The sequence below is a fragment of the Amblyomma mixtum genome, chromosome 8 (genome assembly GCF_055824585.1).
Source record: "Amblyomma mixtum isolate Tamu chromosome 8, ASM5582458v1, whole genome shotgun sequence".
NCBI lineage: Eukaryota > Metazoa > Arthropoda > Arachnida > Ixodida > Ixodidae > Amblyomma > Amblyomma mixtum.
Window position 1 is genome coordinate 92150816 of NC_143019.1, and position 72089 is coordinate 92222904.

Consider the following 72089-nt stretch of genomic DNA (forward strand, 5'->3'; position numbering starts at 1 on the left):
TTCGAAAACGCGGTTATCCTTGGCGCCGTGGCCTGACAAAGTTTGTCTTTTTCGACTAGTTACGTGCACTGGAGGGGTCGGTTTGCCTGCATGCTTTTGGTAGCGCAGGTATTTTTCGCACGATGCAGCCAAATTTTTTCGAGCCACAGCGCCAGGGATAATCGCGTTTTCGAAATTCTGGTCTTTCTTTGGAATCTTGAAGAAAGCATTTCATTTCCATCACACCTCTAGCAAGAATTCCTGCGTAGGGTGCACACTTTAGCATTGCATGATTGGCGAAGTGTAATGTGTTGGTATAGTGTGATGCGGTAGAATGTGGAAAGTAAATTTGGAACTTACAGACTAGTCGTTTTGCATTTCACGTAGTTTTGATTTAGTAGTGTTAAATAAAGATATTGAGTGGCCACTTGGAAAACTGCATAGTTAAAAAGTTAAGAAGCAGAACTTCCTCGATTCGTCGCGTACGGTGTATTCCTGGTGGTGAAGCAAGAACTCCTTGCTTTTCGCGGCGCGTAGAGCCTGTTAACGATTTGTGCGTAGGTGAACTAGCTTATCACAACACTTGTTGCGGAAGGCTGCAAAGCTCGGGAAACGCCGCAGTAAGGCTTCTTAAAACAAAAGCTTTTGAAGATTATTAGCGGACGCAGTTCCATTGGCATGTTTCACAGGGTATTATGCCTGCATATTGCAGCCGCGCTAGAAATGATATGGAGTTCCACACTAACCAGTTTCGGATATCATCTAGGCAGTTAAAGGAACACTGCTATCGGCGGTTAGAAATCCTTCATGAAGATCGCCCATTCGATTGAAGAATCGATTGAAGAACTGAAGAACTGGCCAGAAAGGCTCTGCGCCACCATGCTACGCCGCTCTTTGTTTCTTCAGTTGGACGTTCCGTGTTGTAGTGCGGGCTATTGAAGGATGCCCAAGCATGACGGGCGATGCTAATCTGAAATTATATTTAGGTCATGCTAACTCGCACCCAAGGCCTCAGCTTTGAAGCGCAATGTGGGGCTTTGAAAGGATGCTTAGGCCATCTGAGACAATTATGTAATAAGTAAAATGGGACCTAATTGCGAGCTGGAAAGCTCAGCGGTTTCTGGCTCCGAAGACCTGCCAAAGTTCGCTGTAGGGAATGCGCAAAGGTGTAAAAAAATTCGCTGTGGCTTAGCTTTGTTAAGCCCGGTAATTGCGAATGCAATATCCGTACCTACGCCATGGTACAGCTGGTAGTGTAGCTGGTGGTGGTGCTTGTGGTTAGACTTGTGGTGATGCATCGGTTATACAATCCAATCCAATCCAAAGCAATCCAATCCAATCCAGTCCAATCCAATCTAATGTGATCGAATCTAATCCAACCAATGCAATCAAGGTCAAATGAAGGTCAATGGTGGTCACCGCCGCGGCACGATCGTGGTCACCCTGCAAAGTGCAAGTAGTATTGCTTTCGCAATAAAAGCGGATCACTGCCATTTGGCCATTGTTAAATTCCTCATATTTTTACTCCCGGTCACGCAGGAAGGCATGGAACGAAACAACGCTCACCGCACCTTCCAGATGTCGGCCGTCTTGATGCTTGTGCTGCTCCTTTGGGATACAAGAACTTGCTCGGCGCAGTTCGGTGGTGGACTGCAACCACCAGGAGCGTGGCAATACCAAGACATCAAAAACCCCTTTTTCGTATTACTGGCTCACTGGGCAGAAGAGCAGTCCGCGGAACCGGGTTCAACTCAGTACACAGTGACCAACATGCTCACCGCTGCTGCTCAGGTAGTACGAGTAGTAGACAACACTTCAGACGTAGAGCAAAACTGCCGTAAAACTAATGTACCACTCTTCTTTTCCTGCACAGCCTAACTGTAATAGCACTGTGACAGCAATGCAAGACATATACACAGGAAGGCATATACACAGGAATAACAGGAATGAAGTGATAGAATTCCTAATAGTGTGTGCGTTGATGCGACAGTGTATTAAATGGCTGCTTAATTATAAAAACACATGCTGTCATTAACGGCATAGTGATGAAGAAAAACCTATCAATAACTTTTCTGAAAAGCAGGAATGCATTTTTTCTCATAATTTTTTATTTCCTTGCGCGCTCATTTTCGTCCCTGCTTACCCCACTTCGATCGTCTCCGCGCTCCAAGCTGACTTCATAAAAGGAAAATTCATACCAGATTGGCACTGAGTGCCCCATTAATCTTAAACACCTGTCTTCTGTACAGAATCTATTTTTGCTGAGTATTACGTGCGTTCTCTCGGTCAGAGTGAGCGCCACGAGGGCTCGAAACAATCCGTTTCGTCACTGCGTTCAGACCGCTAAGCATGGTACTTCGCCAAGGAGCGTTTCAATTACATCGTGCTAGAAGGTGCACTCTGCCCACCACTCAGCGTGGCGGGGTGTTAAAGCTACGCCAACGACGCCTACGCCGCCCAGCCAGGAAATGTGCCGTTCACCGCTTTGGCTCCAAAACAGCATTCACATCTTTAAATCCTACTCTGTATATGAAGCCACGCATATCATATAGTGCTTACATCACCACGTTCGTTGGAGCTTGAGTTACCCACATTAGGGAGGCTAACCCTGATGCTCAAAAAGTACATGTAATCGATTAATAAGGAGATAGTTAGCACAGTAATGCAATGCACAGATTTCTGTGGAATCAGAAGTAAGGGGAAAAGTAAAAAAAAAAACAAATAGACGGCAACTATGGCACATATAGACTTTTTCATATTTGCCTTTTCGTGTGCAGCCATATTAGCACTGAACTGTGCCAGTAGCATTCTCATTGGCGGATTTCATAGAGGCATCTCTGTGAAATCTTTTGTCACGCGGAAGACAGCACGACTGAAAATCGCTTTCATAGAGCGGATTACCTGAATGCTAACATCCACACAGGCGAAACTCCGAACAAGAAAACACGCACTAGTTTAGTTTTTCAAAGCTTTTCCTCCATACGGCGGATGCAGCGAACTTGAACGTCTAAGGTTTAGGCCGAGTTCCTAATAAGAAGAGCAAATGCATTCATTTATCAATAGGTAATTAAAGATTTGGTCGTTTAGTGAACCAAAAAAATATCATCATCATTAGCCTCCATACGCCCGCTGCAGGGCAAAGGCCTCTCGCATGTCTCTCCAATTAACCCTGTTATTTATCACGCTTGGCTTCTCAGTTGTACATTCTGCAGAGTGATACGCAAGCGAAAAAAATTCTGAGAAGCATGAAAAACAGTAAAGATATTCACTGCAGAAAACGGGCCGTTGAACATGCGTGTACATAGTTATGCCACATTACTGCCCGTCTTAGTTTCACAGCGTGTTTTTATTTTATTGGGAAATCAATGCTCTGCTTTCAAGTGGCGTCAGTTTTGACTCCACGTCCCAAATCGCAGTAGAAAAAAGTCATGAATTTAGTTTTTCTTTGCTACTAACCATAAACGTTGACAATCCTTTCTTTCTCCTCGCATCAGGTCGTGGACGGCGGCACGAACTACAGGCTAACGTATATGAGAGCGGCAACGAATTGCAACTATGGTGAGGACCCGAACAGTGGCAACTGTCGCTTCATTCGCAGGAAGGTAATGAAAAAAAATGATTTCTGCATCAATCATACCTGTGGTTTTTAAAGCAGTAGATTCCTACGTTGCCTTCGTGAATACAAAGAGTCCAGGGCTTGGCTTTTCGTTCATGGTACAGAGCATTACAATTTTGTTGCAATTTCCAGAGCCCAAAAATGAAGAAACGAAATTTTTTTCTCACCCCAGGAGTTTTTTCTATAAAGAGACGTCGCAAACAGAAACAACTGCACGTTTCTCTTAAAGATGAGTAGCGGGCACATAAAATACAGACACAGGAAGACGGAAAGAGCACAAACTATCAACCGGATTTATTAACAACTCTGGGGCTTTTAAAGGCAGTATACACACGAGCCTAAAAAGGGGGCGCTTGTGTAGACTGCTTATAAGGGACGGTGTTCTTAATTAATCCAGTTGATAGTTTGCAATTTTTCTGTCTTCCTGCGTTGTTCGTGAGTCTGTCTTTTATATGCACGCCACTCGTCCTTAACAGGCAGCCTTGCACCCACCAGTCCAGCAAGAAGTTCTTCTAAACAGCACGTTCGGAGCACTGTGCTAAAAGCAGATTTTAAACAAGCGTTCTAGTGTATGAGGGTATATAATTCTTGATAGCACTGACACTGCCTAACCGACACCACACGCAGGAGAATTTGAGAACACTAGTTCTCGTGCATGCTGGTTCTCCAGATTTAGACCTAAAGTTTTATAGTTAGCCAGCGGCGATATTTTTTCCTACGGTCGAGCTCCATTTAAGACGTTTTCTAACTGTTCCCAAGTGCGCATTATTATGTGTGCTCCTTTGAATGAGAAGTGTTAAGGGTTGTACGCTTATATTTTAAATAAACGAGCGGTATGGCAGCGCTCTTCGAAGTGCCAGTGTGTCCATTGCATGTGTGCATCAAAGCAAAGTGGCAGATGAAGCCAGACAACCAGAAGTACCAGTTCTGGGTTCTACTAGGCCTGTGTCATTTTGCTTCGATGAGTGGCCGTTTGAGACGCACCCTCTATCCGAAGGGCGCAGCCATAACGCTGCGTGTTAAAACTGGAAGGGAGCTCCCCAATCATTTCTGCACTACTTATTAAACTTCTGCATAAATAAGCAGTGCTGGACTATAGCGACTAAACAGTACATAAAAGCACTAAAATTTTTCAATTTCAGATCGAGCGATTATTTACACCTGTGGACAACAAAACGGAACCAAATATTCTATACCATGAGTCAAAAACATGTATGCTACTAATGCGGATATAGCGTCAAAATATCAGTTCGAGCATTTATTTAAACCTGCGGCCCACAAAACTGTATCAAATCGTCTATACCATGAGTCAAAAACATACATGCTAGTAATGCGGTTATAGCGCGAAAATGACAAGAGCGCAGGGCCAGAGCAAGCAGCATAGCAAGGCTAAGGTGTTTCGTAATTGCAAGCACGACAATTGCTTAACAGGTATGTCTGCACCCACACTGTGTCCAAGATTGCGAATCGTAAAAAAACAACAGCAACACTAGATAAACACACTTGCCATTTCATGACATGCTGTGAATTAATTCTTTTCATTTTATCTATTGCAGAAGACTAGCAAACCACTACGCGAAATAAACTGTCTGTCCAGAAGCCAGCGTACAAACCACCCAAGACGTCGATACACTGGCAAAATTTTTTGTGGCACACATTACTTTTGCAAACGGTTCGATCTTGCAGCAGAAGAATCTTCTAGTAATGCAATTGCTCTCGCCAGCACAGAGCTTTATGTTCGTATTACGTATTTGATTTCAAGTAGCACCAGAACAAATTCTTTGTTACCAAGACAAACTTATGCGTCTCTCCTACTTAATCATCCCTTTTCTTTTTCAGCGGAAGGAATCATGCATGGTCGAACTGTACACCTCACCCAATTTGAGTGACAAGCGTTTGACTTTACACCACTGCCTTCCCGAAGGCGTTAGAACATAAGATGTCGACTGCAATCGACGGCCGGAATTGTTTTTTTGTCCTATTTTTCTACCAGAATGGTGAATAAACCTCTTTAAAAATCCTATGGAAATCATTCCTAAACTCAAAAAACGGTCGCTCTTTGAATAATAAGCCTGTTGTTTCCCGATGGAGAGAAATGTTACATCGACAGTTGCGTATCCTCAGTAGCAGGAGTGGTCGTTTTTTAAACGTACAATTCCAGCTTAAACCGCGAAAAATGCAATGAAGCGGAAACACTATCGTCCTTCTCTGTATGTCTTAAACTAAGGCATGTAAATAAACTGGCTTCATCACGATGATATAATTGCCGCAATTAAACTCTAACATTTTATACTACTTTAAGCGCCTAGAATACGAAAGTGTGCATCTCTGAAGCTTTACCTTATTGTTTGATTAGGGGTTTGCAATACAAATGCAAAACAAATGAACATCGACTTCGTAGATTATTCGCAGCACATGAATCGAGATATCCGGCCTGCAGAGTTCTCAGAAGCATGTAACGTTTCTTGTCGAAAGCGCCTGCTTCCGTCCCGCTGCATGATTCTATAAACACGCGAAGCATAACCGGCGAATGCAGCAGCACGGACGTGCAGTCAGAAGACCGACTGTGTGTTCCAACATACATATCAAACTTGTCCCGAGCGCCTCTATTGCAATAAAGAATGAAGCATTCGCATGTGATTGTGCAGTGTGATGTGAAAATCTTCACTAGCAATCAGCTTTGGCTTTCGCTTGTGCACTTGCACCCCCGGCATCTTTTCGCTTTTTCATAAAATAATCAGCAGTGGAAAAAAATCATTAATTTTGTCATGTATCCGCTTTCACCCAAGCCCCAACTCCTACAAACGTTGCCCCTACGCCAAAAACATTTGTTTCACTTTTCGTTGTTCTTCATGCCGGCACGTAACTGGCGCCCCCGTGGTTATACGTGCAGCCGAAATGTTCACTGCTGCATTTATGAGCACCTTACAAGCGGACTCGCGTGACGCTGCCCGATACTATACGGTTTGCAGGCGTTGCTTTCGGGGCCTTCCGGAACATACGCGGCGCAGAATGAACGGGCGAAAGGTGACGAAGATGATGATATCCAAAGTACAGCCTGAGAGCCTGCAAAATAAACACGCGAAGTAAGGTGCTGCGGCGATAGATGACGATGGCGTTCCGAACGATTGCTTTTGCTGATGTTCTTCCAAACCGATTTCTCAGCCAGGGGTCAATGTACACCTATGGCGTTAGGCAGCAGGAATACTTTACTCTCCTTCCGCGTCGGCCTCCGGGGAAGCTAACCTTCAAATGTGGCTTTTTACATCCAGACCTTGTAAGACGTCCTTACTATGTTGAAGATTTTCGAGACGCTTTGCGCTCTCTCACGGACTTGCTTAATGTTACTTTCACCAAACAGCTTCAGAGTTCGCAAGTTTTGATGGTAACATGCAAGTCAGAATCTCAAGTGAAACTTGAACAAAAAACTGCTGTTGCATCGCAACTGACGAACATGCCAATATAATAAAGATGAACGTCCTCTGGCTTTTAGGATATCAGGACGACGTCTGCAACTTGGCACACTCGATAATGAGGAAAGGTGATGTCAATCGTCGTTTAAAAGTGGGGGGCCGCTAAAATGCTTGATATACGGACGGTCAATCTGGTTATCGTATTCACGCTGGCTGACAACATCCTTGTAGGTGATGCTAACAGTCTTTTAACTGTGTATGGAATTTAGTTCCGCGTTTGTTCTCTAAAGTGAACCGTGTGTTTTGGATGCTACAATGCTGATCATATTGCTCATCACTGTCGTGTGCTGCTTATTTGTCCGATGATGCCGGTACAGCCAGTGACAGCACTGCCGCACTCCACCGGCTCGCAGCCGCTTCAGGACTGGCTATAATAATACGCTAAAAAAACAGGCCGCCCGTGTGGATTAGTGGTTATGGCGCTCGTCTGGTGACCCGAAAGTAGCGGGTTTGATCCCGGCCGCGGTGGTCGTATTTCGACCAAGGCGAAATATTGGAGGCCCGTGTACTGTGCGATGCCAGTGGAAGTAAAGAACTCCAGGTGGTCGAAATCATCGGGAGCCCTCCACTACAGCGTCCCTCATATCCTGAGTCGCTCTGGGGCATTAAACTCCATAAAACAAAACACGTTCGAAAACAGTACCTTGGCTCGGCGTTGTGAAGAAGTGAGTTAGAGCCACGTTTTCGCCGTGAAGAACACCTTTTATAGTCCACTTTCTTTTGTTACCTTTTTATTACTTTTATTTCAACTCATAACAAACGTTGTTGGTGTGTCGCAAATCGGGATGCTTGGTGGCCTATAGCATTGCTTACGAAGCTTTTAGGTGAGCATTTTCAGCCGCCTGTTCTTGCGTTCTGTTCACACGGTTGGTCAATATTTTTCGGGTTTTAAGCTGAAAGTAAGCAACTAGTTATGGCATTTAACAGGCACCCTTTGATTTGTTATCCTTTTTCTGTGAGCCTGCCTGGCATGGTTCCGTCGCCGTGGTGTAGAAATAGGGTTTCGAGCCTTGCGGCTGTTAGGCTGCAGTCGGCGATTACACCGCCATGCTGCGCATTCAGGTAACTGCCGGCGTCCGGGGCACTCTACTCAGGAATGCATAGTTTGCAATACAAACAACATTATGAATGGTCCTCACCCTAGCGGTTACACCTCAGGAACATTTCATGGCTGGCACCGAAGTACAGGATGCGGCTGGTGCCTTACCAGAATCTGCACCCGTCGAAGCAGTTCATGCTCCTCACCGAAAGGTAAAGACAGTTGGTGAGGAGCACCTGCGGCCTATCTCCCTCACATCTTGAGCCGGCTAATCGATGGACACTATGGCGCGAGAGAGGTTGTATACTTACCTCGATACACATCACACTTTTGCGGACACGTGCTGCCGCGGTGGCTGAGTGGTTATGGTGCTCAGCTGCTGACCCGAGAGGTGCGATTTCATCCCGGTGCCGGCGGTCGCATTTCAATGGCAGCGAACTTCTTACAGGCCGGGGTACAGTGCGATGTCAGCGGACGCTAAAGAACACCAGGTGGTCAAAATTTCTGGAGCCCTCTACTATGGCGTTCCTAACAGCCCCAGTCACTTTGGGACGGTTAACCGCCAGGAACCAAACTTTTGCAGATACTGTGCTTTGTTTTCGGGTACTGAAATTCTCATAAGACATCCTTCTACAACTACATCATGTCATATTCGAGCCCGAAGAGCTCGTTCACAATGACAGCGTAGTCCTAGCCTTGTATTAAGCATGAAATGCTTTTAGCCCCCGTTGTCGGCAGTGTGGTGACGTCACGCCGAGAGCGAGAGCCGTCATCCGGGCACTGAAATCCACTTACGCGGGCACTGATATCCACTCATCCGGGCACTGAATTCCAGTCATCCGAGCTCTGAAACGAGAACATCCGGGCACCGTACGAGACTTAACGAGATTTAACGAGACTCTCTATGCCCTCGTACGCGACCGGCATGCAAGCGCCGGTTGGTCTCCAAAGGAGTCACAAAAAATAACTGCTGCCAGTGCCTTCTCAATGTTTCTCAAGATATCAGTCGCTGTGCGTTTGATAATGCACGGAATTATAATTTTCGATTTCTAATAACGCGTGCAAAAAGCACATAAATGCCACGATACACTTCGTTGTCATACGTGATCTCTTAGGGGCTTCGCGCATCGAAACAAAGCCGCGCAGGCGCACAGGGGCCCGGGGGAGAAGCGCTGCGTTCAAAGGGCAAGGCATCGCTCCGAACGGGTGGTGGCGTTCCTCCCTTCCATTACGGTGTGGTTCGGCTGTCCACCGCGATGGCAGAGAATTACTGCGCCATTTCCTTTCCTCAAAAAACCTTGCGTTCAAATGGCAAGGCATCGCGCTGAACGGGTGGTGGCGTTCCTCCCTTCCTGTACGGTGCGGTTCGGGTGTCCACCGAGATGACATTAGTTAAAGACATGAGAGCGCAAAACGGGGACACGGACGAGGAAGGGAACAGGACGAGCGCTGCACTTTCAACAGGATTTATTCAGGGAAGAACGTTTAAATAGCCTTTGCTCTTATCCATGCTCTTGATCGCAGACAATCGCCTCTCACAGATACGCATCAAGAAACAGCATTTCACTGTGGCGAAGAACAACTGACGTGTCACTAATACAACTATCACCTCGCTTCTTGATATAGAAGGCTTCCACAAGCTCACGTTCAGTCCTATCTCGGCTTTTCAATAGCACTTTGCAATCATATAGTCGAGGCTTGCAGGCTACACGCTTCTCTTTCGAGCAGGCTTGGCAGTGGTCTGGAAGATGTCCTCTCTTGTTTAAAGAATTCTTGTGTTCAAGCAGGCGCTCATTAAAGGGACCCTGAAAAGCTCTTTGCCAAGGTTAGCAAAAGCCCACGAGAGATCGGTATTCCATCACTTGTCGCCGCACCGCAAAAATTGTTAAGCGAACTCCATCAACACCGAAGATATCGCCGATTAAAAATGATGTTCCTCCTCTCCCCCACATACCACCCTCAACTCATACACGCGGGGCTCGCTCCGAAAAAAAAAAGAAAAGACGGGCCGATGCTCCGCCCATGCATACGTCAAGCAATGGCGCTCTGCTTGTTTACTTCCGGTGGTCGCAGACACATATGCGAAAGTGAGTGCGATTCACTGCGGTGCGCTGTTGCGAACGGTGTCGCAACGTCCGATCGCAGCTCGTCGCCTGCGTGCAACTCGCTAGATGTCAACGACGAGCCGCGCGCGGCAGACGCAACGACGGGAAGCGGGAGCCAAAGCGAGCACGGAGAGCGGCAGCGTCGTGATGACGTACATACAGCGCGCTCCTCAGGGCGCTCGGGGCCGAGCGACACCGGGCCGGCCTGCCAGCCTTGACGCCGGCCGCCGGCGAGTGAAAAACGCGCTAGTATTGTTTGTTCACGTTTATAGCAAGCCCTGGGATAGATGCATGTCAAATATCCATCACTTCTGACGGTCGTTGGCCAATACCGAGCTGATCGTACAAGTGATGAATGCGATACTAGCAAATTTCATCCCATAGCCGCTTTGGCGCTTCTGCGGCGCTTCGCCTGCCGCCTGCTAGCTCCGTTGCTGAAGGCGTCGTGGAAATCGAATATATATTCTATTATGGGACGAGTTCGCAGTAAAGCGATGTGAAGAGTAGGCCTTTTGATATAGCGCAAGCGACTTCCGAAGCGCCGTCAGCGATGCGAAACCATTAGGCCTAGCGACGACTAGGGCAGCTTGGGACCAGCGCGCAGTTCGTTGCGCGGCGTTGCCGCAGGTGGTGTCGTTGCCGAAAGATCCACTTTTGCACAGGCACATTGTCGTTGCTCGAATCTAGGAAGCATCCTGTCTGGTATCATGGCTGTTTTGTATTTTCTTGTGCGAACGTGAGGTACGCCGAGCATATGCCTGCCGGCCGGCCAGCCTGGCCGTCTGCCGTCTTCATAAAAACGAGCTAAAGTGTGTTCTTGACGTAAATAATAAACCCTAGGCCAAGAAATGTGAAAAATGTGTCATTTTTGAGGATCGCTGACCAATACTGAGCTGCTGGTAAAGGTAACAACTGTGATACGAGCAAATTTCTGGCCACAACCGCCTTGCAGCTGCCGCTGGCCTGACGTTGGGGTCCGGCTCGCCTGGCGCCCGCTCGCTTCGCGACTGAAGGCGTCGCGGAAAGTGACCATACTATTACTTTATTGTGAGATGATGCTGTTGACTGTAAAGCGATGTGTAGAGTAAGCCTTTTATTATAGCTCAGGCGACTTCCGAAGCGCCGGCCGCTGCCTCTTCGACGCGAAACGAGCTATAGGCCTAGCGACGACCACGACAGCCAGGCAGCAGCAGAGCTCGTCGCTCGGAGAGCCCGCGAGCGGTGCCGTTGCCGAAAGCTCCCAACATAAGCAGGCATGCCTTGTCGCTGCTCGAGTATAGCTGGCAGTCTTTCTGATGACGATCGGTGCCGCGCCGTCCAAGTTTTCGCACATCTGTCTCCTGATTGCTGCTCGAACAGCATGGATCCGGAGCTCGAAGCGCGGCTGCGTGCAGCCACCGCTGAGATGGGCTTCGAGCCTTTCAGTACACGCCATACCGAGACCCACAGGGCGACGACAGCAGCGATATATATAATTCTAGTACACTATAGCAGCGACTCGTCGGCGCAGCTAGGAAACTCGCAAAGGCGGGCGCCGAGATTTGACGAAAACACATGCTTTTGTGAGCAGACGGATTTCCTTCTTTACCGGAAGTACCACATTAATTTCAAGAAATGCGCTGGATTCTTACCTCTGTATACGTATGTTTTAAAAAAATAATAAGCAATCAATAAAATAATATTTCAAGGAGCATCAGTGCTCAGTTTCAAATGAAATGTTGCAAAAATTGCTCGTGACGTCAATGGGCAGAGCCAATGAGAAGGGTCGCCCAGTCCATGGCCAAGGCTGCCCAGTTGACGTCAAGTGGTAGGGGCGGGTAAAAACGCGCGGTGAGGTGTCGCCCTAATCGGCTGTGAGCGGCAAGTTTGAAAAATTGTTTGTAAATTATTGGTTCCACGCGCAGCTTTCTGAATCAGACTAGAATACTCGCAGAGACCACCTCTACACAGTTGTTGCAATAAAATATGATTGAAGAAACCATTTCAGGGTCCCTTTAAGACAACGGCCGGTTTGTCCAACGTACACCCTGCCGCATGTAAGCGGGAACTCATAGACTACTGCTTTCTTGCAGCCGACATGTGGCATTCGGTGTCTGATGGTGCACTCTTGTACTTTTGTTCTTCCAATCCGTGAACACATTCCGGCGAGTTTTCGCGGCGCTGAAAATACCACATCGACGCCATACTTATTGGCCACCTTCTTCAGGTTATGAGAAGTGTGGTGTACGTAAGGTACAACTTCCGGCCTTGCCTGCTTTTTTTCTTGAGGTCGGTTGTTTTCCTTGCTGCCCTTCAGCTTTTTCAGCAAGGTCTGCGCCACGGAGAGAACCAGGGAAGCCGGGAAGCCTGCTTTCTGCAGCCTGGACACCTGGGAAGCATAGCTTGCGTGCATGGCATGGTGGCAAGACTTCTTTAGTGCGGAAGCTAAGCACTGGGAAGCGATAGCCCTCTTAACGGTCTTAGAATGGTTCGAATGGAAAGGCAACAAATCTTTCTTTGCGCGTGGACAGTACTGCCAGCAAACGTGTGAAGGGTGGAAGGTTAGGGTGAGATCTAAAAACTGTAATTTGTTATTACTGCTAGGCAGTTCGTGTGTGAAGGTGAGACCCATGCTATTCCGACCAAACGTACCTAAAACATCAGCTACTGCTTCGTCAAAAGTAAAATCGTTATCTGCCAAAAGGATCAGGTAATCGTCGACATATCTAAAAACGTGGACTATACAATCCGTGTCAAGTTCTTCACTGAAGGAGCGGTCAATCTCAGATAAAAACATATTACAGAGTACCGGGGCGACACACGAGCCAATACAAATGCCCCTTTTTTTGTAGATACGTTTGGTCATTAAAGTCAATAAAAGTGGCCTTGAGATAAAACTCAAGTAATGACAAAAAATTGTCCACATTCAAACCGGTAGCGTTTTGAAAAGCAGTGGCTCCATTTCTGTCAATGCAATTACGCACTGCAGAATAGAGATGTACATGCGGAACAGAGTAGAAAAGATCTTCTACATCAATAGAAAACCAGAGCTTATGTTCCTATGAGTCTGAAGGAAGGCTATCACGTCATCCGAGTTCTTAGTTGCAAAGGGGTCTTCTACTTCCAAAGTCTTCAGGTGCTTGAGCAAAAATTGGCTGATTTGTCGTTGCCAAGTTTCCTTTTCGCTTACTATAGTCCGGAAAGGCATTTCCCGCTTGTGTGTTTTGGCGGCGAAAAAAACCGAAAGGCTGCTCTTTTCAGACTTGTTGATGGCCCTGGCTAGTGTCTGCAGTTGCAGCTCATCACACAACGACACTGCATCTTTTTTCATTTGCGTCGTCTTCACTTTCACGGACCTGAAATTCTTCTTCACTGCTTCTATTGCCTTTTCGTTGAATAAACCGGACGGCATTGCCACAAAACCGCCTTCTTTGTCTGCCTGCACGAGCTGCAGATCTTTCGCTCTAAAAAACGAAACGACCTTCGCCGTGGGATCAGCTCCACGTTTTTAGATATGTCGACGATTACCTGATCCTTTTGGCAGATAACGATTTTACTTTTGACGAAGCAGTAGCTGATGTTTTAGGTACGTTTGGTCGGAATAGCATGGGTCTCACCTTCACACACGAACTGCCTAGCAGTAATAACAAATTACAGTTTTTAGATCTCACCCTAACCTTCCACCCTTCACACGTTTGCTGGCAGTACTGTCCACGCGCAAAGAAAGATTTGTTGCCTTTCCATTCGAACCATTCTAAGACCGTTAAGAGGGCTATCGCTTCCCAGTGCTTAGCTTCCGCACTAAAGAAGTCTTGCCACCATGCCATGCACGCAAGCTATGCTTCCCAGGTGTCCAGGCTGCAGAAAGCAGGCTTCCCGGCTTCCCTGGTTCTCTCCGTGGCGCAGACCTTGCTGAAAAAGCTGAAGGGCAGCAAGGAAAACAACCGACCTCAAGAAAAAAAGCAGGCAAGGCCGGAAGTTGTACCTTACGTACACCACACTTCTCATAACCTGAAGAAGGTGGCCAATAAGTATGGCGTCGATGTGGTATTTTCAGCGCCGCGAAAACTCGCCGGAATGTGTTCACGGATTGGAAGAACAAAAGTACAAGAGTGCACCATCAGACACCGAATGCCACATGTCGGCTGCAAGAAAGCAGTAGTCTATGAGTTCCCGCTTACATGCGGCAGGGTGTACGTTGGACAAACCGGCCGTTGTCATAATGAGCGCCTGGTTGAACACAAGAATTCTTTAAACAAGAGAGGACATCTTCCAGACCACTGCCAAGCCTGCTCGAAAGAGAAGCGTGTAGCCTGCAAGCCTCGACTATATGATTGCAAAGTGCTATTGAAAAGCCGAGATAGGACTGAACGTGAGCTTGTGGAAGCCTTCTATATCAAGAAGCGAGGTGATAGTTGTATTAGTGACACGTCAGTTGTTCTTCGCCACAGTGAAATGCTGTTTCTTGATGCGTATCTGTGAGAGGCGATTGTCTGCGATCAAGAGCATGGATAAGAGCAAAGGCTATTTAAACGTTCTTCCCTGAATAAATCCTGTTGAAAGTGCAGCGCTCGTCCTGTTCCCTTCCTCGTCCGTGTCCCCGTTTTGCGCTCTCATGTCTTTAACGAATATGCACCAACAAGCCCAGTTTCAAGTACTTCTTAGATGACATTAGGCCCGTAAACATTTCATGCTTACTCTACTCTCGGTTACGGGAGAGGCAGAGATATTTGAAAGCAGCCTTTGATAATGTGAAACATGAAGTAATACTTAATCACCTCTAAGAAACCAACTATGGTCAGAATACGTACCGATACCTCTGGTCAAATCTTACGTGCCGACAGGCCTAGGAAAGTGGACCCTATATCATCGGATCCCAAGGTAGAACTTATGGTGCGGTGTTATAACCCCTTCCTTTCAACCTCGCAAGAAAAGGTCTTTCCGAAAAATTAAGCTCCATGCTCGGCGTCCGTCATGCCCTATATGCGGATGATAGTTCTATCTGGACAACAGAAGGCAATCTCGGACGCATGGAAACCTGCCTACGGTAGGCAGCGAAGGTAGTGGACGCTCACGCTGCATACTGTAGTCTCCATTGCGCTCCCATCAAATCAGAATTTGTCCGCATTCATCCGTCCCCTCGGGGCAGCACTTCAATCCACCTCACACTCTCTCAGCGTCCGATTAGAAAGGCCAAAGAGATCCGCATCCACGCCCTCCTTATTCACCAACAACGCAGACCGGGCACAACATAAGCGAAATTCCGCATGTATGGCGACCAGGTGGGAAGTATTGTCAGCCGGGTCTCCAATAAATGTGGGGGTTACGAAGCAAAGATGCCTTGCGGCTGAAACGGCTTCATAATGAGTAGAAGTCTCTACTCAACCCCTCTGCCTTCGCATGCGCAAACACGACGAAGAGCAATTCGAGGTAGTGCACCGCGAAGTCATCAACCGGGCTCTTTACCTTCCCACTGCCACATCCAACCAGCGTTTGCTGGACGTGGGGGTGGCGAGCACCCAACAGGAACTCCGAGACGCCCATCGCCTCAACCAATACGCGCGCCTATCACAAACGTCATTCGATCGCCGCATTCCTGACAAACTCCACATCCAACACACCATTACATTTGAGGGACAGGTACGAGCCACAGAACGCTGGAGACGCGCTCCCAGGGTCCGACCCATTCCGCGCAACATGTCACACTCTGCATGTCGCCGCAGCATGTCATTATATCTACATGTACTTCAACAAAACATGGTGCGGGGCTAGTTGGTTATTCATACTTGGTAGACAGACAGCGCAAAAACGACAGCCACAGGTGAGGACACGACACAAAAGAACGCTACTATCAACTGATTCTGCGAAGAAGAGTGAAGATTCTGGGCAGGAGTTTTTCCACAAAAGCAAGACTTTTGCTTGAAGCTTTCCATATCGACAAGAAGTCGGACCCCTGCATTAGCGATCCATCTATAAGCCTGTTCTCAGCGGAGCGCTGTTTTTTGGAAGAATTTTTATAACAAACTTTGTAACAGATTTTACTTCCTTGCCTGGCGTATTTCGTGCGCGATTCTTTCTTTCTCGTTTTTCTTTTTTTCTTTTTCCTTTTTGCAATCTGTCTCTGACTATAGCTACATTTACAGCTGAACAGGTGGTTCAATCTCTCTTATCTGTTAGTCGAAGATAGCTGGCGCAGCAAAGTGTGACATGTAATGTGACTGGCTGGTTATATAAATGTGACCTGATGACAAAATAAATCAGTTGATAGTAGCGTTCTTTCGTGTCGTGTCCTCTCCTGTGGTTGTCGTTTTTGCGCTGTCTTCCTACCAAGTATGTCTACATGCGCCAGGGTTGTGCGGAAGTACTGGAGCAACATTATGGTCGGCAACAACACGTGTACTACGTCGACATTGCCGTTCCCCACTGCGGGAGGGGGAGGGGGTTCACCGAAGCAGTGGTTCACAACAACGGCACAGTGGTAGGAAGGTGCGGTCACACACCACGTTCCCAAATATTTCATTCCAAATAAGCCAAGCACAGGTCGGCGGAAAGCTTGTACTCAATGTTTCACCGGTGGATACCCATTGGCACTGGTGAGCGAACCCCGCACTTCCTGCATGCGAGGGGGTTGCTCAAACCTCTAGGACACTAGTGCAATACCTTCCCTCTGCTTCCTTGCGCAGGAATACCTCTACTTGTGTTTACGTGAAAATGGTTACCTGATAAATGCTTTTTTTCTGATATTTTAAATATTTAAATCGGCTGATGACTATTTAGCACACATTACGCTGTAACGATCACAAGATATGTTTACCTGTCTGTTTACCTGTCTGGCATAACAGTGGATTCTATTATCTTCGATCCTGCTGGAGTGGAAAAAATAATCGAAAAACAAAAGGTTTCTTCATCATGTGGTGTTGATAACATTAGTTCTAAGTTCTTGATTAAAACCAAAGTGTACAGCGCAATAATACTCTCTAACCTATTTCAGCAATCTCTTGAAACAGCATGCATACCTGATGACTGGAAGGTCGGGAAGGTGATTCCCTTGCATAAATCTGGTGATCAACATTCCCCGCATAATTATCGACCCATCTCACTTACCAGCATTCCGTGTAAAATTATGGAGCATGTTATTTACTCTCACCTTGCATCGTTCCTAGATTCTAATGCCTTTTTTACTGACAGTCAACATGGATTTCGGAAGTGGTTTTCTTGCGAAACACAGCTTTTAACCTTAACGCATGATCTAAACTCATTCCTCGACAGGGGTTCCGTTGTCGAGTGCATATTCCTCGATTTCTCAAAGGCGTTTGACAAGGTCTCTCATCAACTGCTTTTTTTTAAACTTAGTAAACTTAACCTCGACCCTAACGTTCTTAGGTGGCTGCATTCGTTTCTCACTAATCGTTCTCAGTTTGTCACCGCTAATAATGCTTCTTCCTTCACTTCTCCAGTTGAATCTGGAGTGCCACAAGGCTCTGTTCTAGGGCCTCTGCTTTTTCTTATATATATTAATGACTTACCTGACAATCTATGTTCAACAATAAATCTTTTTGCTGATGACTGCGTCATATACCGCGAAATTAACAGTGACTCTGATATAGCTCTTCTTCAATCGGATATTGATCATGCTCTTGAATGGACTAACAAATGGAACATGGAACTAAACATAAAAAAGTGCAAGTACATGCGGGTTTGTCGTCGTAACACCACATTGTCTTCATATCGTCTCAATAATTGCAGCCTTGAGTCTGTGCCTTTTTATAAATATTTAGGTGTCTTCATTTCCCATAATATTTCTTGCAAAGTACACATAGACCATGTAAGCAATAACGCTAATCGCATGCTGGGCTACATACGCCGTAACTTTAATCTTTCTTCTAGCTCCGTAAAACTGCTTCTCTACAAGTCGTTGGTTCGTAGTAAACTAGAATATGCTGCATCTATCTGGGACCCCTATCAAGAGACACTAATATACCAACTCGAATCTATACAGAACCGTGCGGCCCGTTTCATTCTCTCGAATTATCACCGTAACTCTAGCGTCAGTGCCATGAAATCAAGCTTATCACTCCCATTACTGACGCAACGTAGAAATATATCCCGCCTTTGTCTATTCCATAAGATTTACTATGATAACCCCATCCTTAAGAGAAAATTTTTAACGCCACCTAGCTACGTTTCAGCTCGGATCGATCATCGTCATAAAGTTGGTATTCTTTCATGCCAAACAAACCACTTTTACAACTCATTCATCCCCAGCACATCGGCACAATGGAATCACCTTCCCCGATCGGTCGTCGAAATAAGTGACCATTCTGTGTTTAAATCGGCTTTAACTAACTTGATGGTAACATAGTACATGTAATTCTTGCGCCCTGCCATTTATTCTTTTCAGCATATGTTGTAGTTCAAACAGACCTGGTGTTTTTTTGTTTTTTTTTCCCCTTCACAATTTCTGCTTTTTAAGGGCATGACAGAATGTGTGCACCAGTGTTTTCCTGCCATTTTCAACAATTTCCTCGTGTTTTTTTTTTGTTTGCGTGGTATTGCTTACTTTTATCCTTTGCTCATAATTTCGTGTTAAATGACTGTTAATTTGTTTGATTGTATTTGCTGTAACCTACTGATTTGCGCGAGCCATATTTTTGTTCATTTTGTGTTACTTGTAACTGCTGTTCTTTTGTCATTTTGTCTATTGTACCCCACTCCCATCTGCAATGCCCTCGGGCCCTGAGGGTACTGAAATAAATAAATAAATAAAATTAAATTAAAGCTGCATTGACAAGCTCGTTCTTTCGTTTCATGTAAAGCTCATGTATTGCAATAAATGAACATAATTTTGAGCACTATTACACACACTGAAAGGAAGTGGCCGAAAATGTTATTATTTGAAGTCGAATTTTTGCTAGTTTCGAAATTCAATAGCTTTTTTTCCAGTTTTGAAACCTGACATAGAAACGTTAGGCATAGCTTGAACTTGGCGGTAATACACTTAAATACTTGTGCGCCACTTAACTCCACACAACTAAACACAATTCATAAAAGAGCTTGGAGAATGCGCTTCCTGCATGATCTTCTCGCTGAGCAGACTTGTGGCTTTTAATGTGCATAATAATTTTTTTCTTGGGCGTTTATTGAACATATCAACGTGGTGCTTTTTGGATAGTTTCATCTTTGTGGTCGTCGAGGGGGGTCGAGATGGTTCTTTTAAGTGGCTTCTCTGTAATTAAGCAAAAAAAACGACACAAGTGATACGTTTGTTGAGAACAAACAAATTAATTCCACGCCATAAACAGGAAATTAGACCATAAGGTCCCATAAAGCTCAGTATATAGAACACAGACCATAAAGCTCAGTAGATACCGATTGCAGAGACTTGAATCTATACTTAGCTGTTTAGGGTTAGAAATAAATTTACTTATGGCATTCAACGCAGCAATGTTGCAAGCATCGGATAATTTTTGTTCCAAGTCGTTTATAAATCATTCTGCTGCCACCTCACGGCAGAAAATCAAGCTAGATCTCAGTGCAATGAATGATTGACATGTTAACCTGCACGCGATAAGCGAACGTGAGAGAGTAGAGTTCCGGAGGCACTTGGACATTGTTTGCATTGAACTAACTGAGCATACATCGTTTATTACAATGAGTACCGCAGACTATAAGAAATAAAAAAAAAACAACTTATTACATGCGCTCTTTTTAGTTCTCTTATATTTGGATGTGCTTTATGTATGCGTGGCAATGATGTTTGCTTAGAGCATACGGAAATCTCCCTCTCGGTGTCTATTTCATGCTGTGCTTGCACAGCGCATAGAGAAGGATAGGTTACAGTGTATACTGGAAGATATCATGCAATTTTGAATTTCTTCGGCGTCATTCGTGTGCGCCTATAATGTAACCCGTATTTTCGCTTCGCGAACGTCTGGTGTCACTTGAGAGCGTACTCTCCTTATACGGCGATTCCTACAAAATTGCAACCAATGCAAGATACATTAAACTACTGGAACATCAATTTTCTCCTCTGGATAGTTGAACCTATCGATTCGTGGAACCAAAGCGCAAGTCCAGCGACCTCTTTTGTTTTGAATGAAGGCATGCAAATCAGTTTTGAGAAGGAATTTTGCTCTTGGTTTCCAGCAATCGTAAATAACTGAAGTAGTAGGCGAGCTTTTCAAAACTTGGCTTTACAGTAGCACTGAGCAAAAGGAAGAATATTAAACCGTTGTTTTTCTTAAGAGTCCTCCATTGCATGTATCCTTCAGTTCCTCTAGCCCCGGCTGCATCGCGACACCGTAGAAGCTAACAATACTTTAGGCTAATATCTGGTTAGCACATTTTAGCGCACACCTTCTCGTCGCCCTCTATTTAAATAACCTTGCATACAGAGCTGTGCATACAGTGCAATGATTCAAACCTATAGATGCTCAAATACCCCTCTTTGATCCAGTTTAACTGAGAGCTCCATCCAGGATATCAGCTGCCGCACCATTAACTGCATAAGAGTGTGGTACTGTTTCGGGTATGCCCGCTTGTGTGCACGCAGAGGCGCACCTCTGCGTAAAAGTGTAGTCGTAAAACGGATTACATGGCCTGGCATACACATAGTACTTATGAACTCACTGTGCTGGCCATCGAGTCGATGCGCCGGCCGAAAATAAAACTGATATTTTTTTCAGGCGGCATGCACCCAAGAAAACCTCAGGCTATCGTGCTGAGAAAATACCGTTAAGCCTAACATTCTATGCCAGTATGTGCACAGAGCCTTTTAATAGCGCCTAAAATGAAGAAAACATGTAAAGAACGCCAATGTGTAGTTCCGGTACGATTTAAATAAAAATGAGAAATTACTGCGGCGACCCGCATTGGGAGAATGCGAAAGCATAGACGCCTTTTCCGCACTCCTCGCCTCTCTTTCCAGCTCTTTATCATTTTCTATTTTGTCATATTAAATACTGAATTAGCGTAATTATCTTGTGCCTAAATAAAAAATCAATTTATTTACTCTGATTAAAGCTTCTTTTATCTCTACCAACAATTTTGGTTTTTAAAATATGGCGCCGCGGTTGTTTTCCCATCCACTTACTATATCCGCATTCAGCCTACCAGCTGGTAGTTAATTATTTAGCTGAATATATCCATGAAACTTTTTATTCGACTATTTACCACTCATCAAATACATCAAATACATTTCAATTCATTTCAAACTTTATTTTCACTCTTTTGCCTATTTTTTCCCTATTTTGTTATCGACTGCTTTCCCGGCCAATCACTTTATTGACATCCGCGATATTTCAAAGTTTTTCGAGATTTTTGGGTTTGATTAAGTAACTAATCATTCTATCGACATATCTTGTGCGCAGCATCCTGACACCATGCTATTTCGAGGACAACCATTCGTTTTATGCTGCCTCTTCTGAGAGCGTAAAAGCTGCTGCGGACAGGCTTTGCGGACACTTTTCGATTACAGCACAGCCCCGAGGTAGCCTAGAAATGCTTTCGCATTAATAAACATTTACTTGAAGCGCACAGTTGTTATGAGGGCCCTTTCGAGGCCACAGCTTCGCGGAAACATCCTTCGCCGCGCGTAGCTAGTGTCAGCCGAGAAGAAGCAACCACTGCTGGTGCCAGCTGCGCTTAGCTTTCCGTGCGAGGGGCTAAAATTGCATGAATACTGCCAGACCTATCAGCGAAATCTTGCTACAATACATCACCACCTATAGCGGCACTCATCCAATGTCTGAACGGGCAAACTAGCTATTCTAGGTTTGCACCACGCGACCTCCCCGCGGAACAGCAATGACAAAAAAATGCGAAGGAGCACACTCCTGTGGCTGCTGTCCAGCGCAGCAACAACCTGAGGAAATTCCGGTGAACGCAAACACCGCCGTTCCTGCCGCCGCTGAACAGCAACCTTGAATACTTGACTGCCCCATACTGCCTTTATGCATTTGGTAAATAGACGATGGTGGCGAACAATGACATCAAAAAAGCGGTGATAAATATAAAGGTTATGTCTAACAGCATGGTATACCGGTACTGCAATTTCACTCTGGTCCACATCGCGCTAGAAGATAGACATTAACAGGGATGGTGTGTGCAAGCAGGCGATTGACATGTTTGCGGACTGCAGCGTTCTATCTAATTTTCCGCTGGAACAAGATGCACTATACCTTTTGTGCAACCTTTTGCACTTTCTATAAAAACTTGGTGGAGTCCTGAAAACCGTCAGCTTCTTCATCGCTTTGTACTTCAACGAATGCATCGCACTGCTGCAGGATGTAGTTCGGCATCACAAGCCTCAACCATTCCACCCTGAAAAGCTTCCTAGTTAGCTGCCGCACAATTTTGTGGCACACAGATTAGAATGCACACCGCTGCAGCCGCATCACCGCGTGTTTTCTGCCTCCTTGAGATCCGATCAATATTGCACACCGTGTATATGTTTCCCGTAACATGGTTCAGCCTGAGAAACTCAGCATAGCCTACAAGTCCAATGGTGCCCGCTAATCTAATACCGCTCCTAGCACTTCGCGACGAAGAAAACTGCAACTCTCCATTTTGTCTCGGGCCAGCGCTTCCTTCTAGGCTTTTTCCTTGCTTTTTTGCTAACTATGCAGCACTAGAGCAGTGGCACCTTTCGGCCATCTGTGTGGTGATGGGGCAGCTGTCAGATAATCCTCTGCGAAAGAAGACGCACGAGCCACGTGACAGAGAGCTCCGGCTCCGCGATCACTGTGCTGGTAGAATAAAGCTGGTTTCGGCTTCTTAAAATGTGACTTGTACGGATCAAGCTCATGTCTGCGCTCTGTTATGTCTTCGTCCAATCTGTTACAATAGATCCCTGGCTACGCAGTTTTTAAAAATAAATTCTTGGTGGCCCAGCGCCACGGGAATCGGGGCAACTAGCTGAAATAAAGGAGTGGTCTGCCAAATACAGATCTATGACCGCACGATGGCGTTGCATGGGAACGTTTCCAACAGCTCATACACAACAGCTCTACTTAACTGTGAAATTTGTCAAGGACAATATTTGATTCAGGAAGTGTGGCTAAGTTAAATACAATCGCAGAATTTCTCAGCCTTTCCCATTCAAAGAATTTTGCACCACGAAATTTGTTATTCTCATTGAATGCTTTAAATACATCACTCTCCAATTTTTGCCAGCAAGTTATACGGCTATATCCGTGTGCACAAAGTTACCATTCTGTATAACATCATATGCAAGTAACCTTCCAACCGGGTATGAGAATGTGCTCAGATAGTACCAATTGCCTTTTCTAGACGCCACTTTTTCATGCAATGTGTGTATGTTATCAAAATAGCAATTGAAAACTAATAAAATAGTTTTTCTCTCATTTTGGTGCATTCCTGAACACGCCCCCCCCCCCACCCCCCTCGCTGATAATAACAAATGAGTTATTAAACTTTAGAATGCGACCTGAGGGGGGGGGGGGGCTCACTTGTACATAGGTTCATATATTCTGTTTACTTTCTCTTTGCAGATTGATGCGGAGATTATAAATCTGCGAAGTTGTGTTCATACTGTCGTGCACGCTGATGTTTTCAGGATATTTATTCTAACCAAGTCCAGAGGTTCAGAACACAGTTCCGATAAAAAATATGTAGGTTTCCTGGGAATTCGGCCCTGCCCGTCCGAAAGGTTGAATATGTGCACCAAAAATAAAACGAGAATGGAAACCTCATCGAAGCGTACATATATCTTCTGTCGAAAAGAGGTTGATTCTCCTGCTAGCAGCGAAAGCACAGCATGACTGCTAAAACCATATTATATTAAGAAACCCTTTTTTCAGGTGGCGCGAGAACTTTAGCAAATTCCGCTATGCTGACTGTATTCGAAAGTTGACAGCGCCAATTCGATGCCTACCCTGAGAGGGCTAAACGTGGAAGTGCGGCTACGCGAAGATATGCATGTTGTTGTCGTTGTTGCCTTAGTTAAATCCACAACAGTTTCAAGGATTTTTCTGTTCTTCATCGCTTGATAATGCAAAAGCTCTGCTGGAGTATGGGAAACACGATCATCATCTCAATTTCGAAGAGCCTGTGCTTGTATGCTCTGCTTATCATCCATGCACAATCGAGCCGTTGCAGAACGCCGGTGACTTGTAATATCTTGCCTACAACGCCTTTCCAAGGCCCTCACTATTGGTGCACGGAGAAACGGACCACTTTTAAGCTGTGTTTTCAAATCTTCTAATCTGAAAAGCCTAACGGTGCCCACATTTATACAAGAAAGGCGGCCACCTGTTGACTACCCCTTGTGGAGGCATATAAGGCTGAATTGTTTGTTGAAGGACAGCAGTCGATGGCTGCTGAGCGACATTTAGACGGTGTGAATAATTAGACGGTGGCATGTAATATATATATCCGCGTCATTTGGCGTTTTGTTAACATTTTTCACACACCTCGCCTCATATTGTCCTCTATTGTGATGTTAGCTTGCAAACAAAATAAAAACGAAAAGCTCATTCGCTGATTATTGTTAATAAGACCGATAAAATTAATTCGTTTGTTATGTCTGGCAGGATTTACACACAAACACTTCCCCATACAGACATTGTTCTGCTTGAGAAGAACCGTCATATATTAGGCGGTGTATTATGTGAATGCGAAAAATATTTCAATGCCTATTATACCGCCGTTGTAGTGCTGGATTTTTTTGAGGAGGTGATTTTTGCATCATCTGTCATTTCAGTATCAAGTCAAGCATATGGGCAAGCGGCACTGTGTTCAGATCCACGCAATATGAGAATACCACACAGGAGATTTTCATCATACAGATATCGATCGATAGAACTGCGCCTGTCTGAATGAACACTATTATTTAGAGGGTGATTCCACAAAGACAGTAAGCATTTTTTTAATGGCTTTCGCGACTTAGAAGACTGCTTTTTCCAGCATAGCACAGTCAGCAGTGCACTGCATAATAATTCAGCTAAGACAAGTTAACTACCAGCCTAGTTAACTAATAATAAATAGTCAACTTTTTAACCACTAGGGTTAGTCTCCTTATATATTAGAGACCTTGTAGCGCACCCTGATATCCATAGCAGGTTTTATAATTCAGAAAATGCCTTTCCTGTCACCACAGCAGTGCAACGAACTTCGGGTGCCCGGGTGGGCAAAAGAAAACCGCGCAGCCAGAAACAGCGTTAGCCATGCCTACTACTGCTCGTCACACAGCAGTGCTGGTGTTACGTCCTCCTTTCGAAGTACCCGACTGGGAACGGCGAACGGGCAGATAGCGCGTGACAGGTGCGATGTGGAACGTGTGCTTGTATGCTTCGCTGTCGCTCTTTCTGGTCCCACAGTTTTGGTTTGGGCCACGTGCGGCGCGAGAGTTGCTTGCGCCCCAGTGACGACAACAGTAGCATTATGGAAAAATCAAAACTGATATAGATAGCCTTTATGGTTAATTAGAAACTTCTAAATAAGTAAGATGTCTTGAAGCAATAAGTTCATCATGAATAATAGGTAATCAACTTACTAGTAAGCAAATATTGATTGTATTTTGACGCATTGCACTGCTGAAAATGCTATGCCGGAGAAAGCGCTGTTCTAACTCAAAATGGATTTTCTTTTTCATTTCTGGGACTCTTAGGCGATACACCCTCTATAAGGCATGGTGTAATAGCAAAATAAGTGGAGGCTTTCCTTTTTTTGCCTCAATTGAAATACACTCGCAGAAGTCCAGTTCCAACCCGTGACTAATCATACAGACGATGAAGGCCATAAGCGCGTGCTATCGCGTCGGGGAAAGATATTGAAATCACTCACCGTCCGAAATGCAGTATGGCGGATGGGAATGTGTTCTCAGGTAATAGCTTCCTTTTTCTTGAGCATCGTTGCTGTGGAACCCCATGTTAGCAGATTTCGAGGTATTTTTACTTAAACACTCATCATAAGAGTACCAATGATGGCATTATATTGATCGGAAGAAACAAGTTTCGTTCCTCACAGACTCAATGAAGTACCACCAACCTCTGTTGTGACTGCAGGACAGGTCGGAAAGAGCTGAAATGTTTGACAATGGTATATTATTCCGCTTACATAATACACTATGCGCATTTTTTTTTCAGTTTGCACAATATAGTACTGCAAGGTGTCATTTTGAGGCAAATAGGACGCCTAGTTAGCGCGTAGTTAGCTCGCAGCTAAAACCACTGAGTGTCGTTTGGGGTGTAGGCCTAGGTAGTTGCCTATTGTGTTCCATGGAAATGTGTTTATCATTAAGCTTTTGGATACCAATCACTCCTTTGCGCCAGCGATGGTCCTTGAGAACGTAAGTGCAGTTCGACGTGCAAAAAGCGTAAAATAACCACTCAGTTTTTTTCGTCACACCAATTGGTGCCATATTGTTTTGAGTAAAAACTCTTGATTTCAGATGGAAATATATTTGGATTCATGGATTCTAATTATACAGCATTTGAAGCTCTCAAATTCTCAAGATTTTTCGAGTCAGGTGGTCAAACGTGTAGACCGCAGCTGCATTTCCGGATTCTGATATTCGTCACTTCACACATGTAGAAATTCACTGAAAACTTAAACAGTTGCATAGAATAGGCCACACGGGCCACGCAAATATTAGAAAGCTTATACCTCTGGGCAGTCGCTGGACGTTATTCTATAAATATCCTATTTTTCTTACTCTATTAATTGCAATCCTTTCGCGGGTGCTGAGGGAACCGTTTGACTTGCTTATTCTGAGAATGGTATTCAGGTGTAGTAAATAAGTAGATGGCTTCTGGCAAAGCTAAATTGCTGTAAAAGAATCTAAGGCCATTTGGAACTTCCGAAAATAAAATAAAACCAGCTTGAATCTCTAGTTTCAAAATATTCCAACTTCACCACTCACATTTCTGCATAATTTGTCAAAACTTCAAAGGAATCAGACCCCTGAATCGTTCACAAGGACTTCACGGGAAGACGATTGCGTCAGCGTCCCTCTCAGCATGCTCGAGCTGCAGAGAATGCCTAAGTGCATAAGTTACTGCACACTCTTGAAAAGAAAATGCCTTAATACAACGCAAAACTCGAGGTGGACTATCCTCCAGCGTTATAAGCCTGAATTTCAAAGCATACTTTTAAAAGAGATTGCCATGAGTTGACAGCGAAAAGCACACTAGAAAGTACCATTTTTATTTGCCCTGTTTGGATAGCAAATAAAAATTGAAGGCCGGAATTCTGCATCACTACATAGAAATCAGAACGGAGTAGGTTGCAAGCAAAGAAAAGCTGATCTGAAAAACAACACACAGAAGCTGCCAAATCTTACAAAAGTTGTTTAACCTATTAATTTACTTGCCACTACCTTCTCATATCACACAGTTTTGTGTGCACTAAATGGAAGAAATAATAATGTGGTTGGATCTCATGCGACAAAACAGCTGTGGAATCTTGCCAAAATTTGTACGTAAAATCTATAATGGCCGTTTTTTTTGTGATGCATTGCACACGTGTTTGTGCATTAAGTAGTCTTCAGCATTGTCCTGCTATTTTTATTTATGCTTCCAAACATTATTCAGCCACAAGCGAAAAACGCGTTTCCGCGTTTCGAAATCTTACTGCATCTGTTTTTCATCATTATACGCAACACCCATCATAACATAACATAATATATTTGAACTAAAATATTAGGAATACTCTGAGACTCATTGCCCACTAGGTACTCTTACAACTAGCACCAATTGCAACTTTCAGGGCACGCAAATAGCTCGTTTTAACGGCCTTCATTTTTGAAGAATATTCAGTGTAAAGAGCCGAAAGTTGTTATATCTACTGCAACCAAGCCTCAAGTGACCTTCGCAAAATAGGGCAAGCGACCAGCAGTGCACGCGTTCACCTTGCTTAAGCTCTGCCTGATCCATCCAAGTTGTCGCTCATGATAGCGAAGCTTCCATACAGGCCTATACGTTAAAAACATGGCGACTTATGGGCTGATAGCGCCCCTGGAAGGTGGGGTTGCCAGTTTTATTACGTAGTGTAACGTCACACCTGCGTATACCCTTAGCGCGAATTATAAAGTGGCCTATTTTACTTTTCGTCGCGTTGCATTTACTAGCCCGTCTCCCTTGTGGGCTGCTCCCTTTCAACACATGCCAAACTTGGCCTTAGACGTTTCCTCGAGTTCCTGCTATTTGTGTGCAATTGAAAACCCAACGAACATGGCTAGCGAGGAGGAGGCATAGATAGGTTGCAACCATTACAGGGAGACAGGCTCAGCATAATTCTTAGTGGCAATTGTTCTAAAAGTAATTTGTCTCACACTGCAGCATGCTATGAATTGTAAAGCGTTGCCGTAACCGCACAATTCGCAGTAGAGTGCCCTACAAGTGTGGCTGTTAATTTATTATATTGCCGCGAATCTTAGTAGCGCTTGTTTGTTCATTCTTCAGAGTGGCCGGCACGCCGCTTTATTACTTTGTTTCGGATGCAAGATGCGACAAGGTTTATCTCGATTGATCGCATCCAGGCGGAGCCGCTTCTACTTTGTTCCAGAATGTTCTAGTAATTTTGAATGCTTTATCTCTAAAGTTCGCTATCAGATTTACAGTGAGCACGGCCGAGGGCGGCGGGAATTCTGTTCTATTCGACGGCCGCCGAGCAGGCCAGTGCCTACGCCGCCGCCGAGTCATTAAGTTCTTTGTAGGCGGATGTCATCCCAAATAAATGATTTCGTTTGGAAGCTTTTCTCGCACAAACTATGCGTTGTTTAAGCTTCTAAATCAACTCATTGACCACAGTACATACAGAGAAAAGGTATGAAGTGCAAAAACACTTCAACAAGTAAGAAACTAATATGCGTAGAAAAACAACTTTAGGATTCGTGCAACTGACGCAAGGTTGACCTGAAATGTAAGTGCATCAATACACATGGCCATAGAGCACTCGGAGTACGCTTCACAGTCGTGTTGTTGAGCTGGAAGAAAATTGCTATGATTACATCTGCAATCCAATAAGCATGACCTATGAAAGTCCAACGCGAAGCGGTACAGTGTGTCATCAAGGGTAGAGTCCACGCTGTCGCATTTGGCCCCGACGCATCGCTTTTTCACGTGCCATGGGCTCATCGTCTCTAATAGCGCTAAGCGCTTCAGATGAAAAGTGAGATGCGTGCTGCAATCGGCAAACGGGTCTACTTTCCATTAGAGCAAAAAAAAATCACACTGGCTGCACGCTGAACTGGAAAACGACGCACCAAGAAAATTCGGCAGCAGCGGGCATTAATTCTACTGAACGGCAACGGCAGAATAGCAATCAGCATGCTAGACGAAAACTAAGCCGCACAATTTCAGACCTGCGAGCTATTTTATGCACTTTCCCGAGCATGTCAGTGAAGACCGCGGGACCGTAGCGACAACAAAGTGCTTCGAAACTTGCTTCGACCGGAAATCGCAACAAGGCCTGCAAAGTGACGCTGCCAATGCGACCGCAGTTAACAGGGCCCGCAATAAGCATGCTGCACTTAAATTTCCTGTTCCACTAAGTAAACAAACGTATCACATTGTTTTTTTTTTAAATACTGTCGCTGACTAATGAAGCAAGGCTTCTATTTTCTTATTTTGTTGGTGCACAACACTCTAATGAGTAGCTTTGTATTATCGCTATATTAGTGTTCGGGCTGCACCAGTTCGCTATGCTGCAGTCACTCTTCACCGCATTTGGCTCCCGCCATCGCCATCATTTAAAATCCGCCTTGCTCAAGCCCAAAAGTTTAGTGGCGCCGCATGCTGGAGGACGTGTCCACTACGATCTGCGGCGCGCTGCGCCGGCGATTTTCATTCGTACACCTCAGCTAATTTGACACCATGACCATTTTATTCAAGCGAAGTGCACTTTTGCTGGCCTTATGAGGAAGCAGGGAAGCTTTTGTGTGTTTAAAGAAAAGCTTCAAAAATTTATATTTTGTTGCCGTGGTGATGATGCCCAGAACGGGAGTAAACGTGGACAGCATCACGAAACAGCCATCCCTGCAGGATAAAATTTAGAATTTAACTTTGTACTCGCATGCACTTTGGTTTCGGTTGTAATACTAAGCACACTTCGCACCTCGTGCTCGGATCGCGTAATGCATCCAAAGCCTCAATAACAATTGCTGGTCCATTAGTGACATTTGGGATTACGATGAAGGGCGGTATTAGAGTTGGCGTCACCTATATCGATGAAGCAGATTATTGTCTAGAACCTCAACTTCACTTCATTAGGTACCCCTTAACCGGCCGAAGCCCATTTCTTCTTCCAGACTTCGACTAGGAAGTCATTAATGCGCATTGGTCCCTGGCGCACTCTCCTCTCTTCCTCTTTCCATAGCTCGCTGCATTGCCCTTAACTTGCGTCGATTCCTTTTCGTTAAGCTCCACGTTTCTGCCCAGTAGGTGAGTGCCGGTAAGATACGGTTTTGATATACTTTTCTCTTGAGGGATATCGGTAAACTGCTATTCATTATCTGCGATCACTACCTGAACCAAGCAGAAGCATTCCTTTACTACTACAAGCACCACGCAACGTATCGTGAAATGCTGTTTCCTTCCGAGGCTGTTGAACAATAATTTGGTTTTCCGCATAATAATTTTCAGACTCACTGTTCTCCTTTGCCTGTCTAACATTCTGCTAATGCTTCGCAGTTTCGCCTCCTTAGTGACTTAGCACAAGAATGTCATCAGTGGATCGCAGATTACTAAGGTATCCTCTATTAACTCACGCAGAACTGTTCCCAATCCAGGGATAAGAATATCGGCTGTAAAAGGGCAGTGAATAGCATTGACAAGATCGTGTCTCCGTGCCTGACACTTTACCTAATTTTACTTTTATTGTTGACTTTACAGAGGACTACGGTAGCTGTGCAGCCGTTATGCATATCTTGCAGTAGGTTTACATACGTGCCTTCTGCCCCGTCATTACGCAATGCCTGCGTAACTGCTGAGGTTTCGACTGAGTCAAATGCTTTGTTGTAATCTATGAAAGCTATACCGAGAAGACTATAATCTCAATAATTCTGTATCATCTGACTGACAGAGTGAAAGTGTTCTGCTGTCGACTATCCTTTACGAAAGTCTGCTTGATCATTTGCTTGATTCAAGTCTTAGGTTGCCCTGAATCTGTTAGCGGTTACCTTCGTAACCATCTTATATGTAACGAATAGTAGGCCGTTTTCTCTGTAATATTTAATACCCTTGACTTCTATTTACTGAAGCATTAATCTGATATTAGCGTCTTCCAAGCTTTTCCTACTCTCAAGGTGATGACGCATTGGGTACACAGGGTGGCTAGCTTTTCTAGTATAATATTGCCTCCATCTTTCCGAAAATCTGCTGTTACCTGACCCTCACCGGCTGCTTCCAAGTTTTTAAACGCTCTTAAAGCTATCCTTAATTCCTCTTTCTTTACTGGCGGGATATCCCAGTGTTGGACGCGACTGCCCGTCTCATTACCGTCCTGATTACTTTGGCTGCTGTATAGATTCGTGTAGAACTCTTCGGCCGCTTTAAGTATCTAGTCCATATTTCTATTGACATTGCCTTCGTTGTCTCATTACATGATGATGATGATGATGTCCTCGGGCTGAATGGCACATACCCACATAACATATACATCTGAATTTTGCCTATGCCGCGTTTCCTCTTCGGCGCTTTTATGCTACCGTGGTTCTTTAAAACATTTTCGATTGGATCGATTTTAAAGCTACTTATGTAAGTCACCTGCGCTTATTCATTTACACTGATATTTCTGCCCGTTGTGTTCTGTCTCTGCGGTTTGATGCTGTCGTGCTTTGATGTTTCTTAATGAGATCTTTCGTACATTCAAAGATTACCTGCATACTGCAATGCGCCAACAATATGATGAAATCCTAAAGGCGCCGTCGCATTTCGTCTGCATAAAATATGTTGCATGCGTAGCTGGCAATCGAACACGCACTCTGGTACGCAGTAGCAGGATGCCTCTGCTTCTGTGCGCTAGTGTCGGGAGAGAAAGGCAACCATACAGGGTGTTGCGACATTTGAGTGGCTTGTACAGTGCACGTTATGCTTGGTGACGCGAAAATGATTGGCGAAAATGTCAGTGGTGTTTTTCCCGCCACGTTGACCTGTACTCAAACCGACGATGCGGAGCGGTTGACCACCTCTGAGAAAGGCTGGAGTGCAAGAAAAGAGAGATAAAATATTTGCGCAGCTTTAAACTGCGTTTTGTGGATGTCAGTTCAGAATAAATGCAATGGGCAGCTAAAGTAATTATAATGTCGTGAATTATGCTACGACGCGAAATGCTGCATCAAGAAACAAAAACTCGTGCAAATTATTCGGCTGCGTATAAATGTTGCCGGTTTACACTGTGCGCTTCATACCACCGTGTTTGAGGCACCAAAATGTGCCGCGCTCAAAATGTACCGCGCTATTACTCAGTAGGATTCATGCTTCAGCCAGGCTCTGTGGTGTTTAAAAACGTTGTTTGAGTGCCTAGAGTCCATTTACTTCAACCGGAATCTGTCAAACCCTTGCTTGAACAGCTTCTGGCGTATCCCAGGGCGCAGTAGAGACGAAACGAAAAAATCTGCGGTGATAAATAAAGCACTTCTCCTTGCCAAATAATGAATGTTTACTTCAAATACCATCGGAACGCGGATGAAAATCGAAAAAACAGAAAACAGTATTTACCTCCAGTGCATCCCGGTTGATATGTACCACCATTGGGGTAAAAGTCAACATGCCCCATTGGATTCTTCCTCCCAAATCTCAGCTCAGTCATCAGCCCTCCGTTGGCGTGAATGACGTCCACAAAAGATGCATCGCCAGATGATAATGATAGATTTTCGTTTTCAAAAAGAAGCCCTGCGGGATCGAGACCTAAAGAAAGAATGCCGGTAAATTGCGCTGTATTATTTCTTTTGTTACGAAACGAGCTGTCAAGTTATTCGTTTTTACAAATGCGTTCGTTCCACTAAACTTCGAAACGTCTTAAAAATTTGCTGCAATTCATGCACGCCACCAGCATTCGGCTAATCAGAGGTTATGCAAGAAAAAGTCGATGACTGTACTACAAGTTTCCCCGATTGTTCATTTCTTTTTGACGACGTCGTTCTAAATTGGCATTCATGAGTCAACTGGGCTATATTTAAAGAAAGAAGGAGCTGTTAAAAGTGCATGTGATTGTTGTGCAAGTAAAAATTAAAATAAATCATAAAGAAACCTTTTATAAAACCTGCAAATTTTCGCTACACCCTTTCCATTCAACCCAGCGTTTATTTACCATGCTTCTTATTTCTTCACCATTTTGTTTTTGATGCCACTGACTAAATTTCTGCATTGCTTTCTTGCATCTCATTTTGAATAAATCAAGCAATCGCATTAGCTCTTTAGACACGTTTATAGACGGTAACCGCTCGTCGATACTCGCTGTCGGAAAGCTTAGGTAGGTTACCACGCTTCTATTCCGCTATTTCAAAACTTGAGAGAACGGAGTGCACGTGCACTGTGCATTTCCCCGTTCAGGGCGCTTTACAGAGGAAGTCCAACTTCAGCATCACACAAAGCACCACCTTGAGCCACATGTCATAGCTTGAGTTTAAGCTGCTTGCTTTGAAGTTTTATTGCATGTGGAATGAAGAAGATGATACAGCACGCCACCAACGACGACGAAGCGCTACCGCCGCCCGTAGGAGGCTCGTGGTGGAGAACTGCCGCTTGTGTGCCGGTCCCTCACCTCGCTCGTTCTTAGACTTCTTGCGCCAGGGTCTTCGTCGCCGGCGCTTGAAGGTGCCAATAAACCGCTCTACATTTGGTGGAGGTTGCTGTGGTCACCTTTTCCCATCACCGTGGACCTTCGCAGTCGCACCATCCCGATGTCTAAGGCCGGTCAGCAGCCCCCCAGTCAACAGCCAGCCCCCCCGCCGGAGCCAGTCATCTGTTCCGGTGCCGTCCGGCAGCGGGACCCCGCTGTTTTCAGCGGCCACAGCGATCAAGATGTGGAAGATTGGCTGGAGTCGTATGAACGGGTGAGCCGCCATAACAACTGGGACGACCGCGTCAAGCTCACAAATGTGATATTCTACCTGAGCGACGTCGCTAACCTGTGGTTCCGAAACCACGAGGCAGACATTCCCACCTGGGCCGTTCTAAAGACCACCCTCGCGGATGTTTTCGGTCGTCCCGCCGTGCGGAAGCTGCGCGCTGAGCAAAGCCTGCGTGTCCGAGCTCAGCACACCAATGAGACTTTCACGAGCTACATTGAGGATGTAGTAGACCTTTCCAAGCGTGTTGACCCGGCTATGACCGAGGCTGAGAAGATCAAGCACATCCTGAAAGGCATCGACGACGACGCCTTTCAGACGCTCCCCCTGCGGTGTCTGCGCCTGCTGCTCCCCGGCACCGTTTCGCGCCCGTTGCCTACAATCCTTGGCGCACACCTGACAACAAACCTATCTGCTACGCCTGCGGTCGTCCCGGCCACGTCGCGCGCCTCTGTCGACGTACTCTGCCTGCGCCTCTACACCCCATGCCGGATTACCCCGCTACGGATCGCACCTTTCGCCCATCTTTCGAACCACCCCATCGGGGCACCTCACCTGATCGCGCTCATGGTCGTCAGCCCTACGTTACCCACCGATCGCCGTCCCCTCGCCGCCGCTCCTTGTCGCCCATGAGGCGTCGCACCGTCACCGCCGATTCGGAAAACGAGCAGCCGCAGTTCCTGGGGCACGAACTGCGCTATCATCGCCCTGTTCAAGTCCTCGCCTTTCACCGCCAAATCTTCTTGACGTGTTTGTAGACGGCGTACCGACACTTGCGCTTGTGGACACTGGGGCTACCGTTTCTGTGATTAACGAAAACTTCTGCCGTTCGCTTCGAAAAGTTACGACCCCATCTTCTGGACTCTCCCTCCGTACAGCTAGCGCCGAGCCCGTTCATCCTTCGCCGCTTGCACAGCCCGCGTCGTCATCGCCGATGTTTTATACGTTGTCGAATTTTTAGTCCTCCGTGCAAGCTCCCATGACGTAATCCTTTGCTGGGACTTTCTATCCCGCCTTAGCGCCGTCATTGACTGTGCCCGTGCGCATGTCGTCTTTTCTCCGCTCTGTGATACACTTTTCGACGCACCTCCGATTCGCTGTGATGATAAGCTTGTTGTTGCCGAGGACACCGATATTCCCCCTGAGAGTGCTGTGTTCGTCCCTGTGTGCGCCGCTTCTGTTTCTGACGCCACCGTTCTCTTCAAGCCTTCCACCCTCCTTGCCTCTCGCCGACGTCTCTCTCTTCCCTTCGCCGTCTCGACATTCACCACGGTGCTGCCGCAATCCTCGTCTCCAACACCTCATTCTCTGCGTTTCCCCTGCTTCGTGGCGAGTGCCTTGGTCATTTTGAAACCGCTGACTTCATCTCTTCCTTGGACACCGATGCGCCCTCCTCCAGTCTCGACCTCGCTGATCTCACCCCACGTGGCGCTACTCCCGATCACCCACTGCCGTCGGACATTTTCGACCGCTCTATTGATCCCGCCCTCGACACAACTCAACACGCGCAGCTTCTTGTCCTGCTTAATCAGTTTCGCTCATCGTTTGACCACCAGTCCTCTTCTTTGGGCCGTGCGAGCACTGTCGAGCACCACATTGAAACTGGTGCACATACTCCTCTCCGCCAGCGCCCCTACCGTGTGTCCCTTCCCGAGCGCCGCCTCATCGCTGAGCAAGTAGACGACATGCTACAACGCGGCATTATTCAGCCATCTGCCAGTCCTTGGTCATCCCCAGTTGTCGTGGTGAAAAAGAAGGATGGCTCGATACGATTTTGCGTGGGCTATCGCCGGCTCAACAAAATTACGCGCAAAGACGTCTACCCGATACCCCGAATTGACGACGCCCTTGACTGCTTGCAAGGCGCCGAGTTCTTCTCATCTCTGGACCTTCGTTCCGGCTATTGGCAAGTCCCGATGTCTGCGTCCGACCGTCCTAAAACGGCATTCGTTACCCCTGACGGCCTATACGAATTCACCGTAATGCCTTTCGGTCTGTGTAACGCTCCCGCCACGTTCGAACGAATGATGGACAACATCTTGCGCGGCCTCAAGTAGAACATTTGTCTTTGCTATTTAGATGATGTTGTTGTGTTTTCGCCCGATTTTCCGACGCATCTCCAGCGCTTGCGCCAGATATTGAGCTGCCTCACCCGTGCTGGCCTTCAACTTAACCTCAAGAAGTGTCACTTTGGCGCCCGGCAACTGACAATACTCGGCCACCTCGTATCCAAAGATGGTGTCCTACCTCATCCTGACAAACTCCGTGCTGTGGCTGACTTCCCTAAACCGACCTCTACGAAACAGCTGCGCCAATTTGTGGGCCTCTGCTCCTATTTTCGGCGCTTTGTCCCTAATTTCGCCTCTATCGTCGCGCCCCTTACGAAACTCCTCCATGGTCCCGCCGACCTGTCTACGTGGGACTCTGCCTGCGATGAAGCTTTTGCTACGCTCCGTCGCCTTCTTACTTCGCCCCCTATTCTTCGGCACTATGACCCCACTGCTCCTACTGAGGTGCACACCGACGCAAGCGGAATCGGCCTGGGTGCTGTCCTGGCCCAGCGCAAGCCCGAATTTTCTGAATACGTTGTTGCGTACGCCAGCCGTGCTCTGACCAAAGCAGAGTCGGACTACACCGTGACTGAAAAGGAGTGTCTGGCCGTAGTGTGGGCTCTCACGAAATTCCGCCCATACTTATATGGCCGCCCGTTCACCGTCGTTACTGATCACCACGCCTTGTGCTGGTTGGCCTCCCTCAAAGATCCCTCAGGACGCCTTGGCCGCTGGGCGCTCCGTCTTCAGGAATTCGATATTACCGTAGTCTACCGGTCGGGCCGCAAGCACTCCGACGCCGACGCCTTGTCACGCTCGCCACTGCCCTCTCCTGCGCCCTCTTCCCCCTTACCTGATTCCCTACTCGCAGCGCTCACTACTATGGACATGCCCAATCAACAACGCCAGGATCCATGGATTTCGTCCCTGCTCGATGTCCTTCGTGCACACTCTACGTCCTCCTTCCCTCGAGCTCTTCGTCGCCAAGCTTCCCATTTTTCCATCCGCGACGATCTCCTGTACCGCCGCAACTATCGACCGGACGGCCGAAAGTGGCTCCTCGTGAATCCCCGACACCTTCGGTCTGATTTCTGTGCGCACTACCATGCCGACCCTCAGAGCGCTCACGCTGGATCACTAAAAACCTACGAGCGACTACGGCAGAGGTACTACTGGCGAGGCATGTACAACTTCGTTCGTCACTACGTTCGCTCCTGCACAGCCTGTCAGCAGCGGAAGTCGCCACCTCGACCCTCGACTGCCCCGTTACAGCCATTACCGTGCCCGGCTCGCCCTTTCGATCGTGTGGGCATCGACCTATATGGGCCGCTCCCCTTCACGACCGCCGGGAATCGATGGTTTATAGTTGCCGTGGACCACCTCACTCGGTATGCTGAGACCGCTGCCCTACCTGCGGCTACTGCTCGCGACGTCGCCCTCTTCCTTCATCACTTCGTCCTGCGTCACGGCGCTCCGCGAGAAATTCTCAGTGACCGCGGCCGTGTTTTCTTGTCTGAAGTTGTTCACGAGCTTCTCGATGCGTGCCACTCAGTCCACCGTACCACTACTGCTTACCACCCTCAAACTAACGGCCTCACCGAACGATTCAACCGAACTCTTGGTGACATGATCGCCATGTACATTAGCTCCGACCGCACTAATTGGGTCAAGTCCTTCCGTTCGTAACCTATGCAAATAACACCGCATCTCAGGCAACCACCGGCTTTTCCCCTTTCTTTCTTTTATTCGGGCGCGAGCCTTCCTGCCTCCTGGACACCATCCTTCCCTACAACCCCGACAGCTCAGAATATACTTCCCTTTCTGACATTACCCGCCATGCTGAGCAGTGCCGCCCGTTGGCTCGCTCCTTCACCGCCGAACGTCAAGGACTCCGCAAACATGAGTCCGATCAAGACACGCCCGCTGCACACTTCTCTACTGGATCATTGGTCTGGCTCTCTGTTCCGGCTGCGTCCAAATTTTCGGCCAAGCACATTGGTCCCTACCTTATCTTAGAGCGTACGTCACCTGTCAACTATATCATCGAACCGGTGACACCTTCTTTGGACCATCGCCGCCGTGGTCGCGACGTCGTTCATGTCAGCCGCTTGAAGCCTTATTACAGCCCTCTCGTCGTCTCCTCGCCTTGAGTCGCCAGGATGGCTCCCTCTTTCCGCCGGGGCAGTTGGAATGAAGAAGATGATACAGCACGCCACCAACGACGACGAAGCGCTAGCGCCGCCCGTAGGAGGCTCGTGCTGGAGAACTGCCGCTTGTGTGCCGGTCCCTCGCCTCGCTCGTTCTTAGACTTCTTGCGCCAGGGTCTTCGTCGCCGGCGCTTGAAGGTGCCAATAAACCGCTCTACACATGCTATTTTGAAAAATATCGTTTCAAAAGTATGCTGCCATCAACTCAAATTTTCAGTAAGCTTTGCAAATTTCTCTTTAACGAAATTGTGCGTACTCATGGCAACACAATGACTCAAACCTAACAGGCCCGTAAAATATTGGTGATTATGTGCCCCTGATTGAGATTTTCTGAATTTCTCATCCAAAGATGATATCTGCAATGCCGCCGCTACTGATATTTTTGAGCAACATTTATATCTCTCTTCCGCACACTTTACGCAATGTGCGCATATTGCTGGGGTATCGTGTGAGTGAAAGATTTTCTCTTTATCTATGCACAACGGAGCTTATGAAATCTGCATTTCTCTGGCAGATGAATGACGGTGTCAGTATAGTCCAGTGTCTGCAGCCTTCATTAGGCGCAGCCTGGTTTTGTTTTTGACTGATGTCCGCGAGGTTTCAAACTTATAAGTGATTTTTTTAGTAACACTTTGTTCATTAAAGACACCAGGCCGACCGGTCAGTATATTTGAAGCCCGTGACATCCATTTTAGCATAGATTGGGGCAACTCTAGCATTTTTCCGAGATTCATGTTTGAGGCGGTGAGGCATTACGCGTAAAAAGTGGTAGCTTACGCTAGCAAAAGCTCGCCAGTATTCCGTATCTCATGTTTTGAGCTCTTCTTCAATTAAAATTATGTACTCATTTGCATGTTCATATCCTCTTCCTTATATATATTTGCAATAACCTGGCCGTCCTTTGTTGATAGTGCTTAAAATTGACTTTTACCATTGCATTATTTCCTACGCACCGCTTCTACAGTACCCCTGTACCTCTAGAACGCTCAATTTTCACTATAATTTGCGCACTTATGTTCATATCCTCTTTTTTATATATATTTGCAATAACATGGATATCTATTATAGATAGTGCTTAAAACTTAGTTTTGCCAATGCATTATTTCCTTTTCACCGCTTCTCGAGCACCCATGTACCTCAGGAACGCTCAATTTGCAATATAATGTGTGCACTTGTTTTTGGCGTCGCGCTCAGTAATGAGCTTCGACAGTTCTGCCAGTGTTTCTCCTCTGTTAGATTAGAAGTGTTGATTCGCTGGTATATCCTTATCAAATCTTTCTTTTATAAGACCTTTCCAGTATTAAGGCTAGCTCTCCTACTCCGAGCGAATATCGCAGAGTGAGTAATTATATTTGTAAGCGCAGCAATCATCGCTCGTCATCCCAGGTCAAAAAGGACGATCTATTGTCGATAGAGTTCCTTAGTTCGCGAACGTTGTTTCCTAGAGAAAGCTCGTGTGTATGCTTAGTTGCCCGATTCTCTAATCAAATATAACCAGGTACAAACATCTAACCACGATCGTTCGCTTTTCGCCAACTTAGCTAGCATCTCTGTTTCCTGCAGAATGCTGGAATGGATACACATTCTGAAATCTTTATCAATTTCAGCTTCACCATTCGGTCTTCTACAGCGAGTTCTTGTTCCCAAGTTTGCAAAGCAAGGCATTCATGATTTCTAACGTCTTTAGACCTGCAAGCTTCACTACTGCGCAGCCTCTCTGCTATCTTCTCTGTTATAGTCCCTCAGTGCATTGTCGCACACCTGTTACTCGCAGAATTCTAGATTGTTGTCGCCACTCTGTATGGTCTATCAGCAGCGGAACATTGAAAGTTGTCAACGAATAAGTCCACTCCACGCAGTCAGTGACTGCTGACTAGAACGAGAAGAGTGAAATACCAGAACAATAAGGAAGACATTCCCGAGTAATCAACATCAGTTTAGCAGAAGCCCAAAAGAAGGAAGGTACAACTGTCTTATGTACGCCGTGCTGACTTGAAGGCGGAAACTTGGGAGCTAACGAAAAGACTTCAAATTAATTTAAGAGCTGTGCAGAGAACTACGGAGAAGGAAAATTAGTTACTGTTAGCAGGAAGGAAGAGAGCAGAAGAGGTTCGGTGAAATCGTTCGGATACAGTACTCAAGTAAACAATGAGGAGTAGAAAGAACTGGTGTTGCCAGGATGCGTAACGAGCGGGAAAAGGAAGCAATGGTCTCTTAGGAGTAGAAGGCAAGCGTAGCAGGGGGTTGCGAAATTTAGGAGGCAGATTAGATTGTAAGGTCTGCAAGAACAACTTAGCAGTCACTGGCACATGACAGGGCTCACGGAAGGGATATGGGAGAGGCCTTTGTTCAATGGTAAACGAAGTTAGGCTGACTACGACGCTGATAAGAATAGTCAATGGCGTATTTTCTTTGTTATTTGCTTGTTCCACACCTTTCGGGAAGCTTCCAACCATGCCGTCATCACTGTACGATTTATGTGCCTTCGTTGGCCTTCAGCTCGTATCTCTTAGGAAGCATGATTGCGAAAACTGCCAACATTCCAATAATGAAGAAGTCGTCGATGCTTAACATTTTTATTCGTATTCATTAGGAATTCTTCATATTATTCTCAGCTCTCATAAAATCAACGATCGTACACTGAGTGCCTGCCCTTTAAAAATGTTCATGCCTTATTTGTTCTGTATTCTTAAATAAACAGAATGATTCCCCGTTTAATTTATTTCTCCAACCAATCTGTTTGCTAGCGTCGCGTCGCTGGACGACGCTTTAACCTTAAACTATGACAGATTCATTTTCCAATCCTGGCCTGTCCGTACCTAGACTCACAAGGGCTACTACTGGGGCCAGTTGGTATTTGATCCTTAGAGTTTTTGGAAGCGCTAACTGTGCTCAGGAATGCGCACAAACGTACACTCCGAGCAGCTACTAATAACTGTTTATTTTTCGAATGATAGATGAGTGAGAAACGTCATCACTGTGCCAAAAAATAAAAAGCGAAAAAGAAGAAAAAAAAAACAAAAACTGAAAAAACCTATGCCAGCGAACACATGCGTGTTACAAGAGCTTCAGATTACGGTCCTTCAGATGCCTTCGATTATTCCTGACATGATCGAAGGCGCACTGACACTTGGTTATCTGGCGCAATCATCATGGCAGAAACTTCGATGATTTCTCGTTGTTTTCTGCTCCCAGCTCTACCTATCACCCTGCCTTTTTTAATAGTAGAATGCATTCGAATTTAGCCCAGTGGGGTACTAGACGTTTGGATTTTTCGGCCTGCTCACAATCCCTTACATGTCCTCGTAGTCTCTTGTTAAGGCACCCCCCCCCCCCCCCCCGCCTCTCCCATGTATGCCGTTTTACAGCTGAGCGGAATATTGTAAATGACATTTTCTACGCGCGAAAAACAACATTTCCACGGCTTGAGGTCACCTGCGCAACCCCGAAATACTGCCTAATCAAACTTACAGTCTTCCACATCGCTTGCAGTGATAACAACACCTGCTGGGCTTACAAACCCAGAGCAGAAAAGCCCTTGTTGTGTTTTTATTCCTCCATTCAAAAATCGTCAACTTGGTATTGCATCGTCTTGCTTGAAGCAAGCGACCAGAAAATCGTGGCCCTACGAAGTAATGCTTAGCCTTGATCAGCAGGTCACGCTATTGAAGGCGAGCGGCAATCTTGGAGAGTTTTTTACCAAGCACTGCGGAAAATTTGAGATACCGCTGGTTTCAGAAAAACAAACAAAACTAACAATGAAGGACAACTCCTTGTGTTGCCATAATTAACAACATTCCTGACAGATTAAAGGAAACAGAAAGCAAGTACGGAGCAAAGATAGTTTTTCGTCCCCTCATAAGCCTGTAGGAGTGTGCAAAAAAAGGTTACTTGACAAGAAAAACCGAAAAAGAAACCCAATTGTAGCGACAGACGCGAGACGACATATGCTCACTGCGACGAAAACGTCCTTTACAATATTCCGCTCAGCTGTAAACAGGCATACGTGGGGCAGACGGGGAGGTGTCTAAACAAGAGAACAGAGCACCAGAAGGCTGTTGAAGAGGGTGCAAAATCCTAAAATTTGGCATCGCGCTGCGCACAATGCGAATCCATTTCACTACTCAAAAATACGAACTTGATAGGTAGAACTAGGAAGAGAAAACAACAAGCAGTTACTGAAACGTATGCCATGAAAACTGCGCCAGATAACCAATGTTTCAGTGGTCTTTGCTTTATTTTAGGGAGAACCGACTTTAACTACCTGAAGGCAGTATGTTAAGGTTCTGTAACCTACACTTGCTGCTGCCATAGTTTTTTTCTTTGTTTTTTTTGTGTTTGTGTTTGTTTCCTCTTTCTGTTTCTACGCGTGAAGACGAGGATCAACGGCTGCTGAACCTCTTGCTGCGCGTAGTAAGCCGTTGTGGCGCGTTTTTTGCTCATGTCTCTTCCGAAAATAAATAGTTGTTAGTAGCGCTTCTTCGTCGTGTGTGTGCGTGTGTCCGTACCTCTGCAGAAATGGCGCTTTCCAAAAGCAAGCTTCACTGCGTCTTGGTCTCACCACCGATAGACCATATGAGAGTGTGGGACGCTCTGACCTCTTTATGTAGGAGAGAGAGAATATTATGCATTGTAAAAACGCCGCTTTGGCAGCTGCCGCTGTGTAACGCTGAATTCAGTGACATGGTTTAACGTATTTTTATTTTGCGATGTATTAAGGCAGATACTTCGGGTGCGACGCGCATGTATGTGGTGTTATATACCACTCTTTAGCTCTCCACACGTACTCGTTTTTCTAATAGCACGCTTCACCAGCCCTCAGCTCTAGGTGCGCCGCAGACTGAGGGTGCCAGACACCTCTGCTCTCGCCATAGTTTCCTTCCTTCAACGGTGAACCTCCACCTTGTCTTTACACAGTAACGAGCCTTAGGGTGGTTCTCATGGCAACTAGCAGCCACGGGTCAGCAACGACGCGATGACCAAGAATAAGGCGCTTCACAGCTCTCGCTAAAAACGGAGAAAGGAGCTCGAGACAGCGCTTCTGAATGTTAAGTTGCTTTCTTTTCTTGTTTTTTATCTGCATAATTAGTTGCGCCCTGCGTGTGTGTTTTATTTTTACAAATGCACTTCTATTAGTTGTAGCGCTTGGTTTTTCTTTATGCTTCATTAAGGAATTCAACCCGCTTCGAGACGGCGACTAGGAATTCTTACATGAGGATAATATGCACGTGTTTATAAGTTTATAAATAATAATTAGTTCAAAGCACGTGGAGGTTTACACTTTGCTGGTGTGCAAAGCTGAGCTCGCTTCATGATAGTCGGCAATACCTTCTTGTCACTTCAACGTAGAACCTCTCTCGTTTTATTGGGTTACAGGCGCCACATGCATAAAATACAGGAACAAAGCTTTAATACGCGCCCTTCACGGTGCCTAAGAGCAGGCTGTCTGCCGCTCTCTTTGTTAAATTACTCATTGAAGGTGCCAACGACCAATTTCATGCCTACAATCCAGTTGGGAACCAAGCTCCGGTGCGTTAAGTTAAGTTAAGTTAAGTTAAGTTAAGTTAAGTTAAGTTAAGTTTTTAAGTTTAAGTTTTAAGTTAAGTTAAGTTAAGTTGTAAGTTAAGTTAAGTTAAGTTTTAGCATAAGTGTAGAGCCAAAGTGGTTTGTTTTTATGTTATCCATTCACACTCTTTATAGATCGATGGCTTTTATAATAACCTGACGACAAAAAACATACCTGTCTTCAGAATTTAGAATTTTCTTTTGGACCTTCTGAAATTTAGCACTACAATGAGCTCTACAAGAGGCACTGTAGAAAACTAAGAACGCAGGAGCTGTTACATTTCACATAGTTTTGCATATTTTAAGCCCCGTAGCTGTTTCCTTTCTTTTTCTGAGTGTGCGTGTCTAAAACGCAAACCTTTCACTGATGATGGAATCACTCAATTTGAGATTTTTTCATCTTAGGTGTTATGTATGTTAGTGTTGCAATGCTGTTTGGACTGTTTCTCGTCTGTTTCTTTGTGAGCGGGTGTTTTACTGCGCAAGTTGGTTTGACATCCCGAACATCCAGCGCTGACAGATGAGGGACGAAGGAAGGACGAGACAGCACCCTGTGTGTCTCGCCCTTCCTTCGTCCCTCATCTGTCAGCGCTGGATGTTCCGGTATTTGTTTTTACGTGCTGCCTGGCGCATCGGCTTGCACAACTAATGGTAATAACAACACGAGAGTTTTCGAGAAATATCAATCTTGTTTCTAATGATTTACGTTAATATCAAACTACTGCAGTTGCAATTCCTGGAAGTGCAACCAGTACTTTTTGAGCAAGTTTAAAGGAATCCATCGTACGCGCTATAAAACAAGACCTAAAATCCCTAATTAAATATGTTAGCATTCGATAAGGTAGGCAAGAAAAATCAATAAAAGATTGTGCATCGCCAGCAGTGCCTGTGGCGCAATTAGCTGAGCATTAAAAACAAATGGAAATATTCTAAGATGGTTCTAGTTAAGGAAATACCTGATATTCGTCCGAGTTTTTTAAGAGTTTTGTTTTCAAAGTGCCGGCCGCAAAAGCCTGCTGCATGGGAGCCCAGGCTGAATCCAATCAGGTGCACATTTTCCGGATTCAGGATACGTTCGAAGTACATAGACTGAAGCAATACAGAGGCTAGAGCACCAGCCATGGGGCTGTTAGCAGCGGCTCTTCCATATTGCGGAAATGCCGCCGCATCCTTCCAGTCGATGGTCATTACGTCGTAGTCAACCTAGAAGCCATTGCGAAATTTTGTTAGTCATTGCAGTACCTCGATTGGCAACTACGGCATACATTAGGAATTAAAACATCGGATGCCCATGCATCAGGTTTGACATGAGGACGCTACTTCAGATTTTCACCCTGTCGACAATCTCGCATTCGCAGTGGTGTTCGTGAAATTTACCTTTCAAGTATTTCTTCGGGCGACGTGTCCCTGTCTACCATCCACTGTACCTTAGTAGTATTCGCCATATATACACCTACTCCAAAGCTTTACACGGCGTGAAATCGCCACAGTTCTCGCTCTAGTCATTTCTGAATACGCCCCATGTGTTTATTTCATTGGCACTGAAAGTGGCGCGTCGTCTCATGCCTGTGGTGGCTTGAGCTGGTTCGATCCCAGGCGCGGTGGTCGAATTTCGATGTACGCGATCTTCTAAATTCCCGTGTACCGCGTGGTATGAGTGCACACTGAAGAACCCCCCGTGGTCTAAATTTTCAGGGCCCTTCACTACGGCGCCCTTCATAGCCTGAGTCGCATTGGGGCGTTAATTTTTCATAAACGATAAAGCAAACCATAAACGAAGCACTCTTTGCCTATTTATTTATGGCTCAAGAGTTTCTTCATGCCCTTCAAAATGGAGAGCCATGGAGTCATACTCCTGCAGTTTTGTTTCAAGCGATTTCAAATGTGAATTAATTAAGAAAAAAAAACTTGTGACAGCCGTATGAAAGTACGCGTGGTGAAACGCTAGGCTCTCGAGGAGCCAAGTGAAAAAAAGGGTCTTATCAGTCTGTAAATGTTATCTGCAGAAGATTGCAGGCTTTCGACTTTCTCTAATCCCTGCATTCAGCACACAGAAAGCGAGGGCGCACTGTGCTTCTTACTCACCTCGACTGCACAACAATATGAACTGAACGCTGCTCGGCCTCAGCCACATATTCAGTTTTCGGAACAAAACTTTACGTAGTGGTGACCTGTATGGCACACCCTACCCGTTATAGATCACCCTACCCACAGTTAGCCCATGGGTGCGGTCTAAAGGCAGCTTTTTTGTGTTTTTATTGCTTAAAGCCATTTTACGAGTACATTTTAACCTCTCTTAGGCCACTCATTTTCGCCCGTTCATCTCACGACAAGACAAAACGCACTCAGAAAGCAATAGGTTCGAGCGATATTCGGACCCCCACCTTTTTCTGCTAGTATAACCAGCCGTAAAGCGGTGCGCTGGGCCGTTTGCTGCTTCGCTAACTGAGTGGGTTCTTCCTTATTTACTCTGGAATGCTGTTCAGAGAAACTTATGCCAAGAGCACTTGCTCATGTAATATTTAGCATGTAATTAGTGCAACGTGGACAAAAATCTCAAACTCGTAACCAAGTGCGCGTTTCCTTATGCTGTATATGAGCAAAGCGTTACCTTTTCCAAAAGGGCATTCGTCAGGTTAACAACCTGTTTCGTCTTTGAGCTTTCCTTGAATCCATGAAATATGATGGCGAGTCGCTTTTGCTGGGTGTAGTTTTTTCCTTCCATAACTTTCGTCCAATTCTTCAGGGGCACTTCTGTTCCGGAATGACTTCCATTGCTGTGAAAATAGAACTTTACATTTGCTTCTTCTGGCGGAACTGGTCCACCTATTTCTAAGGCCATTCTGTTCTCAAGGTTAAAGCATCCAACGTCGTCGTAGCATTTGTATGGTCCCTGTCTTGTCAATACCAATTTTAACACCTGTGAAAAAGTTTGAAGCAGATAAAAGTAAATTTTTTTTGAAGACCAACGAAACATAGCTTGACCTGTTACTGCTCTCCGGATTAAGTAAATGAAAAAATTACGGAGGTGACTTAAGATACATGCTCTGAATGCGAAAGCGTGCACGCGGGGTCTTCGGCTGGGGCAATGGCGTTCTACTCTAATGCAATGGCCAGCGAATCTGATCTGTTCTCGCGACCTCGGCGGTGAGATAGTTGTTTAAGCGTCCGCCTCACAAGCAGGAGGTGCGGGATCAATCCCCAGTTCCGCCGGGCACCCACCGGTGATACAATGGGTAATAGCTTTTTCTAGGGTGAAAGGCTCTAGAAAAGGGTTTTCGACCCCATGTTGAGTAAAAGAAAAAGCCCTTCCCGTGGCGCTGTTTGGCCACAAGGACATGATGTAGTCAAAAGAGTGCGTAAGTTTCCCCAGTCGCAGTCTACAAAGGCATTTTTCTACATGCTACATAGCGAGACATTGTCCCTTACAACATGGCCAGAGAAAACGGGTATTTTTGTGTCTACGGTAAAGTGCCGCTTTCGCACGCTCCAGAAACGATTCAGCATTCTTTGATCAATTTGAAATATGTACTACTTAATTTCACACCGCATTCTGTACGATATCTCACAGCACTGATTTTATTTCATGAACCCTTAAACATGTTCTTCTAAATCCTCTACACAGCCTCTGGAAAACACTCATGATGGACAGACATTGCGGATGTGTTGTTTCTGCAAAATCACTTCAGTAGAATTACTGCTCATTTCAAGGAAGTCAATGCCCAGACCTAGCGCGAGCCGCAGTGACACTCACTCTTAATGTTGCGCTCTTCATTGCATTATTCCTAGTCCTGGATTGCACAGATGTGCAGTATTATACATCGTGTTCATTTGCAATGTGCTCTTTCATGGTTATTTCTACATTGCTCATGTATATGGAACATTACATTACTGCAAAAAATTGCATATTGAAAACAAAACTGGCGCATTGTTCTAATAAACTAAGCGGCAAAGCACATCTGTTCTCGCCGGGCCGGATTCGAAACCACTTCCGGAGAAATTTTCTTTAAGAAATTTGATTTTTGCTCCTTTCCTGATGATGTTGACACATCCGGTGGCGCCATTAGGTAACGTGAGTTTTCCGACCGTCTAGCGTTGACACTCACGAGAACGCCGCATTTTCCGCGTCATGAGCTATATAATGCTTTGGCAATAAAAAAAATATTTCAGCGCCTGCAATACTCAAAATTTAGTGAATATCACATGCCTTTCTCGGCTTCTGGCTTCTCTGAACTCCATTCCTAACTAGCGTACCTGAAAGTTGATGTTTACTCAGAATAGTGTCCTTGTTAGCCTTGTTGGAAACTTTATAAACTGGTGCGACATTTTCAGGCTCACTCAGATATAAAAATTAGGTCTTGTTTTAAGAAAAACTGGAAGGAACCCACACATCAGAGTGTGTTATAAAATAAGAAATAATGCTTGGATAGGTTTCTATTTCTAATTTTTACACAGAACATCAGAAAAGCGATCATTTTGTAGTTCATTACATTCTTTGTTTTTTCTTTACAGAGAATATTCACGCTACAGTGTGCGGATGCTTCGTTCTTTTCGATAACCGCCGAAGTTTCATGCAACAGGGCCATTCATACCTGCCGCTACAGAAATACCTGATGCTACGCAAAAACTACGTCGATCGCTTATACGGAGCCCATACGTCAGCAATGATTGCAGGCGTCCCCCTTGTAAATATTTGCACTTGTATAAGAACAGCACGCATCCCAGTCTTCAACTTATCGAGTAGGTTTCTGGTACATTCTAGCTTCATTTTCAACCCCGAAACGCACTGCGACAAATATGTTTTTGTGTAGTGAGTTCTAATACAGCCTCTGATATTTTTAATGCTCTATCTTTGTACAGGAGGGTGGCTGAAGGCAGAACCTTAGAAGGCATGTCATATGTAGATCTACACAGCACACCTTTTATTTTAGAAGGAAGCAGAAGTGTATTTTTCTAAATTTATGGCTGCTGCGTACCAAATGAGGTTTCTCTCTAACTTGCGCGAGCATTGCTAAGGAGCGCGGCTGGCAGGTGCCATCCTATGAACGCACATATTACCGCACGGCGGAAGTCACTCCGACTTACAAAAGAAAATTATTACCACACTGCGAAGCTTCTCAATATACTTAATAAAACCGAATTGAGATTTTGCTTGTAACGTAAGCAAATATCCGAGGCGCTTTTTACACACAGTTGATTAAATAAAACGAGAAGCTAGGCGTGAGGAATATCGAGCAGTGGGCTCGGATCCTATCGGTGACACTGTGCTGCACCTGAAACAAAGCGCAATACCCTCCAAGCAAGTATACGGCTCGAGTACACTGTCACAGCGCTTAATGCTAACGCCCTAGTTGTTACGCGAAAAACTTTGGACGAACTTTGCGGTTTCGGCTGTTATCAATGCACAACAAGTTCGCTAGCTTTGATTTTTGTCGTACGGCTCTAGTAGATTCCTAGCCTTTACACAAACAGATGGGTTTTTTTTCTCGACCTTGGTGTAAGAGTCGAAAAATAAGACGTCACGTTGTCATCTGCGTACCAAAACTCGAAGTCAAAAGATGCGGAGGCGTCGTGTATGCACTGTGTGACAAAACATGAAGATGCAACTAAACTCCCGCTTGCTACGAGCGTTATTTGATGCGCTTTGATCGTTTTTAGTGCAGCGTATGGCGGTAATCTGAGGGTAATAGAGCCGGCACCTTAAAATCCCATTACAGTCAGGTTTCAAGAGGCGCATCGAAAGATAAAATTTGGCAAAGGTACAGAAGTTCCCGCACAACTTTTAAGCTTGGGGGGGGGGGGGGGGGCGTTTAGAAGACAACAGGCACTTTGTACTTATTATCCAAATTTGTCATATGGTGCGCATTAAGATGCGACTACGGTAGTACATGCGCGATTTGTTGATTTCTTTTTCTTTCACTCCCTTCTTCGCTGCTTCATTTGCAGAACTTTTATTCTTAATTTTTTCGCACCATGTTCCTGCTTCCGCAGGTAGGAGTAATCACGAGAAACCGGCTGAAAGCAGGCAAGAAGTCTTGTAGTCGCTACTTTGCTTAACAGCATGGCAACATTACTTGCTGATAGCTTCTTCTTTGCACATGGCTGCGACAGCCCTGTTTTGCTCTTTAATGGCCTAAACCATATGGAGCTATTTCTATGTGACCACGAGGCTTGATGCTCCAGCATGCATGCTATTTTAGAACAGAAATTTGAAAGTCTAAGGAGTGTAGCTTGGTTTGTATGAACCTCACGTGTGCAGTTTGGCTGCTTTGAAACTGTCTAAAAATAGTTAAAACTTCCAGCACAATCCTGTTATAGTTCTCAGGTTTCATTTGATAGGCATCAATGTACTTGAAAACTTTAATTTATTTCGCCTCACCTGTAATATCATCTAAAATTCTGTGAGTGGAATAGGGGAAAATTTTGCACAAAATGAGCGCCACACAAAATCCAATACACATGCCACTCTGTTGCACAAATAATCTGCATTAAAACTTAACAAACGTAGTTCTTGTCTCGTTCATACGCTTTCCCTCGTCTTTTCTCTCGCGCTATTTGAATTCGCAATAGGCATTATTCAAGAACTGGATACTTCCGCAATTTTTGGAGGATTCGAGACATCTAGGCCACGAAGCAGAACATTATTCGGCCAATTTCCAGAAGGCGCTTCCGCTGTGGCTGCTGATTCGTGGCAGATGGTGTAGCGTCGTCCGCCAGCGTGTGTTGCTGCTTCCTTCGTGCAATTAATACTTCCTGCGCCCTGCTGAATTCTCCACAATTTTGTGAGCACTCGGCACATCTACGCCACAAACCAGAAGACTACTGGACGAATTCCTCGGCTGACCAATCCTGCACCTCGCTAACAAATCTACGAGGGGGTACCCAAAAGAAACCGGACTTATTTTTTAAAACCGATTTATTCGCATTTTAAGTACAGGGCTTCAATCTCCCTCAAAGTACTCTCCACTTGCACTAATACACTTGTCTAATCTTTCATTCCACTTTTCAAAACATTTTTTAAATTCATCTTTTGGGATGCTTGACAGCGCCTCCGTCGTTTTTTTCTTTACCTCTGCAACATCAGCAAAACGCTTTCCTTTCATGTGTTTTTTCATTCTGGGGAACAAAACAAAATCACAGGGGGCATGGTCCAGTGAGTATGGGGGGTGAGGAACAGGGGTCATACCATTTTTGGTCAAATACTGTAGTACAGACAAGGCTGAATGAGCAGGGGCATTGTCATGGTGGAGAAACCAGTCACCCGACTGCCACAAATCAGGCCGCTTCCGCCGCACACTGTTGCGCAATCTTTTCAAAACTTCCAAGTAGAACGCCTGGTTAACTGTCTGACCCTGCGGAACAAACTCTGAATGCACGACTCCTCTCACGTCGAAAGAACAAACCAGCATTGTTTTGAGGTTTGATTTCACCTGACGAGCTTTCTTGGGGCGAGAAGAACTGGGAGTTTTCCACTGGCTTGATTGTTGCTTTGATTCAGGATCGTAAGCAAAGCACCAAGTTTCGTCACCTGTGATAATTTTTGAAAAAAAGTTTGGATCATTTCGGGACTCTTCTTTCAAAGCACATGCTTCCACACGACCTTGTTTTTGTTCAGGAGTCAGCAGTCGTGGCACGAATTTGGCAGCCACCTTTTTCATTCCCAAATCTTCTGTCAAAATTCGCTGCACTGAACTCCAAGTCACTCCCGACAGCTCCACAATTTCTTCAATCGTCCGTCGCCGATCTTCGTTGATGATTGCACGAATTTTTTTAACATTTTCTTGTGTTCGGGCCGTGGAAGGACGACCAGAACGAGGTTGATCATCAATTGACATTTCACCATTTTTGAAACGGGAAAACCACTCAAACACTTGACTTTTCCCCATAGAATCATCCTTGTACGCTGTTTTTAACATTTCAAAAGTTTCTGTTCCATTTTTTCCGAGCAGAAAGCAGAATTTCACCGCCGCACGCTGTTCACAAAAACCAGCCATTGAAAAAAACGACACTCACAGAAAACAGTTATCACTGTAAACGCAGACGACACTACTACGTCTGACCTTCAGCGGTGCCACTCGGCTGGCTGACTCTGGAATGTTCACTCTCTGCGCTCCTAGCGGCAAAACACGGTACTACGAAAGCGCTGCCCACCAAAAAATTAGTCCGGTTTCTTTTGGGTACCCCCTCGTATGAGTATGCACCCACAGCGATTCTACCATATCCCCGCGATTAACACCACATATGCTGCATGCAAAGATGCTTCCGCTATGGCTGCTCATTGGTGCCAGATGATGGCGCGTCGTCCGCCAGTGCTTGTGCACGCTGGCGTCGTGTGATGGCAAGCACTTATAGCAAATTATTTTAACTAGGCACATGGCAGGCACGGTTGTCTCAGGACTACCCCAATTGCATGGTCTTGCAGCGACAGTCGCGACCTGAAAGTTGATCTACACCTGCAGCGTACCGAAAAAGGAGGCACGGATCCACTGGAGCCACTGTTCAAGATATCGTCGTGTAATGGCTAACTCTGATATATGAATGTTCATTTCACTTTTATTTAATTTCGTGATGAAGAAATCAACTTTAGCAAACATTTCAGAGTGGTTTTTGGTAGCTGCTACTGTGTTACAGTGCTGTTAAAGGTGTACAGTCAGGCGGAATGAAACGTGAACAGAGCATGTCAAGAAAACAAAATATTTTACCTGCCTACTTTCAGCTGAAGTGTACAACTAGCCTTATTCGTGTTCCTGGGTAAAGGGCCTACTGAAATGCATAATCGAAAATAGGTTGTAAAGGAATATCTCGCTGCAAAACAGAAATGTATGACATATGCGTGTTCGCGTTTCATTCCGGCCTGACTGTACTTCTGATCGGTTGAACATAGCACCTTGTCATTGTTTTTAAAATGTGCTGACAGTATAGAGCAAAAGCCGACGACTGCGCCTACTTAAACAAATTCGTATGCCGTCGACTGCAGATGCAAGCATCAATTCCACCGCAGCGGAATCGGTATAACTCAAACAAGGCGTCATCCGTGTTCCTTTGGGTGCTGAAGACACCGTTTCTTTTTTTTTGTGATGGGAGTTGTGCAAACGGTCGTCTTTTGTCACCCAGCGCTGCTTAGAAATTTCCTGAATTTTATGGCGGGCAGCGTGCTCAGCGTCTTTTACATTTCTGGCTTCATGAAGAACTGCGTCCTCGCCCGTTCACTTTGTGCTTTAGGAATAATCTTGGACTCATTCGATGGTTTAAGCTTCAACCAGCATAAACAATAGAATAAAACCAGATTCTCTTATTCATAACTTTTCACTCGGATTTCCTGCAGAAAACAAACGTTGGACAGAGAAGAAGTCTGAGATACATCGAATGTTAAGGAGACACACTGCCAAGAAGAGCGCGCGAAAGAATCTCTGAGAAGCTAAATATCAAAACAGAGAAAGCCCATTGCATTACCTGTTCAATAAGAGACTTCATCGCAGTTTTAGATATACCGTAGAAGAGCAGCTTCCATATAAGTGCTTCTCCATTCCCTTGAGGTTTCGTTTCTGGAATTTCTACTTTCTTGTCCTTGTAGTACGCAAGCAAACCTTCAAGCTCAATTGGACCCATTGTACTCAGTTCCTAGAAAAGAAAAATAATGAAAATGCAGACATAATCGTGCATGTCATTTTTTGCACAATATGTGACCGTTAGGAGGGCGAAATGATGCATGACTAAGAAGTTAGAGGGCATTTGTATCCTCCGCTATAATTCTCAAGGTTTTCTTCATACGCGGAAGCCGAGAAATGACCAGCTGAACTTAACCGCGTTGGTGCCCTTACTGTGCTTATATTGTGCACATTCGATGACCGACATGAAAAACAACAGAGGGATGGTTTTTCTTCGAAAAGCGCCTACTGACTGTTCTGCATCATCCTCTTTTCGAACAACGAAACGTTCATTGAAGAAAAATTATGAAAGAAGAAATCCATTCAGTAACATACAGCCCTGGTAAAATAAAACATACATTCGCCAAAGATGGCTTTTTTAAAACATGACGTTTCGGGACCCCTACGGGTCCCTTGTTCACAATGAGAGATGGACGGAATGGGCCGCTTCTTATATGCGCACTTGACAGTGCAGTTAGCGGGCGTAGTTATCCGGGAGATTACCCATCGTCCTGTTAATGACATGATCCGTGATCTGTATATAAAAAGGTTCTAAAAGCAGTCGTGACGATAAGGGTTTCATGGCATCTAAGACTGTGGCGTTCTCTTAGTCAATGGTGTGGTTCATTTCGTGAGCGTGCTTTGCCAGCGGGTTGGATGAGGTGCGACATTTGTTGACGTCGTTTCTTGTCTTCTCTTAATTTTCTTTTGAAATCGCCTGATTCGCCAATGTATGATGCATGGCAGTTTTCGCAGGGGATATTGTACACTACTCCGGGTAAACTAGGGTGCTCCAGACGGTCTTTTACGTGACAGAGCTGTTGTTTTAGCTTGCTGGACGGCACGTGCGCAATGCGCACGTCGTATTTTGAAAATATCCGTGCCTCACTTGTCCCCCGGGTGTAAGGAACGCTCGAGCGCTTCTGTTGTCCGGTGAGTCGGTGCTCAGCAGGATGCAGAGAGCGACGTTGTTTGTTTTGCAGCAGTTTTCGAGGATAGCCATTCTTCTCGAGGTGGACGCGGTCTTTTTTCTGCTCGGAACAGTGCAGACCGGGACCGGAGCAAAGACGATCTGCAGGGTTGTAAAGAGCGGACGCAACGGAACGTTTGTGGCCAATGGGGTGGGCGGATTGAAAATCCAAGTACTTCCCAGTGTGTGTGGTTTTCCGGAAAACAGTAGTGGCAAGACCATCGGGAGTGTGGAGAACAAGGACGTCAAGAAAAGCAATGCTTTCGGAAATCTTCTTCTTTCATTGTGAGTTGAATTTTCGGTTGAATAGAATCTAGATTGTCGAGAAACGGTTGGCGTCCTTGTGGGGAATTACAAAGAAACAATCGTCCACAAACCGCAAGAAGAGCTTCGGACGAGTATGGAACGATTGCAGGGCCGAATTTTCTATAGACTCCATAGAGAGGTTGGCACAGGTTACGGATACCAACGCACCCATAGCCGTGCTAAAGATTTGCCTTTAGAACTTGTTGTTGAAAGTGAAATATTTGTTCTGCAAACAGAATTTCAGAAGGCGGCACAGATCAGCTGTTTCAAAAGGCGTTCAGGATGGCAGTGATGTGTCTTCTTCCAGTACCCTCTCGCAGCATTCGACAGCGAACTGAACAGGAACGCATGTGAACATGGATTTCACATCAAAAGAGACCATGATGTCATCGTCGTCAACCACCACAACCTTCAGCTTAGTAACAAAATCAGCCGAATCTTTCACTTATGTCGGTGTTCGTCCAACGAGGGGCCCAAAGACTTGATACAGATACTTGGACAGGTTATGCAAAGGCGAACGCGCGAAATCAACAATAGGCCTTAGAGGCTTATCCGGTTTATCAATCTTGGGTAGGCCGTAGATAGCTGGTTCTGAGCCGTTGTGGCATAGCAATTTGTAGTAAATGTACTTCTTTGAAGGAGGGACAAACTTGTACACATCGGTTAGCAGTTTTTGAAGCTCTGCTTCTACTTTTTTCGTGTGATCCCGGTTCAGTTTGGCGTATATTTGAGCATCCAGCAGCAGGTCGGACATCTTTGAAATATACTGAGAATGGTCTAATATCACGGTTGCGTTTCCTTTGTCCGCCGGAAGGATTGCTATCTTTTGAATGTTCTTCTGCCTCTTGAGGGCATGCTTCTCAGAAGTAGGTAAAGTGCCGGGAATATTTGAACGTTTTGCAAGCGCCCCAATAGCACGCGAGCGTGCTTCTGCTCGAAACTTCGGATCTACTAGGCGAACTGCCTGCTCAACGGCACAAGTCATTTGACCTACCCTTGGTGCGGCGCCTGTGTTGAAACTGAGACTACGGCTCAGGGGGGCATGTTCAGCGGAATCTAAGTTGTGCGACGACAAGTTGTAGATCCCCGATACAGTATGGCTGCTTCCGGTATAGTGGTGCATAGTGGCGCTGTATGGTGATGGTGCTGTAAGCATAGTGGTGCTGTATGTTTTTTAAAACATACAGCCCTACTGAAAAGTATTTAGGCCAAATGCCTTGCATTTGAATTGGGCATTGGGTGGTTACAGGAGATCAAACCGTCCTTGGTGCTGGATTGACATACTTTGAGTATGTTATTGCAGGGAAAGTCTTATTGCAAAGGAAATATGGACGCGCTTAATTCATTCTAGAGAGACAAGGTCTGCTCTGGGACTTTAAACCGTATATTCAATACGCCAATGTCATCTACAAAACATCATCATTCTAAAATCCATTCTAAAAGATATAAACCGCTCAGGAGCCAGTCAAGAGCGATTATCTTCCTGGGTAGGCTATCTCGTCCAAAAAAAAACCTAAGGCCTTGCAGGTGACATCGTGACTTGTCACGAAAAGAACAAAATGTTCCACAGCTTCCAGACTCTTTTTTGCGCTGATAACATAGTGGGCTACATCTATATCGAGCGCAACGCAAAGCAAGGTGGCTGCATTTACCGAACATTGCTGCGCTCGGATAATCATTGAGCGTATCATATTGTCACGAACTAGAAGGCGACAATGTGGGCAGTGGTGCGGCACGGAGCGCTCACTCTAGGCACACCGCAATTAAAATCATATCATCGCCATCGGTCATGTAGTCCTGTTTTCATCGGGCTTGCCGTCACGTAACATGTGGGGTGAGGTGCGGGGTAATATTCGCCACGCTGGTCTTGGAGCTTCGACGTGCTGCGTCTGCCATGGTCGCCGGCCTTGTGTGCTTGGTCATCACCGCCCGGTTGTGCCCCAGCCCGCCTGACCAGAGTGATTGAAAGAGATTGATTTTTATTATAGATGAAATTTCCAGATTCAGTATTGCTAATTGTGTATAGTTTCAAACTCACAGAGCAAGAACATATGGGCGCGTTGTTTTCAGGCTGGTTGCATCCTACTGTGGGTGCCTTCGATATCACCCTGTTCAGACAATGTGGCATGGCCTACGAATGGTGACACCGCGCGACGTGCGCGATCTGCTCGCCCCAGCAGCTGTGAGAGCCGTTAAGCAACCGTTCAAAATGGTTTGTGATATTGCTTCTCTTCGTGTACCGATGTTTCTCCCTGGTGATATCCTTCGGCGATAACTGGCGCATAAACAGTAACTACTGCGCAAAATCAAAGTTATGCGTATTCTTATTATTTATTGATACTTTTAGTCCTTTGTGGGGCTTTTACAGGAGTGCAAAAAATAATCTTCTCTAATCTTTAATAATCTCTAAGGCCTGTTGGCGACAAAGGGGTAAAACCACAGTTCATAGGCAACACAAAGTAAAAAAAAAAGAAAACTAGGGGAACCACAGTGCTTACCCAACCTTTCGACAAGATGATTTGTCTTCATCTCTGTTGCGTACGTCCTCCAACCGAGAGTTTTTACAAGAATATTCAGGCTCATTTCTTTACCCTGACTCATTTTTTGTGTTGTCAAGAATCGCAACTTCCTGCCTACTCTCTAACATAAGTTTGTGAGAAGGTTTGTCTTAAATAGCTTATTTCTGGATCCGGGATGACCTTGCAAAAGTGGTCTGAGTAGGCCCGCTATAGCAGAAATATTTTTAAAAAATCTCGGGCGAGCCGGTTTTAAATCAGATATATTCGTACTTACTTTTTTTCTAGAAAACAGCAAAGCTCTACCGAAATACAGTCCCGAAAATCTTGCTATCGCGGCAAGATGCTCTTCTATAGCCTGGAAATAGTCATATTCTGAAGCTGCGCTCAAGAAATGAAAGTTACGTCATGCAGGACAATGGTCGCTAATTATATGTGAGTCCACATTTAATGCGGACAGGCCTCAGTACTTATTTTTTGTATTTGGTTTATGGAGGTTTAACAACCCAAAGCGACTCTGCCTATGAGGGACGCCGTAGCGAAGGGCTCCGGAAATTTCGACCACCTTAGGATCTTTAACGTGCACTGACATCGCACAGTACACGGGCCTCTGGAATTTCGCCTTTATTGAAATTCGCCTGCTTTGGCCGGGATAGAACCCGCGTCTAATAGATCAGTAGCCGAGCGCTGTAACCAGTGAACCACCGCAGCGACTTCATTATTTCACATAATCGATGTGCGTTCTGCCCATCGTCGCCTGAATGATGCATAAGAAAGCCGATAGGTTCCACAGGGAGATCACTGGTTTTCATCTCCCATGTCTTTTGCTCCCGTTGATAATACGCATGACCACGCCGAGGAAATGCAGAAAGTTTGTTGAGCTATCTCAAATAAAAGGGACCCTGAATCACAGCAACTGATGGTAATGAGCAGTTTAACTTAAGCTGAAGTTACCTCTAAAGTTACCTCTTCAGTGGCCGATGTCTCTAGAACTGGAGTAAAGTGAACTGTAGTTGTATGTGGTTTGTACTAAAGAAAGACTGACTGTTACGAATCTTGTGAAGATGAAAAAGAAGGAAAGAGACATTGCAGTACATTTATCCGTGCGAACTAGGGAAAGTTGTCGCGTTATATTTATCTGCATGAACTTTGTTAATTCTTGAGAGGTATCTACGGGAGAGGTTTCCATCAAAGAGAGTAAATCTTATTAACGCCGCCGCGGAAGCACGGCTTTTCAGTATCCTCCCTCTGTGAATATAGTGGACCACGAAACTAACAACATTTTTGATCTGAGGATCTGTACATAATCTAAGCTAAAGATCCGACATAACACCCAAATGTAGCGGAATACAAACATTCAAAATCTAACTAGTCTAAATAGAACACGTCGTTTATTGAGAAAAGCACAAAACTGAGAATGGTTCAGTGGGCTTTAATTCCAGAGCCTTCCGAACAGTGAACAATTGCTTAGACTAGATCAAATCGTAAAAAAAGAAACTATCGCGCTTCCATTTCCTCGACGAAATTGACTTGTGCGCGAGGCACCTCACTATGTTTTTATGTTTTTATTCCCCAAAATACTTAACATATTATTTTGGAGACCATCGCTATCAAGGTTTAGCTATAATCGCACTTTTAAAGGCTTTTTTCAAACATTGCAGTTGAATACAACAAGCGGACTAACCTGGAAAAATTTTCTCACCGAGAGGAATTCGTAACATCATCTATTATTACCTTGGATAGCTGAGCCCCAGTCAGTCTTCCGTTTGGATGGTTGTCTTTCAGCACCTCACCAATATTTGCTTCGTCATTTATTCCGCTTTCAAAAATGGGATACGTTTCCGCCTTTGTCTCCGATTCACTACCACTACCAGCGGCGAAGTGTAGGAAGACAACTGCAAGAAGAAAGCGGCGCAGCTGTATGTACTGCCAACCAGACGGGAAACATTGTATTTAATGCATATACATGAAAACAGGGCACTGGAGACTCACACCATAGCCATTTCGCCTTCCTGGTTAGATATGAATTGCGTGTCGTGTTTTTTTTTTCAATTTTTTTTCTCATTTTTATCTTACTCCTCGCTCTTTCGATTATCTCGAGTTCTGAAATTTGGGTCTATATTAGTTTCCTTTTTTTTCTCTAAGAGTTCCGCAAAAAACGTCCTTATGTAAGGCAATAATGTCATTTTATGTTGAGCCGTAATCATTCGGTGGGCGCATGGATTGGAATGTCACACTGGAAAATATACGGAAGGCATCACGAAGTTTCACGACGTTTCTCTTCATTTAAGTGATATTACAGCCCGCAAAGGTCCTCGGCCCGCACCTATATGTGTAGTTACGGCGCATGCAGAAGGTAAGTATATAATTGATAATTGTCGCTCTAACAAAAACCGCAGTCGCATTACAACTAATTATGCGGTGCGTTAACTGTTCAGGAGATATACCGATTTTCTTGTGGGTTCTGACCACATGCGTTTACCTTCATTAGCGTGACATTTTTCATAAAAACCCGGCAGCCAGAAGTAAGCAAGTTTGCATTCGTATTTCATGCGCCCTGCTGTTATACTCGGTGTGCTGTTTACCTGTCTTATTTTCATCTTTGAAATGAAGTCACGTTTAGGTTGTTTAAGCTTCCAAAGAAAGTTTCTTCGGAGGAAAGTGCGCTCTTTTCCGTGGTAAGCAGAACAGGCCAGATCATTTTGTAAAATTTACAAAGAGTGGTGGGAGCCCCCGGGATGAGTTTTCTGCTATGTAGAACAAGTGCCACGCCTCATACATGAGCTTGGTGAACAAACATTCGTCTTTCCATAGCTTTACACAGGCATAGCTGTTATTTTGGCTCATCTACTGTGCTCAGTGCAAACAGCGGTGACCTAGGAGCGTTCAAAAAGCTGAATCATGATTCCACCTGACTTGTCTCATTAAGGTTTAGAATACATAGGCTGAACAATAAAGAAACTAAAAATGAGTTAAAAGCAGTTTGATGAACGCTTGAGAGGCAATCGTTCACCTGAACTATTAGGCTAGCGTATTGCAAACGAGGCCTGTTTTGTATTTGTTTATACGACGGGAGCTTTAAAGCTGTCTAGAGCGGCCTGCGATCTGAACATAGTACAGATTTTGAGTGAATATTTACACCAAAATGCATGCGCTTTTACAGGCGTTTGCTCAAACTACTTATGATTCAACATACATGCGCACACATAAAGACATTGAATGAGTGAATATTTATCTCAAAATGCATGCGCTTTTACAAGCGTTTGCTCAAACTGCATATGATTCACCATACATGCGCACACATAAACACATTGAATAAGTTCTGTAAGGACACAAAAACCTTAATACTCATGGCACCTGTTGCACTGAAAGCTGTTAATGCAGAGGTCGTCCACCGTTTAAAGGTCGCGCTGTTTGGACGCATTGCTGGTTCCTAAAGTAAAATGAATATTTTAACATTTTATGCACAGTTTTAGGAGCAGTTCACAAAATGTTCATGTATGGAGAGTAATTTTTTATTTGAACTTGTCTACCCTTTCGTATTGATTTTTTGTCATAGATGCAGTAGTATGAGGTAACTGAAAAAGAAACGGAGCGTTATAACCACAAGTAATATGCGATTTCTAAGAATAATCGATCAACTCAACATCTATTAATGTGGTATGCGGTAATATCCTTGAGTTGATATCATGGTTACCAAGTTTTGTTATTAGGTTTGTTCTGCATTTTTAATACAAACCATAGCGACACCACTGTACTCTGATTTCGCCAAATTCAGGAGGAAAACTGCAGGAATTATTAGCATTTTCCAATTTACAACTGAACGCTTCCGAAAGCTGCAGCTCATTACTGATTTCGGGTGTCCCATACATCCCTACCTAATTCAGAAAGATTTTGATCGTGTCTGTACTAATCAATACGTTTACACAGTCATCAATTCACGTCTTACAAGAAGCTGGTGTGTTAGCAACAGGTGGAGAGCACTCTTTATGAGGCAACTTTCAGTGACTTACTGTGGGTAATCTGTTTGAAAACATTCCTTTCTATTTCATTGCATTTCATTTTTTTTTCTTCTAAGTGCCCGAAAGCATTACTTAAGGGGAGGCATGTTACCATGTTTAGCCTTTCTTGAACATGAATGAGTAAGGAGGGAAAAGCCAAAATACAACGCAGACAAGTAAAAGAAATTCTGCAGAATGCAAAAATAGATCAAGGTGAACATCATCCAACAATGAATAAGAAAACGTAGAAACCGAGGAATAGAGCAAGTGGTGCAGTTCAGGCGAAATGACGTGTCAGCTAATGTCACTTTTTAGTTTATCACGGAATTCTCTATCTGTGCATGTGACTGTTTTCGTGCACGGAATTCTATTAGACTATTGCTTGGGGCAAGAACGAGCAATTCATTGCTAGGATGCAGGTAGGAATGCGTTTAAAAGACTACTTGTGTCTTGTGATTTAAACGGGAAGATCTTGCTGAAGGTGCTGTTAGAAGTTCCTGTCTTGACCATGGGTTGCAAATATTATTTACGACGAAGGCACGAATGCTATGTGAAGTCTTATTCTTGACATCATTCTATTCCCGCTTCTAATGGGCACTATCATGGCAAAAACAGCCTTCAAGAGGGAGCACGTAGAACCGGATACCACACAACACAAGCCACGGGTGAGATATATCTTGGCGACTGATGAAACACAGTGTGAAGCGTCATTTAGTTATTGTGTAAGCAGGCCGCTCAAAAATAATTCAGATCACACTTCAGGTAAACTATTTTTCAACAGATGTTGAAAAATTGTGCCACATATCTGCGTTGACTCGCAAGGAGCTGTTGAGAATACCACCTCCATAAAATACAGATTCAGTGCACCTTACACAGGGATCCAAATAGGAGAATATTGCAGCATTTATTCTTATAACCGCTATAAAACAAGCGCTTCAAAATAGTTATCAGAAATATTCGTCTGCCACTACGAACAGCTGAAACAGGCGGCATACGCAGCAGTGGATGGGATCCATATGGCCTCATCCTCAGGGTAAACTACCACTCCTTTCATGGCGAACAAGTCGTTTACCCAGAGTAAGTGCAAATGCGGCACCAGAACCATTGCTGCGTATTCCGCTTGTTTCGGCTCTTCGTAGGGGCAGACGAATATTTCTGATAACTTTGACCTAAACACGCAAGTACTGACACTCAAACATTATATGAACAAAAAGGAACCACGAAATGACATTTCACTCGTCAAATAACAGCTGAATATGCCAGTAGTGTAGCCGAAAGGCACCTTTTTTACAAAGTGCATTTAGCGATGCAATACCCGAGCCAGTTCAAATTTTTGCCGAGTGTACCAGGCTTCACGCAGGGTATTTTTAATCGCTTCTTTTATAGCGGTTATAAGAATAAATGCTGCAATATTCTCCTTTTTGAATCCCTGTGTAAGGTGCACTGAATATGTATTTTATGGAGGTGTCATTTTCAACAGCTCCTTGCGAGTCAATGCAGATATGTGGCACAATTGTTCGAAGTCTTCTGTTACAAATAATGTAAAAGGATTGCCATACAGAGATCAGTATTGGCTCTAACAGTATTGCCATACAGAAATCAGTATCAGTACTGGATTCAGAGTAGAGTGCTCCAGGTATTATGGGTCTTTGTTACAATGTGTTATCTGTCGTGTATTTACTGAAATTATTGAGCCGGCGTGATAGCTCAGTGTCTATCATGTTCGTCTGGCGACCTGAAAGATGCAGCATCGATTCCGGCCTAGGCGGTCGCATTTTAATAAAGGCAAAATGCTGAAGGCCTGTGCACTCTGCGCAGGTGGCCGAAATTATTTCGCAGCCTTTCACTTCAGCGTCTCGTAGCCTGTGTCACTTTGGGTCTGAACCCCATAAAACGAAACCAAACGATCCAGATTGCCTTTCTAGAATGGCATAGCCAGGATATGCCCTGTATTGTAAAGCACAGATGTAGAGATGGAATGGGAATTTTTTTCAGTTCCTCTTATATTATTTTTTTCCTTTGTGCTGTACAGGTGAACATGCCCGGATGATTGACTGCAGACAAAAGGCCGCAAGAACGCTTCTGAGGAAATTAGCCGGACGGTTACTTTCAACATTTATTTTAGTGTGGTGCATTGTTATGGTGCATGTATTGCATATTCCGAGCCTGGATAGCTTGGAAATAAACTAAATTTGTAAGTATATTGATTGTCATTTGTGAACTCTTTCTGGTGACTATAGGCACCAGAAAGAGGTGTCTATAGGCCCTTTATAGGTAATGGTCTACTAATAGTTTAATAGACAGAGGTCTATAGACTGTCTACAGACAAAGGTCTATAGCACTGCCAGGCCACACACCTATGGAATGTCTATAGACATTCTATAGACATATGTCTACTGGACCAGTAGACTTTTGTCTGTAGACTGTCTATAGACAGTAATCTACAGGAAGCCTATGGCCATAAGTCTACAGGTCGTCTATAGTCTATAGACGGTCTATAGACAACTCTATAGGAAATGTATGGCCATAAGTCTATAGACCTGTGTCTATAGACTCCCTATAGACCTATCGACTTTCACTAGACATTTGTCTATAGACTGTCTATAGACAAAACTCTACTAAAAGTGTATGGCCATAAATCTATAGACTGTCTCAAGACCAGTCTATAGGATTTGTGTATAGACAGTCTATAGACTTCGTAGACTAAAGTCTATACACAGTCCATAGACTGTCTATAGAAATTTTTATAAGGGTAGTTATTCAGATCCTTGACATCCGGTTCCTTATTGCGACAGTTGTAGCGTTTTTTTTTAATACTCGTCTAAGCTGTAGATCTTGAGGCATTCTGCACGAAGAGTTCAAAGAATAAGTTCGAAGAATGCCTCACCTACTCCTTTTGTGATTTGCATTGTCGGAAGGGCTTTTATTATTCTTCATTTGTCACCGGCGAGCTAATTAATTCCCCCACATGATTTCCCCAGCCACTAGCGTAATAATTCCTTGATCTAAAGTGCATATATGTATAAAGTTCTTCGGGTAATTTAGCGAACTTATTCATATTGTTAACGTAATTTTCTTCGTCTTTTCGCGCGTAGACCTTTTTCTCGATTGCTCTGCATCGAAAACAGCTAGCATGTCTTGCACGTCAGTGAATGGTAGTCGTTCTAACAGTATATATGCTTGTGTATTTTAAATTTCCTGTAGGGGTGTGCGAATATTCGAAATTTTCGAATATAATTCTAATGTTATATTTTTAGTATTCGTATTCGATTCGAAATCCAAGTATTCGTGTTGTTCGAATATTCGACACGACGCGAATATTCGTATCTAGCCGAATATTTTATTGCGAGCACCGGCGTTCATTTCGGTCCGCAAGTCCTATCGACAGAGACATAACAACATGGCGGCGCCCAGAGCAATGCGTAACGTTGGGCCATGCAGTAGCTGACTACGCTGGTGAGCTTCTTTGTGGCCATACCTGCGAAGCTGGTATAGTCAGAGCTGTGCACTAAATACCTCGCAATACGTGCCAGTTCAGTGCCAATTGAGAGGGAATTTTCTGTGGCTGGAGAAGTCATTTCAGCTAGAAGGGAACTACTTCTGCCTGACCATGTGGAGCAGACGGTTTTTCTTCACGACAACCTTTTATGTTCATCCCAGCAACGCGCTTTTGTGCTTATGGCAAGCTAGCCTTGATCAATGCTCTGTACTAGCCATCTTCTCTGATATTTCTACTCTTCTAAAAACAATGTTCGAGACTTTGATACTTTTTGCGCAGCCACACACACCTTTTGTGCTCATTTGATCACTGATAGTTGAACTGTGATGTTCTTGGGTGCTCAGATAAATGTTTTGTAGTGGTTAAATGCGTCTGTCCTTGATTATTCGATATTAGATTCGATATTCGGAACCAAGTATTCGTATTCGATTCGTATTCGAAAAATTTGATATTCGCACACCTCTAATTTCCTGCTTTTGTAGCGAAAGCTTCACTAGGCTAGCAGAAGCGCATTTTGGGGTCCGTGCGAAAGGCCACTAGTGTGAATGCGCCGTTACCAAGGGAACCAGTTCCACGGCAACCAAGGCAGCACAACCACTGCGCCCTACTGCACCGCACTGCGCATGCGCAGAGTCGCACCGCGCAGCTGGGATGTAAGCCGGAAGCGATGCGCTCGCTCCTCAGACGCGCGCCATCGAAGAAGGAGAGCGTACGTGCTCGTCACAGATGCAGTACAGGCTGCATGAAATTGAGTCTTCCGATCCAGAAGTCATCGCATGGTATAAGGCCGGCCGACAGCGTGAAAACGAGGTGAGAAAGGCTAAGCAGGCGGCCGAGACGCCCGAAGAACGAGAGGAACATCTCGCGATGTGATGCTGCTATCTGCTGAACGACAACGCTTACCTGCCGCTGCAGAAATGTCAGTAGAAGAAACTGCTTTCGCTACGCATACTAAGGTCTAGCTGAGCTAAACCACTGCCATTTTCTTCGTGTCTGTCGTGTGCGTGTAGGTGAGGTTCGCACATTCACTGAACTTATGGCTGCTAGTCGGCGTTTCATTTGGGTGTTTTCTTCCTCCGTCTCTTCGTCGTTCTGAGTCGTACTTTATTGCTCAATATAGGCCAATGTTCTCTCATTCTTACTTTCTGAAATTTTTGTCCAAGCCCTATTTTCACTACAATTCTTTCAGCTTACCTCCGCATTATAGCGAAAGCTCGAATGAAGCAATCTCCATTATATAATGCTTCCTTTTGGTCCATTTTGTAGTATTTTCCTTTCTTCCTTTATTTCTTTCAACCATTTAGTCATTTAAAATTTATTTTTAGCAAAAAAATTGTCCAGGGTGACGCGTCAAAAGACCCACACTGCCGTACGAGGCCGTGCCACCGATTTGGCAGATAGCGCACTTGACATGTTGCAAGAAACATCGCGTGACCTCAAGCTACAAACAAAAACAACAAAACAACACCAGAGATATTGCATGACAAATATATTTTTTATACACTAATAAAGTACAGATTTTTAAGGACTAGGTTTACGTGAAAAAATAAACACGCGGTGGCTCAGTGCTAAGGCGCTCGTCTACCGAGCCGGTGGTGGTGGTGACAACTTTTTAAGGAACTAAAGGGGAGTTTGCAGGCCAAAAATGGCCCTTTACATAGGTGGAGTGCTTAGTACGGGACCCCGCTGGACTAGGCCGCTCATAACAATTTGGACTACCAAAGCGAGCCTTGGGGAAATGGAGGACCGCCTTCAGCGGGCCGCCACCATAATCGATAGCTACGCTATCGGCTGTGGTCTCCAATGTGCGCCCGCAAAATCGGAACTTGTGCACATCAGATCCGAGCCGGAGTATCCAGGTTCGAACCCGATCGCGGCGGCTGCGTTTCGATGGCGGCGAAACGCAAGAGTCGCCCGTGTGCTGTTGGATGACAGTGCACGTTAAAGTTCCCCAGGTGGTCGAAATTATTCCGGAGACCTCCACTACGGCGCCTCTTTCTCTCTTTCTTCTTTCACTCTCACCTTACGGCGCGGTTCAGGTGTCCGCCGAGATACGTGTGACAGGTACTGCGCCATTTCCTTTCCTCAAAAATCAATTTAACTGTAATAAAAGTTTAATGAAATAGAAAATATAAAAATATTGTCACGCGCTTTCACAGAACGTCGACGGAAGAGGCAGAAGATCAATGGTAGGACTGACCAGTAGAGAAAAAGGTAGAGAAGGGGCTGCGGACACTTGTAGGCTTCGTCGCCATCCTTCTTCTCCCGATCCCCACTGTAAATAAACCGCCGTGCTTGCTAAACACGTAACAGTTTGGCGGAGGTGCGGGGTATCGACCACGGAGCATTCTATCTATCGAAGGAGCCGTAGACTCGCAGGCTTCCCACCACTGCCATCGGACATGCCTGGAGACGACAATGCCCAGCAACCCGGGCCATCCACAGCGAACAACTGGCCACATTATGGAGAACCCCGCGCATTCTTTGGAAATCCTGAGGAAGACGTTAACGAGTGGCTGAAACACTACGAGCGGGTGAGCAAATATAATCGCTGGAACGCTGCTACCAAACTGGCTAACGTGGTGTTCTTCCTTGCCGCGACTGCCTTTGACTGGTTCGACAATCATGAGGATTCACTGAGTCCATGGGCTACCTTTACAAGCGAGATCAAGAAAAAATTTGGGGATGAATCGGCAAAGAAGAAGTGTGCGGAACAGAGATTGTTTCACCGCGCGCAAGTCCCCTGAAAAACTTGCACGGCATACATCGAAGCCATCTTAAAGTTTTGCAAGCTAGTGAATTCCAGTATGCTTGAAGAAGACAATGTCGGCCACCTTCTAGCAAGAATTGCGGAAGACGTTTAAAATTTCCTTATTAGCAAAGAGAGCTTGAGCACCACCGCTGACGTTATAAAACATTGTAGAACATTTGAAGCTCTTAAGCTGCGTCGAATCACCCCTGAATTCGGAAGATTGGCCAGTGTCACCTCTATAGCCAGTGTTGAAGCCTGCCCTCCAAATTCTATGGCTGATATGGTTCGAGAGATTGTGCGCGAGGAATTGTCCAGATCCAGGGGCACCTTCTGCCATACAGAATATCTGCGGCACAGTTCTCCACCGCAGGAAGATGTTGCCGCCCTGTCGACTCCGTGGGCTCAACCTAGCGGCACATTGCTCATGGACGATCGCAACTTTTCTCAACGTTATGGCCACCAGCCGACGGAAAGGAGGCCCACCCACCCTGAAGACGTGGTTCGTCAGCAGCTAGATCCTGTCTACAGCCAATGTCGCGACTTTGTTCGCCAGGACTCTTATGGCGGTCGCTGGCGCTCTCAACCTTTGTGCTACCGGTTTGGCATTGCAGAGCATATCGCTAGATATTGCCACCACCATTTTCCCAACTTCTCAAGACTACCAATCCGCGGCGCATACTTACGGACAACTGCACACCGCGCAGCAGCGACCCCCGACTATGTCCGCTATGGACACGTACCATTCGAGAAATTTGCGGAGTTCACCACCTGCGTCTGACCGCAGTGTGATGCCGCCACCTCAGCGCCAACGGCGGTCACCTTCATCTCGACGTCCTGCTTCCCCTCCGCCTCCGGGAAACTAGGAAGCGCGGCCGATGGAGGTGAGGCCGCCGGCGAGTCGATGACGTCCAATATACCTCTGCCCGTGTTTATGTTTAAGAACAAACTGGAAGTGTTTATTGATGGCGTAAAAACAATGGCTCTTGTAGACACTGGTGCTACCGTATCCGTTATGAATTTGAGGTTTAAGAACCGTTTAGGTAGGAAAGTAATGTTTAGTGTTGACCGTGCGGCGTTATTACGTGGTGTCGGTGGTGAACCTTTGGTTCCACTTGCTGTGTGTGCTTCGGATGTTGTTAATGGTGGTCTAACGTTTAGAACAGAATTCGCAGTGCTACCACGGTCAACGCATGATGTGATTCTTGGGATTGATTTTCTGCAAGAGTGTGGTGCAACTTTACACTGTCGTACGGGAGAAATATCTTCGAATTCTTCACTACTTTCAGCTCTTATGGATAACCCGACACCGGATTTTGGAGCATTTGCGGTGGAAGAAGACACTATTGTACCAGCTTTCTCTGCAGCATTCGTGCGGGTTTCCTCTATTCACAATCAGTGCGAATCTTTTGAAGCTGTGATAGAGCCTACGACACTCGCCTGCTCTAAGAAGAGTATCCTTGTGCCTCATTGCGTCGTTCCCGTGGTGAGAGGCCGTACCGAGCTGTGGACAGTGAACCACTCTGAAGAGCCAGCTGTGTTGCCCTGGGGACTCAAACTCGCCCGTTTCGAGGAAGGCGTGCCAGGTTCCGTCGCGGCGTTAACCAGCTCTGTCAGTGAGCAGCACGTGAAAAGAGATATGGAGACCCAAGTTAAGGCTATGATTAATCAGGCTCTTCCCACAATCGAGCGTCGCACTTTAGTGGAACTCCTTCTGAAGCACGTGTTCATGTTCGACTTTGCCAAGGACGATTCAACACCACTGCCTACCAGATGCATTCATCACACGATCAACACCGGCTCCGCAACTCTTATACGCCAGAAGCCCTATCGAGTCTCAGCCACTGAACGTAAGTTACTAGATGGCCAAGTTCAAAAGATGGTAAAGCGCGGCATTACTCCACAATTTGCTAGTCCTTGGGCAGCTCCAGTAATCCTTGTTAGGAAGAAAGATGGCACATGGAGGTTCTGTGTTGACTACCGTCGCCTAAATACAGCCACGAAAGAAGACGTCTACTCGCTTCCACGTGTAGATGACGCCATTGACTGTGTGCACTCAGCTTCATACCTTTCGTCTATCGATTTCAGATCAGGCTACTGGCAAATGCCCATGCACACTGCAGATAAATAAACGGCATTCTTAACACTAGACTGACTATATGAATTTAACGTTATGCCTTTTGGATTATGTAATGCGCCGGCAAAATTCAAGCGGTTCATAGGTACAATCCAGCGTGGACTAAACTGGCAAATTTGTTTGTTATTTGAAGGACGTACTAATTTTTAGCAAAACATTTAGTGAGCACAACAGCCGTCTGGATATCGTGCTTGACTGCATGGAACAAGCTGGTGTTATCCTGAATTCAAGGAAATGTCATTTTGGGAACCATGACACATTTGTTCTTGGTCGCTTAGATGATAAACAAGGTGTTCAACCAGATGCCAAGAAAATTGACGCTGTCAAAAGTTTTACGGTGCCCCAATCAGTAAAAGAGCCGCAGAGACTTGTAGGGCTCTGGTCGTACTTTAGATGCTTTGTACCAATGTTGCGGACATCGCTTACCCACTCACGTGTCTCCTGCGTAGAGATGCGCCATTCAATTGAACCAGCGATTGTGACGCAGCTTTACGTCGTCTGAAATTTCTTTTCACCTCGGCTCCCATCCTACGCCACTTCTGCCCATCAGCACCAATTGAAGTACGCACTGATGCAAGTGCTATCGTTGTCGGTGCTGTACTTACACAACGCCATGGCCACGATCAGCACGCGGTAGCATATGCCAGCCGCTTGCTGCGTAAGTGCCAAAGGAATTGCACGGTTACCGAGAAAGAATCTCTCGGCGTTGTTTTCGCTGTAGAGCGCTTCCGCTCCTGTCTGTACGGAATTGATTTCACCGTCGTGACAAACCACCATTCGCTTTGCTGGCTAGAAAGTCTTCGTGACCACTGTGGACGGCTCGCTTGATGGGCTTTGTGCCTACAAGAATTTAGTTTTACTGTGGTGCATAAAAGCGGCCGGAAATGCTCAGATGCTGATTATCGTTCGCGTTTGCCGCTTCAAACGGCTGATGGCGCAGACAACTCTGAAGTCTGGTTCGCTTCACTTTCACAAGTTTTCCCCAACCTTCGTGTTTTCCGAACTGAGCAACGCAAAGACCAAACATTAACCGCTTTGTTTGAGGCCGCCAAAGATTCTGTAAAGAACACTTTTTGCATTCGCGAAGGATTTCTTTACAAGAACAGTTTCGCTGCTAGGGGAGCACGCATGCTTCCTGTCGTGCCTGAAAGCCTAGCATCACAGTTTTTGAAATGATGCACGACGCCGCCACGTATGGCACTTGCGAGCGGCCCGAACACTCCACCCCCCACAACAACGATTTTACTGGACTAAGATGCGTTGAGTTATCAACCACTATGTAGCCTGTTGCGCGCAATGCCAGCGCTTTAAGCTGCCGACTTCAGGTCCATTTGGAAAACTGCGGCCAGTCACACCTCCAATAGCCCCATTTGGGCAAGTTGGCATTAACCTTCTTGGACCTTCCCCACGGTCTTCTAAAGCAATCGGTGAATTCTTGTGTGCGTCGATTATTTAACCCTTACTGTGAGACAGCCACGACACCAGCCCTAACTGCGTCTGAAATATCTCATTTCTTACTTTGATTCGTCATTCTTCGGCACGGCCCTCCTGCAGTTCTCATTAGTGACCCTGGACGCCAATTGACAGCGGACGTTGTCGAAGAACTTATCTGCCTCAGCACCTGCAGTTTTCGCCACTCGATGCCCTGTCATCCCCAAACGAACGGTGTGGTAGAACGTGCTATTCGGGCGCTCACCACCATGCTGGCTATGCACGTCGCGGCAGATCATAAGTGCTGGGATGGCGTCCGCCCGTTCATTTTTCATGCATACAACACAGAGCATAATGAGCCAAATGGGTCGAGCCCCTCGCTCGCCTCGCTGTGGCCTCGACATCATCCTGCCATTTTTCATTCATGATGAATCTTCTCTTGCTACCACAGTCTGCAGAGCTGAAGAAGCTCGCCAGCTTGCCCGCGTGCGAATTTTATCTACGCAAGAGCCTTGTAAGAACCGCTACCATGCCCCAAGCCAGCAGGTTTCTTATGGTCCTGGTAACATTGTGTGGTTGTGGACACGTCTACGGAAGCAGGGTCTTTGTCAAAAACTGCTGTCAAACTACACTGGAGTGTTTGTTGTGTTAGAATGCATAAGCGACCCGAATTACATCATAGCACGTCTAACTGCACGTGGCCGAAGGTCACGCCAGCCCGCCTCAAGCGATGTCACCCGAGAGGTTCAATTTAACTCGCCCGACGGGCTTCGTCTTCGAGGAGACAG

At 45.4% G+C, this 72089-nt stretch overlaps 1 protein-coding gene and 1 pseudogene across 1 annotated transcript in view; one reads left to right on the plus strand and one right to left on the minus strand.

The window, feature by feature from the left end:
• The window catches only part of LOC149333503 (salivary cystatin-L-like), a 12089-nt gene extending 6556 nt beyond the window's left edge, over positions 1 to 5533 (plus strand). Inside the window, exons 2-4 of the mRNA XM_089557738.1 lie at positions 1519 to 1770; positions 3474 to 3581; positions 5435 to 5533. Coding sequence (XP_089413864.1) covers positions 1525 to 1770; positions 3474 to 3581; positions 5435 to 5533 — 453 coding nt within the window. The 5' untranslated portion in view covers positions 1519 to 1524. The remainder of the gene's footprint in view (positions 1 to 1518; positions 1771 to 3473; positions 3582 to 5434) is intronic.
• A 20454-nt stretch (positions 5534 to 25987) lies between these two features.
• Positions 25988 to 54695, minus strand: LOC149333504 (phospholipase A1-like; annotated as a pseudogene).
• Positions 54696 to 72089: the final 17394 nt, after the last annotated feature.